This window comes from Thunnus maccoyii, chromosome 15 (genome assembly GCF_910596095.1).
Source record: "Thunnus maccoyii chromosome 15, fThuMac1.1, whole genome shotgun sequence".
Taxonomy (NCBI): Eukaryota; Metazoa; Chordata; class Actinopteri; order Scombriformes; family Scombridae; genus Thunnus; species Thunnus maccoyii.
This window is the reverse complement of record NC_056547.1, coordinates 26,487,135-26,559,223: the sequence shown is the minus strand read 5'-3', so window position 1 is coordinate 26,559,223 and position 72,089 is coordinate 26,487,135. Positions and strand designations below refer to the sequence as shown.

The 72,089-nt window shown below is 39.7% G+C and overlaps 3 protein-coding genes across 12 annotated transcripts; 1 reads left to right on the top strand and 2 right to left on the bottom strand.

The window, feature by feature from the left end:
- Nucleotides 1–10,258: 10,258 nt before the first annotated feature.
- LOC121913666 (stathmin-like) lies at nucleotides 10,259–13,086 on the bottom strand. 2 transcript variants are annotated; one of them, XM_042436396.1, is made up of 5 exons: nucleotides 13,020–13,086; nucleotides 11,195–11,238; nucleotides 10,926–11,098; nucleotides 10,557–10,748; nucleotides 10,259–10,461 (listed from the first exon to the last, which is right to left on the bottom strand). In XM_042436396.1, exons 2-5 carry the CDS (start codon nucleotides 11,208–11,210, stop codon nucleotides 10,387–10,389), a joined length of 456 nt encoding a protein of 151 aa, XP_042292330.1. In that variant the 5' UTR covers nucleotides 11,211–11,238; nucleotides 13,020–13,086; the 3' UTR covers nucleotides 10,259–10,386. The 2 variants fall into 2 exon arrangements, with proteins under 2 accessions (XP_042292330.1, XP_042292331.1); XM_042436397.1 differs by having other exon boundaries at nucleotides 12,955–13,026.
- A 15,368-nt stretch (nucleotides 13,087–28,454) lies between these two features.
- Nucleotides 28,455–68,416, top strand: serinc2 (serine incorporator 2). 5 transcript variants are annotated; one of them, XM_042436391.1, is made up of 12 exons: nucleotides 28,455–28,550; nucleotides 31,887–31,970; nucleotides 52,934–53,149; nucleotides 64,130–64,291; nucleotides 64,611–64,798; nucleotides 64,962–65,041; nucleotides 65,532–65,669; nucleotides 65,922–66,091; nucleotides 66,379–66,469; nucleotides 66,592–66,751; nucleotides 67,287–67,502; nucleotides 67,588–68,416. In XM_042436391.1, the coding sequence occupies exons 1-12, from the start codon at nucleotides 28,470–28,472 to the stop codon at nucleotides 67,724–67,726; spliced, it is 1,725 nt and encodes a 574-aa protein (XP_042292325.1). In that variant the 5' UTR covers nucleotides 28,455–28,469; the 3' UTR covers nucleotides 67,727–68,416. The 5 variants fall into 5 exon arrangements, with proteins under 5 accessions (XP_042292325.1, XP_042292326.1, XP_042292327.1 ...); XM_042436393.1 differs by lacking the exon at nucleotides 28,455–28,550 and adding an exon at nucleotides 30,860–30,988; XM_042436392.1 differs by lacking the exon at nucleotides 31,887–31,970.
- On the bottom strand, nucleotides 34,246–57,648 carry pkib (protein kinase (cAMP-dependent, catalytic) inhibitor beta). 5 transcript variants are annotated; one of them, XM_042436398.1, is made up of 3 exons: nucleotides 57,282–57,648; nucleotides 37,707–37,862; nucleotides 34,246–36,697 (listed from the first exon to the last, which is right to left on the bottom strand). In XM_042436398.1, the coding sequence occupies exons 2-3, from the start codon at nucleotides 37,846–37,848 to the stop codon at nucleotides 36,615–36,617; spliced, it is 225 nt and encodes a 74-aa protein (XP_042292332.1). In that variant the 5' UTR covers nucleotides 37,849–37,862; nucleotides 57,282–57,648; the 3' UTR covers nucleotides 34,246–36,614. The 5 variants fall into 5 exon arrangements, with proteins under 5 accessions (XP_042292332.1, XP_042292334.1, XP_042292336.1 ...); XM_042436400.1 differs by lacking the exon at nucleotides 57,282–57,648 and adding an exon at nucleotides 54,645–54,897; XM_042436402.1 differs by lacking the exon at nucleotides 57,282–57,648 and adding an exon at nucleotides 38,823–38,843.
- Nucleotides 68,417–72,089: the final 3,673 nt, after the last annotated feature.

Below are 72,089 nucleotides of genomic sequence, written 5' to 3'. Positions count from 1 at the left end.
GCCACGCTCCGGGGCATCCACGGCACTGGCCGTTTGGCCGCGGTATAATTACCTGTTGCTGGACAGCTCCCTCAGCAACAGGCTGCTCCTCCCACGCTGCTCTAAGGAGCAGTTCTGCAGATCTTTTGTCCCTGCAGCAATTAGACTCTACAACAGCAGTCATCACTGCTCACAGCGGTATCATTAGTATTAGTAGTAGTAGTAATATCATTGTATTATTAGTATTACAACTGATATGTGTCATATCTCCTCACACTGAACCATCCAACCCCAGGGTCTGTGCTGACATATTCTCTTTCATTTGTCATCTCCTACATATTCTTATATTGTCATTTTGAAGCAGTTACATCCCAGGTCTTACACTTTTGGCTGCTATTTGTTTGTTTTTTGTGTACATTGTTTACATTCACATGTTGTGCTCTTATGTTGTGTATGTTGTCTGACTCTCATGTGGCTTGCTGCTGTAACACCTAAATTTCCATTTGTGGGATCAGTTAAGTTTTATCCTATCACATTTCAATAAATATAAATGTATTAAAATGAACAGATCAGTCTATATTAAATTTCATTTTATTTTATGAAGCTACATAACAGTTTGCAGTTTTATTATAGCTACATTTTAGACTGAGTAAAGTAATTTGCTGCATTTCTCTGTCGATGTGGTTGTTTTTGTGAGAAGAAAGTGTTAGTGGAGCTTTGAGTTGAGATTAGTCAGGTAGGTGTGTTGAAGCTGAGCTGGTGCTGTCAGCAAGTACGCTGCTGCAGAGAGAGGCAGAGGAGAGCAGAGCAGAATAGACAGCTTCCTTCTACACCAGAGATTAGTGAAAAATACAGAAATATTCAGTGAATTAATTAAAATAAAGTAATTGTTAAATACATCGTTTATTTCATTTACAGCAGTCTTTACAACTGTTTACAACATAAAGAAAGTACATAAGAAGTGGAATAACTGCAGGTCATTAAATTCAGTCTTATAAATATTAGGCCTTAGAAAATGTGTTTATGTATATTTAGTTTCAGCTGAGCAGTCCCTGGTGGTGCTGCTGGACTTGGATGCCACAATCATAAAATTTAAAGTTCTGGCTCCATTTCTAATAGCTGTGTCCCAACTGGCAATTGCAGCTGTCAAGGTTGCTAGGCGACAGGAGAGGCACTTCGTGACGCAGGGGTAAAGGCGGGAACAGTCGGTGACACAAATAGGAAATTCTCCGTAGACCAGACCGTCTCATTTAACAATGCTCGGTTCCAGCCTTCGCGGTCTACGAAGGACACGTCTTTGTTGGCCGCGTCCTCCAAAGGATGTGGCCCCTGAATTGAGACACAGCTTGTGTGTGTCAGTGATGGAGAGCCAGTACATCTACGTCTCAGCCCTGCTTTGTTAACATTACTGTTAGTCAGCCCTTAATATCGTGTTAAGCTCTGGATAAAGCAGTTATCGGCAGGGTCATGTGTTGTTTTTACTGTTATTGAAGAGGAATAAATCTCTCTTGTCTTGTTCATGTAAAACGTCATCACTTGGGGAGTGTGTGTGAAGGCTTGCTAATGTTTCCAGCAGCAACTACAGTCTGTGAGAGGCACAAACTGGAGCTAAGGTCAGCCAGTCTTTCACTATTTACGCTTGGAACGGCAGCTGCTAACATAGTTGGGGAGGGTAATGTATGAAATATACCTCGGAGTCTTGCCTATTACATCACGGTTAGGGAGGGGTCACAGAGTTCAGCTGAGCTGAACTTTCAAATCCAGGCAGACACAAGCTAATTTGAGCGGAAAAGGCATTTTTGCATAATGTTGGAAAAATCTGTATTAACATCAAATGCTGAAAAGAATCGAAGTGATTATAAAGCACATCAAAACGAAAAAGTTTGGAGTTCCTCTTATAGATATACTTTGAAGGTTGTGCCCAATGCAATGAGGGTGAATGGGTTTCTGTTTGTGTAGCTCAAAGCGATGCTGTAGCTGCCATTAAAGAGACAAAAGGCACGTCCTTAGTATTGTTTCTGGCAATGCGGGGGCAATGAAGCTGAGGAGGATTTTACATTCTAAAGTTATGAACAAATAAATCTATTTAAAATGTCACTAATAAGAATGTAATAAAATGAAGGGATTTAAATTATATTTCTGGTAGTGTGGAAAAAGCTGTGAAACTGAAGTCAGATCATCCTGTATTGAGAAAACATTCACTGAAAATATAATTGGACAGTTACACGGATACAATAGAACAAATAAAATATGAAAAAATCTAATTTTTGGAAGGCTAGTTTCTTAGGGCAAGAGTACACTTAAAGATTTTGACTCATGACTTTGGTAGTTATGAAATCATGGGTACAGCCCTGACTCAAAGCAGTAAAATGTGACATTTGAAAAACTCAATAGTAACATCTCGTTCCAAAAACGATGCCCTGATCAACAAACCTCACTATGGACAGTTTTCATAGGGACTGTTTTTTGGTGAAAAGTCATCCCAATCAAACGCTTATCCCTTAGACCATAAATCTGTAAATAAGCTGCTTCTATGAGGAAGCGTACTGATTTGATGGGTGAGTGATTTACTAGATTACACCATTAAACCTTGTCTCATGCTCTTAATATGGGATAGATGGGAAAGATTCCAGTGTTTATAACTTTTGAGCGTTCCGTCAAATGACAAAGATGGTTGTAAGATTACAAAGTTAATTGAGTGAGGGTTAAAAATAATGTACAATATACTTATGTGAATGCATCAGAGTTATGAGCGTGTGGCCTTCCTATTTATTGATGTCTGAATATAACATGAACATGGCATTAGTGAGTAATCAACTATGTAAAGGAAGTCACTGTAGCATAACTTCCAAAAGTTGTAGTTTCGGGGGCAAACAATAAAGTAGATTAAACTTAATGCCTTTGTAAATTTACGTATTTATATATGCACACATGGAGAAACATTGGTCATTCAGCCATTCAGTCCAAAGTTATTGGCATGTAATTTGAACCACAGTGTGTTATTATTGTGAAATGTAATTTAAAATCTTCCCAGTACACATCCTTCACATCATTAACTCTGAACGGGTTTTCTTAGGATGCTTAAGTTAGATTTTTGTCAGTTACTTCAATTAGTTATGCAGCAGATAATAAAGAATGACTTATCTCTCCATAAGAACTAGTTTGTATGAAAGGCCAAAGTCGCTTCTCTTGTAACACTGAAAATAACTGTTTGAAAACACTTCTGTTAAAGTATAAAACTCACCTTGGTATCCATAGATGTATTAAGAGAGCTGGATATGGTGCTGCCACTCAGCCTTGCTGGCCACTTGTGATACTATAAAAAAGTCCCCTGCAGCCCAAAAAGCATTTTCCTCATAGACCACCATTATAAAACAGACGAAGGTTAAGCTAGGTAGGTAGGACACCTCCAGCTGCAAATAAGGTAAATTATTACTCATTGTATTAGGAATTTTTAATCCATGAGGATATTTTATTCTATGTTCCCAGAGCCTAGAAAAGCTATCTTTATGTGTGTGATATTTTTTAATTTGAGAAAAGTCTCAATTCACAGCAAATGACCTCACCTTAAATCACCTACTTAAGATAGTCAAGAACAACAGATGTGCAACAGATACATTTAGACGTCTGTGTGAAATCTAGTTTATTATAAACCAGCCAAAGTCTGTCTTTGTGGCAACAGGTGCCAAATCTGCACTCATATTAGCTAAAATCCTGAATTTTAGGTATCAGTATCAATATTTGCAGAGAAAACATGGAATGAGTCAAGAATGGAGAAGCTACAGTTCACAGACCTCAGGGGCCCCAGTGGCCCAAAATTCCAACTTACTGCGTGTTCAACTAGACGTTGCTAATTTAATTGAATCTACATCTTTGCATCACTAAAGCACAATATCAGTTATCCTTAAAAGGATCTTAAAGTGGGTCCTGCTTTGTTATCTAATCTGGAGGAAAAACTGAGGCCAGGTAGATTAGAAAAATTGTACACATTGCACAGAGCCTACAATGGGGGTCAATGGGGGCCTGGCAGCTCATTTTTGCCCTGGGGCCCTCTAGCCAGTTAATGCGACCATTCGATCGGTGCATGCTTACTTTAAAATATCCATATCTTATCAGTTATTTGTTATATACTAGCTTTAACAAAGCTACATTAGTTGAACCCTAAACTATACAGTGAAGTACTCTGAAAACAAAAAAAATCTTAAAAACAAAATACCCCAAAAATTCTAGATTTTGAATTACAGCAGAAAACATCTGTTCCTGGCAGTGACTGTTTCTGCTCTGTATCAGTATCTGCCTTAAAAACCTGACATCGGTCAAGCCCCAGCTGATATCATCCCCTCCCTTATCACTATGCGTGTTCAACCACCTGCTACTTTTAATATTAACAGCATCTCTTTGCTACATTAAAAACCCAGTCAACCCTGTAATAGTGTTTTCACGTCCGAGTTCATCATTCCGCCTCCCATGCCTCCCTATCCTGGGTTTATCTCACTCTTACTCATCATCTCTGGTGATCTGTGTTTCTCAGCCTTAATATGCCCGTTACACCACCTCCGCTGACCTGCTCAGCACCGCTTGCCTTATCCTTCCCTGCCTCAGTCTATCTCCACACCTTCTATGCTCCCTGTAGTCCTAGCCTTAGCTTGGCCCTATTTGTTGTTTCCCCACAGACATTTTCATTAAGATTATGTCAGATAGACTCAACTCATTCTGCATTATGTTTACTCAAGGAGATAAAGGGAGGAACGTCCTTTTTCTTTGTTGTGATCTTACCAGGCTCAATATGGCTCTCTTTAAATAAATAAAAATAACTGAAACAAAATTCAAATGGAAGAAGATAAGATGAGCATGTAGCGGAGTAATGATGTTCATTTTCTGTGTATTATGGATTTACGGGGATATTATATGTAAGATTCAGTAAAACCTCAAAGCAGGTGTTCCCACCTTGGGAATGATAAATCTGAGAGGTTGTAAGATTATCAAAGTTATACAACATTATTTTTGTGTTTTTCTGACATACAGGTGACTACCTCATGAAGCTGGTTAAGATATGGCCAATAGTGTGCAATGCTGTCATCAAGGCAAGCAGTGGCTACTTGTAGTTTAACACTTTCTTGATTACTTCATAATTCCATGTGTGTGATTTCATAGTTTTGTTGTCTTCAGTGTTATTTGACAGTGTAGAAAATAGTAAAAATAAAGAAAAACCCTTCAATGAGTAGGTGTGTCGAAACTTTTTACTGTTACTGTATCTCTAGTTTTTGCTTTTTTCCTTGTGTAATACTGGATAATTGTGCCTCTACTGGATCCTAAAAATCTATTTAATGAAACAATCTCAGAAGGAAAAATCACTCCTCGTTTGAACTGCTCACAATTTATGTCCGCAGTAAGACCATCATCTGTGATAATGAGTCACAAGTAGACACTGGTTGATTTTAAAATAGGCACTCTGGTGATATTATTGCACCTCTGTAAAGGTGTAAGGCCCCACAAGTGACAGATTAACAGGACTAAGAGTCTACAGTCATGCTGTGAGGGCTGTACATCAGCACAGTGGAGCTTTGAGCTAGCATGCTGATGTTTAGCAGGTATAATGTTTACCATGTTTGGCATTTTAGTTTTGCATGTAAGCATGCTAATATTTGCTAGTCAGTAGTAAACACAAAGTGCAACTATGTCTGATAGGACGCATGCATGCACCAAATTTAATGATAATCTATCCAATAGTTGTCAAGACAATTCACTCAAAACCACAACCTCATAGCTGTACTAAGAAGGGTGAGGGGATCACCAGAATAATTAGGATTCATCCATCCAATGGATCTTTTTTTCACAGCAGTAAAAGCACAGATGGAAATGATCCCATTAACAATGGCTCCATTCCATTAACTGTCATAAGTAAGTAAGCCATGTCAGTGAGTGAGCATGCACAATACCGGAGTACTGGAACTGGCTCACCTAGATGGAATTCAGCCATCATTCATGTTATTAATTCCACCTGTGCTTTTCCTGATTTGACAAGTCAACATGTCAGCTGTGAAAAAGGGTCCATAGTTGTTGACATATTTCAGTCTGGACCAAAGTGCTGGATGTTCTGCCCGATTAACAATGTCATCCATCGAGCTACTGGCATGGCTGAGAAAAAGAGTGGTCAAACTGGAAGCAGCAAAGGCCAAGAATTTTTAATCCCTAGTATCAATCACACCGCTAAAACACTGAATCCTACACTTCCCATAATGCAATTAATGGCATCTTTTTGTTAGACCCTCTAAAGGCCCACCATGGCTGTAATAAGAGATGTTCATGTCTTTCAAACACCATTTGTATCGAAGGTTTTTTTATTATAAATGTGTAATCTCCAAACCCAAGCCGATGACATCATCTGGGGTTATTTTCTTAGATTTAACAACTCTCTTCCTGAGCCAAAGAGGGCAATATACAAAAGGTGGAGGAGTAGTAGTAGTACATGAGAAGTAAACTATTCTTTATGAGTAAAATCAGTGGAGTGCACCTTTAATGGGTTCACAAGCCAAAAATACCTAAAAGCAATTTAAAATGGAGAATCTTCTGCAGAGAGTGAGTAGCTCTGCATTTCCTTATTAGATGAATATAGCCAAATAAAACAAGGGTTGATTGCAGTAAATGCATGTGATTAGTTCTCTGCAGGCTGTGTTCCAGAAAGTGATAAGTCATAATGAGTGCCCGATCTACACTGTTAGTACTGTGCCCAGCTGAATAAAATCATTGAAAGTGTAGGCCTGCAGTGTTGTGTCAAGTAAAGATAGTTTTTCATCAAACTTTATGGAGCCAACATGTTCAGCCAGGTACTCTCTGTGAGGAGCCGACAGCGGGGTTCTAATATGAGTTTATGTGGTTTGAGAGCAGTTCGACAGGACTTAAAAAGATATTTCACAGTTAATAGGCAGACTGAGACAGCAGCTCCCAATCTAGGACTCCCAGGGGTCCCTGAGGGTGTTCTAGGGGTTATGGACCCAACACGTCTACTTTCTACTCTCATGTTATCATCTCCTCACTATGGTGGAAAGTAACTAATTTAAAGCAGCTAAGTACTGTGTTGAAGTGCAATTGAGGTACATGAACTTGAAAATTTGCATTTTATGCAACTTTATACTTTTACTTCACTGCACATATTTTTTTTTACCCCACTACATTTAATTCACAGCTAATTTACTCATAACATTTCAAAACACATGATTGTTTTATAGAATATGATGCATTTTTAGATTAAACCAACAAACAATGTATAAACTACCTACAACTAAGCATGAACATTCATTCTTCACCATGGAAACAGTACTTTGCCCTCCCAAAAAAGAAAAGATGAAGAAACTTTAACTCAAAGTTCTCTTACTCTCCTTTTTCAAGAGCTTTTAAGCAACACTCAAGGTCTTCAAAATGTAGTTTGCCCAGCTGTCATCATCTGTTCTAATTACATGTATGAGGGTTCTTATTATCCAAGGTCTGGAACTTTGGTAATATGATGACAACTGATCTCCATGACAACTGAGTGAATTGAGAAAATTGTAAGAGACATGGTTGAAAGGCCTTGAAAAAGTGAATAAGTGGACCTGGAGTTAAGATTTTTTTGTCAAACAATTTGAAATTTTCTGTTTGTTGAGCAGCTGCAATAATAAAATGATGCTTACGGCATTTGTACAATCCAATAATAAATGTTTTAAACATGTGTATGGATAATGCTTTAGGGCCTTCTGCATAATAAGTACTTCAAGTTTTATACCACACATTTTGTCAATTACACTTGTATTGTTTTACATAAATAAAAATTGGAAAACAGGAATGTTATGTCTAATTGAATATTTTAACATTGTGGTATTTCTAATACGTCTCGCACCACATTCAGCATACTGCGTAGCGCTACAATTCAAGACTACATCAGCAACTTTAGGTTCTTACCATATGGATTCCTGGAAGCAAGCCATATGCAATGATGCAACTTTTTGAGAAATTTAGTCAGTTACTCATACAAAGTCACTATGATGCAACGAAACAGTAGTGGTTACAGATTGGTTGGCTGTGGCTGTTGGCCACAAAGTTGGCTTTTTGTAGGGAAAAATGGATTTAATCCAAGATTTAAAGATAGTAATTTTAACTGGTATGATTGCTGTTTGGAGAGAGGCAAAGAGAGGGAGTAAAGAACAACATTGCCCTCTGCTGGTCTGTTAGACTGATTACTAAAAAAGCATTATCTACACAGACCCACAGCATATGAACAAAAAAACACACCATTCAGATTTTGTCATAGTGTTTATGTAGACATTTGCCTATCTGAAACTCTATTGTGGAAAGTAATGAATTACATTTACTGAAGACATTTTACTTGAGTATTTCCATTTTATATGGAATGATGATGATAAACTATCCAGTAGTATGTAAAGCAGTAGTTCTGCTTACATGTTACTGCATCAGTAATACTGATCCAACCCTCACAGGGGCCATTCTGCATAATGGCCACTATTACTTTAAATACTTTTAGTATATTTTGTCACTAATACCTCTGTAGTTTTAGATTTTGAGGGTGGGACTTTTACTTGTAATTGAATATTTTTATTGTGGTATTGTTACTTAAGAATGAAATGATGTGAATACTTCTTGCACAACCGCTGAAACGTCTCTTTGGGAGTTTTTCTTGATCTAAATCAAGGCTCTATGGATAGAGGATGCCATATGGTGTGCAGATTGTAAAGCGCTTTTTGATAAATTTATGATTGGGCCATATAAATTTGACTTGACATGACACCAAAATGGCATTTACTTTTATACAGACTAATATACAGAGTAAAACTGAAGGAACCATGAATAATAACCCTCCCTTTAATTACTATGTCCCACTTTTCATAAAGCAAATTGATCGGTTTAAAACAGTGTATGTGCGACTCAGTACTTTCTATCTCAACATCATTACAATAAGTCTTGTTTCTGTTATTTCAGGTTTGTTCATAGCCTCTAATCAGGTTATATTTAGCAACATTCAACCAGAATAAAATTAATTCCATATTCAACAAACATCTGTGTGCATGAATCCTTAATATGGCGTCACATTTAATGTGACTGATCCAGGACTTTCATCAAAGCACCACCAGAGGGAGACACTGACTGCAGTTTTAATGAAGCTGATGCACAGACTGGACTAGTTGTGATGTCACTGATACACATCTATAATCAGCAAAAACCTCTTTCTAAATGTATTTGTTCACTGGATCTTTGATGATGATCCATTATTTTTAACACCTGACTATAGAACATGTTATCAACGCTGTGAGGGTCTTTGGCCAGTTTTTCCACCTTTCCTCCAGCAGGGAGCAACATACATTTGAGCATCGTTTCAGTACTGTCCACTGTAGCAGTTTATATATAACCAGTCAAGATCAATTACTTTACAAGTCAATATCCAAAAAGTAGATATTTCGGTTTGTCATGTTATTGAAGCACAATTAAGAAATGCTGAACCTTATAAGTTCAGTCTCATTGACTGGAGAGGTTACAGTGTCTGCTTGAAAACATGGAAATGTAGACATTTATAAACTGGATTTGTTCATGGAGAAAATGCTTTGTTGCTCAACCTGCCACAGTAGGACAACACACACAATAATTTCAACACCAAGCAAAACAGTTTGTTTGCATTTTTTTTTAATTTGTTTTAGTACAACAGTTCAAGTCAACTAGCCACTGAATCTATTGAGATGCCAAAGTGTATTGCTCTTATGCATTCCATGTGTAGACCCCTGTTCAGTGATATTCAAGATGGCATCCATTTACATGTCTGGCATGTTAATTCACAGCTGTACAGCAAGAAGTCATGTGCTTTGAAGACAACCCCAATATTTTTACAAAAGCGAAGAATCAGCAGTGGCACAAAACATGATCTGCAGGAGCAAACTAGCAGAATCTGGGTAGCAAAGCTGCACTAAAACACCTGTATGTGTAACAGCCAACGCCTTGATCAAACCTTGTGCTACTTTTTTTTTGTAGTTTTTTTTAAAATACACAGTAAGTGCAGAGAACAGGTGTGGTTCACAGGGACAGTTTCAAAATGCACTATGAAATAGGCAGGGATAAAAGACCTATGCATAGAAACATGCTTCCTCAAAAAGGATAAGTACACACTGCTAATTTTCAAAAAGGGCAGAAGCTGCACTGACAAGCTACATATCAGATGGATTAGACTCGACAAGGGGGGAAAATAATCCACATGTAAAACCAGCGCAAGTACACTTATAGCAGGAGAATTGAAAAATTCACAAAGTGGAACTTGTTTTATTTCAAAAAGGTGGGTAGTGAACACAACAAAAATACTGGCCGAACAAAAAATAAATCAATCTTTGGATACGTAAAAAACCCTATACAATCCCCCGTTGGTGACTTTCAGTCTTCCGAAGTGCCTTCTTCTGAGTTCTCTTTGGTTTCCTTGTTCTTTCGCACCTCTTCAAACTTTTTGTCCTGTTAAACAGAAGATGAAAATGCAAGGTTAAGTCCCAACATCCTGGCAGCAAACTATTTTAGAGTATCCATTTACTATCATGTGAAACACTAACCTTCTCCTTGAATTTCTCATTCATCGCTGCCATAATTGCTGTGCGGTTCCCTTTGTTGGCCTCCATCTTCTGATTGAGCTTCTCCTCTGCCATCTTGCTAAAGTTGTTGTTCTCCTCCATAGCTTTCTGTAGCACTTCCTTTTCATGCTCACGCTTCTCAGCTAAGTGCTTCAGAACCTCGGCTTCATGGTTCTGAAAAAGCACGGTTAAAAAAAAAATATCACATTTTAGTTTTCCCACCCAACATCCTCCACATGCATTCAAATGTATGAAACTGATGAGCTACAGATTTTAAAATAAATAAAAATGTATGTTTTTGTTTCTGTGACAATCTGGGCTCAACATTTATTATATTGAAGACATTTTTACCTTGCGTCTCTCCTCTGCAGCGTCCAGCTTCCTCTGGATTTCTTCCAGTGAGACATCCTTTTTCTTGGGAGGAGACAGGGGGAACTCACCCTTGGCGTCTGGGGCAGGAGCACCCAGGATGACCTCAAAGGCCTGGCCAGAAGCCCGCTTGTCGAGCTCTTTGACCTGGATATCTGCACAGAAAAAGGCAAGACAACACATTAAAGCACACTGAACCATTATTCAGAATGATTTACATTTTTAAAAAAGAAACTTAAGATATAATTCACCTTCAGAGGCTGCCATCTTAAGAGTGCGCTGCAGGTCAATTTACCTAAAGGGAAAAATTGAAGAAAAAAGTCAAATTGTTGTGACAGTGATTTACTGTCTGATTAATTCATGTTAGCAGATGCCTCTCAAATGAGTGACCTCTAGCGGCTCTTTCACAGCATATCCTAGCAACCACCTCCTTCAAAAAAAGCCAGATTAAAACAAGGCCCTCAGTCGACACCCCATGGCCGTCTTCAGCACTGCAGCCAACCACCGCCCATCAATCCACATAACGGCAAAGGCATTCAACGCCTGCAGGACACACACACCATTGTTTATCTTCAAACTTGTGGCAGCAGTGACATTCAGATCAATCTGCAAGCCATTGAGCCGCTTCACTAGACAAGAGGAAGGCCTTTCAGAGACCCATCTACCGCCGCCTTAATTGTTAATGAACGACACAAGCCACATTTTGTTGAAACAAAAGGCTGTGATCAGGGTGGGTACGGCAGGCAGTGCCAGGTGCAGACAAGGCCTACACCCGGCCTACTAACAGCCAATATAGACCATCTGAAATCAGATTAGTGAGCAATGAGAATATCTGGGGAAAATCATCATCAGGGAGCACCTGTTCTTTTCACCATGTGTTTGAGCCACAGGAGGGGGGGGGTGAATACACAAGTGTACAACAACAGCCGACTAACCATGCAGGAGGGGGGAGCTGGTATAGACTGATCCTCTAATGTAACAAATATATAATTTGAAAGACTTCCAAATTTCAAAAATTGACTATAAATCTGAGGAAGTGATAGAACAATGACAAACAGCTGTCATGTCATTTGGTCAAGTAGTTAATGAGAGTCATAAACGATCACCAAAACCAGCTGGGCTCATTGAAAGAAAAGACCCCTCCCCTGATATTGCATAAAAGGCTTCCAACTAGCTAAATGTGTCTCTTATTTGACGTCTGCTTCCCATATAAATCCAAAAAAACACTATAAAAATCTCATTTTGACCCAATTAGAATGAGATTTGGCAGATGCCCACACCTTGCAAACACCAATTTGCCACCCACGGTTGGCATTTTTTTGAACTGTTGCCTGACATCGTCTTAACAATGTCCTCGTTGACAATGACGATACGTCTCCTTCATTCAGACACAGGTTTCAGTCAGTTTGCTGGTGTCATTAGCTCAAGCATAATAAGCAGCATCAAACAAAGGCGCTTTTGACAGCGACGTGACTAGCAGCTGCAAACAAAGAAGAGCTGACGGCAGGTTGCTTCCACAGAAAATGTCGAATAAAAAAAGCTTTTCACACACACATACACACTAGTGCGGTGGAGGGTGTGTATAAGAATTGGGAAAATGTGGCCGCAGCCCACCGATTTCACCGACATGAAAGAAGTCCTCCAAGTCTGTCCTCGTCTGTCTGTCTGTCTGTCTGTCGGTGCTGTGCCAGTGTCTCCCACCATACAATAGGCGAACCACCCGCCATAAAGCACACTGCCAGGCGCCGTTTCTGTCTTTTCTTTCGTTGAAATAATCCCAAACGATTTTTTTTTTAAAAGCCTCACTAAATCGAAGATATCCACCTACAACTTATCAGTCAGTGTTAGTTAGCTCCAGTGCTACACTAACGAACACACAATTCACAACAAAAAAGGATGAACAAAAATTCAAACAGACCGTCCAAAAATAATGCCTATAACATTAAAATATTAAACTTGTCTCGGCTGCATCTCTTTACAACATCATGAACTCAGCTATGTTTGTACTTACAGACTAAAAAAACAATTCCTGTAGACTTTTTGGAGGGTAATAAAGATGCTGTCTGTCACACCCACCTTCAACAAGCCGTGGATGCTGTGCTCCTCTCTCACAGAGTTTACCGCGAGCCCTCTGCACGAGCTGTAAAAGCTCGCACATAAATGGACCAACGCGAGTGCCGTCACGCCGTTTGCTGCCAACCATTGGTTGGACCCCAACTCCAGGGGGCTTCTGGGAATTGTAGTTATTTGTGACTTTATGTGTAGACAATGAGCTTCAGTTACTCCACTACAAAAAATGTGTTTAATAGAATTTATCATGACAATAGAGGGCAAATTATGTGAAGTAACAATCCATGATAATCTACTGAAAGCCATACATAAGAAAAACACATATTATGGCAGTTTTAGAGTTCATTGTTCCCCCGAAAGTGATTGTTGCCCCACCCAATTATTAATATAAGTGTATGTTGGAAGGTTCAGTGTCACAAATGGTTTTATTTTTCGCATTTGAAATATTATGAATTTAAAAATGTTTAGTTCATGTCCATGACTGACGCATTACATGATTTCAGGGTTTCACTATATTACACAGCACTAGAAGATATGGTGTCAAAACTAGAATAAATAAGTAAATAAAAACACAGGAGATTCTTAGCCACACAATCTAAACAAACTCCCCATTATGATAACTAAAAATACACATTTTGATATGTTTGGTTTAGGCTATTTGGAGATTTTAGCTTTAGGGCCTTGATGTTGGCACACCCTGTGCAATGAGACTGTTGTCAGTATGATGTCAAAATAAGTGCAGGACAAGACTGAAAGAGGCCAATCTTGAGACAGATCATGCAGGTTCAAGCCCTTACATCCCTACAAGCTCTGACCCTGACCTTTGACCCTTCTGTGAGGAAAAGGAGGAGCAGAAACAGTCAGTGAGGTAAATATAATTTTACATTAAGATGCAAAGGATTCCTGTAGGGAAATTGTGACATGAATGTAACACAGGTGGCAAAGTCAACACTGGAATATGTAAGGATGTATAAGAAGGATGACTGTGCTGCTATCCTTGTTAGTTTGAGTCCTCACTCCTGACACAACATTTAAGTGAGACATGTGGACAGCAGATGCCCTGAAAGCAAATTGAATTTATTGGGAGCAGTCAGCTGTAGCCCAATGTTCCTATATAGCTGATCAGTGACATCGACACACACAGTCTTTACTCTGTAAGTTAACAAAGCTGAATTAGCAATAACAACTGGTGCATGATTTAAAGGCCAGTATGCCAGGCATGCAAGGGAAGTAGAGGGAGGTGCTGTTGTGGTATGATATAAACTCAGTCCATGGTGTGCATTTCACTTCTAGTGCTTAAAGGTCAGAAGGTCACATTCACAAGATGTTTGACGTGACAGTCAAAAATTACATCCTTGGAGAAACAGGCTTATTGTCATTTTCAAGTGAGTTGACAGTCGCCCTTTAAAGGACTGTCAGGACACATTGTAACAAGAAAGGATGAAATTAAATCCTTAGAATTTATCTTTTCACCCTCAGAATCTATACGATAGTGCCTCAAAAATACCAGGTCACGGAAACACCTGAAAAATTTGGCAACCCACTAAGCTTCGGAAAAGAAGTTATATTTTATATCAACTTTTCTTATTTTTGCTGTCATTATAATGCCTTTTGCGTCTGTAAACACCCAACAAGCCCTGTTCCACTGTCTATACTCTAAATAATAATTGGTCATAAGATTCAACCTTGTGTTGCTGATTTGTTTCCACAAAACCCAATTTTGGTCCTTCTCAGTTAAAATGTTCTGTCCCTTTTAATCTGATTAATTATCGAAGCTGTTGTTCATCTATGTTTCCCAGAAGTTGAAGTACTGCGTGTGCTCTTCTTAATTTGTTCATCTGCAAATCCAATCTAGTGTTAAAACTGTAGGTTTTAAGTGATATCTCTGAATCTTTGTGGCTCCTGGCAACCAATTTCCAATGAAACTGCCAGGCATTATGTAAATGCCAATGCCTGGACTGAATTCAGCTTCAATCGACCTAACCCAGAGTATTTGATTTATTCTGTTCTATTTTTAGTATAACATTATTCTGATGACAGGAGGAGCAGATCAGTGTTTTTTCAGTCACATTGAAGATGCACTGAAAATATTTGTAACCACAGGGCCTAAGTTAGATCTATTTTTACTGTTGCCATTTGGATGTCATTTCATCTTGTGATTTGGGCCACTGATTTATATTTTTGTTGAAGGGACTTTCAGTTGGATGTGTGAGTGCAGACAGGGAGAAATCAGTCCATGCTGCACAGTGGATGCATGTCCTCTCCTCCGTCGTGTCACTGAGTGCAGCTCTGGCTGGACTGATCAGATGGTCATGGATAGCCTGTGGACATTCAGCTTGATTCAGTCTCACACTTTACAGTAGCAGAGTCACCAGCACGGCTGCATGGTCTCACAGTCTGAAGTGAATTATAATTACTCACATCAGCACTCAGACATCATTCTTCACTCCCCAAAGGTCACCAGTCCAAATCCCCAGAGTCTGGGTGGGAAAATTGAAAGAATAACACACTCAGACAGATAAGGGTAAAGGTGCCTTTGAGAAGTAAACCCACTGTTACTGCAGGACTTGCACAGTGGTCGGCAATGCAAGAGTGCAGCCACTGAGCAGTGTGAATGTATTAACTTTACAAATGCAAAGCAGTACAATTTTGTCCAATTTTGAAAAATAAAGATAGTCAGGTAGAAAATAATCATCTTTTAATTCTTTTCTAATAAACGATTATTTTTTTAGTCTGTAAAATTTCTAAAATGATGACATTTACTCATCACAGCTTACAAGAGTTAGCTACATATTTTGTTTCTGAAGAACAGTGTTGTCAATTTCTAAATTATATGAAATGTAGAAAAGAAAGCTATCCTAATATGACAATAAAGACTGTGGATTATCCAGGACTCAGCATGCAAATCCTCGTCTCTAATTTCAAAGGCCTGTGCTTTGTGCACCAAGAATGTAATGCTTCCTACACTGAAAAATAACTACAGTGAACATATCTGCAGGCAGCAATAATGTTTCTTTTAAAGGTGCAGTTTGTAGAATTTAGTGACATCTAGCAGAACAGACTTGGCAGAAATGGAATACAATATTCATAAGTATGTTTTAATTAGTGTACAATCACCTGAAAATAAGAATCATTGTGTTTTTGTTACCTTAGAATGAGCCCTTTCTATCTACATAGGGCGTGGGTCCTCTTCTATGGAGCCCGCCATGTTGCACCACCATGTTTCTACTGTAGCCCAGAATGGACAAACCAAACACTGGCTCTAGAGAAGGCCTTTCGCATGTTACACAAGTTTTGCGCTTGGAAGGGTAGGGGAGGGAGGAGGGGTATTCAGTCGGTTGCAATCTGCAACGTCACTGCTAGATGCCACTAAATCCTACACACTGGTTCTTTAAAGTATATTTGGAGGACTGTCCTCCCAAGAAAAACGACAGCTTTCTAATTCTTGCAGACACATACAATTTATTCACCTGATGCACCAGATGGTTTGTTAAACAGAACCATCTGAGAATTCATCCTTCAAACTGTTGGAAAAGGGCAGGCACTTTAAAAAAATACTTGGCATGTGATATGATGAACCATCTGTCTATTACTATCTATCATGGGGTCGTGTAACATGCCGTCAGGGTGACAGCATCAGGGCGTTGTGTCGTATAGTAAAGTGGGTATGTCATGTAGGGTCATGGTGAGTCTGCAAGACTGCAGCTAGACCCTTCTCCCTGTCATCACACCTAAACCACGCCAGGTGGTGCCTGGCGTTCTTCATAGGAGAAGCTGCCAGGAGTTCTTCATAGGATGCTGATTGGTCGATAAGGGTCTATCTGAAGTCTTGCAGACCTACACAATACACCCACTTTACTACATGTCACGCCCACTTTACACATGACATATACCCCCTGATGTTGTCACTGGAACAGCAGCTCTCTAAATTCCTCCTCACATGGTTTCAAATAAATGACTGTTTAAGGTAAAACTTTCCAATAGTTCACAAAAATACAAAGATTAAAGAAAAGTTATGAAAAAAATAATCCAAATGTATGTAACAGGACTATGTTTTTTCTTCTTTCCTACCCAAGTTATCATCTCACAACTGGTCAGATTTATCTTGTGACCCTTTTAAAGCAGTTCAAACTAGCTCCACCCTGACCTGCTAAAACTGTAAGATGCTGGTTATGAATGTATTTAATATATCAGTCACAGCCAAATTATCTGCAAAACCAGTACTTTAACTTCAGTACATTAAGTATATTTATTACATTAAGTTTATTTAGTGGGCAATACTTCTATACTTTTACTTAAGTAGGATTTTAAAGGCAGGACTTTTACTTTTTGCATTGTAATTAAGTATTGATAATTATACTTAAGTAAAGGATCTGTGCACTTCTTCCACCACTCATGGCAACATAATACTACAGGCAAATCAAAAAATAGGTTTTTGGAATTTGTGTGAACTGATCCTTTAACATCACCATGTTTATCTTGTCTATGAGGAACAATATTCAGTATATACTGTAGGAATTCTATAGGGCGGATACGCTGTGTAGATTTTATCCCATAAGCTAACTTAAAAAAGCAACATGGTAGCACCTTATGTGTCACTTTTGGTGCATCCAAATGTACAAAATCCAAAGAGAATGAATTGGTACATAATTTGTATAGTAAATAAAGATCCAAACAATACATGATCAATTCTAAAAACCACTCAAGTCAATCTGCTATAGATCGATGAATCAACTAATCACTTACATACAGTGTTACGCCGGTCGAATGTGACCCATCTTACTGTTCTTAATGATGTAAACAGAAAAATAATAGTTGTCACGTAGTCTTTCTGCAGTATTTTTCACCTATCAATAGGAGCCTGTTGTGTCTTGTGTGTTCAGTCATTTCAGTGCTCTGAGCGGCTCTGTCTTGGTGAAGAGGAGCAGATGGTGTTCACGGCCTGCCAGCATCAGTCTCCCTCACTAACTGGATCTGTGGTGCTTCACAGGACAAAGACGGGCAAATGAGAGAGGGGTAGAGAGATGGGCAGGGCGGGGGAAGGCACAGGAGGGCTGTCTGTCAGCACGGTCCAGTGGCGGAACCAGCCAAAATTTGCAGATGTGTGTGTGTTTGGAAGAGGATTTGGGTCTTGGTAAAGTATCTTGTGTCTGGGGGAGCAAGTGTTCTGGACTTTATGTGTGTGTTTGTGTTGCTGATTATCTTTTCATACATTCAGCCTTGTGGCTAAGATTTGAAAAATCAGTTTCGGTATTCAGGTCATTGCTTTGAAACAGGAAATTTACTTGCTCATTTACATTTTTCGATGAGTTTTCAACAGCAAAACTGAACATTTTCAAGGCCTCACATTTCCAAAAACAGCTTGGCAGAAATGATTCATGGTCCAATTTGATCATCAGGGAGTAAATTCTGCTTGCTCAGAGGTTTCTTCCAATATTAAGGTTTAGATTTTATGTTTATCCGCCTTGATTTATTCATGCTGTCTCCTCAGAAATGAGTTTCCTGCATTGTGAAAGTGTTAAAAACATTTTCACGCTAAAGGAGGATGCTGTCCGATGAAGCAGCACATTGGGTTAACTGCATTGAGATTTCAAAGCTTTGTGATAAAAGAGAGGGCAAGTGGTTGCATGATGGGAAACAAGGGGGGTTACTAATAATCTATGTATCTCCTACTGGGCTGCCACTGTGTCACACACATATCAGCAGCTGATCCACAGGGTGCATTCCTTCTAAGACGGCGGAGGAGTGAGACCCTCCTTTCAGAAGCACTCAGCCATGCTGGTGTGTGCTGTGGCTGGAGCTGGAAGCCTGACCCATTTTTAGTCCACACAAACATAGTGTGGGCCACCTCCCCACCCTCCCATTCATTCCCTCCCGTCCACAGAGGCAGCAGGATCCAATAGTGAACAGATCAGGGAATATGGGGACCGGGAGTCCTCTGTGTTCCTAGGCTGCGCCTCTATTGGTTGGTCCTGTAATTGTTCAGATAGGAAGCCTGCAGGCGTAATGTGTATGTCTGGGGCATGCAGAAAGGAGGCTGTTACATGTGCAGGTTGCCAGAACACAGCAATTACACATATTCCACAGAGGTTTATGTATTGGCAGAGTAACGTGATGAGCGCCAATAAGGTATTCAACCCTATGAGAAATCAAACACTGATTCACAAGGAACACAAAAGCCTTTTTTTGTAAATATGGCATGCAAGGCGACACAGTATGTTCCCTGTTTCCATGAATCCAAACCTATAGGGTAGTCATGTTTAAGTATAGTGATAACTTTTATGTAACTGTGGGTTACATAATCTCTAACTCAGCGGCTCTCCTCTCTGGGAGGCTGCAGGCTGTCTAGAAGTGGCTTCAGCATCCCTGCCCCCACCCCACATTTGCTCTGCATGTGTGTGCATACTGTAAATGTGTGTATGTCTGAATGATGGCTCCTCATGTGCTGAATGTACAGTGTGTCGCACAACAGTGCTGTGCTGTCAATTCTGAATAAGTTGTGATTTTTTATTTAAAGCTGGATCACAAAAGTCATTGAAAATACAATATATATAAAATATTTGTGATCTCTCAAATAATAGATTAAACTATGGATTATTCAGTCTTAATATTATTGTTCTTAAATACATCAAACAGGAACAAAAAGATAATATGATGAAATCCTGAAGTCACACACATAACCAACAATTATGACAAAACTGCTGCAGAAGTGGAGGACATTAATCCTGGGAAGCTAAAAAAAAAATAGTTTGAGTATTTCTATATTTTAAGTTTTGTGGTAACTTTGATATATTTTATTTATTTCATTATTACTATTATGCCAATGCTGTGTAATAAGTGATGAATGCCAGTGTGATTGCCAGATATGAAAACTATTTTAAAACAGTAATATGTGATGTGAAACATGTGTCTCATACTGTACGATAATTTCACATACAGGCACATTATGCACTGGCCAATGGTGCTTTTGTAATGATAATACACTAACGTCAGTAATCTACAGAGCCCCCAACCCAGATAGCAAAATTGCTGTGGCCCATATCCGGCCCACACCCGACACTTTCATGTGGCCCACAAACCGCATGGAATGATGGCACTTGGGCTGTTTGCTAGATCCGGCCCACAAGCAAACCATAGCAATGCCACATGTAAACCAAAAACCAAACAAATAAACCAGATCTGGCCCACATCTGGACCACAGTTAATTTTTATTCTGGCCCTGATCGGGCCCACATTCCATATCCTCATTTGGCCCACATACTGCATGGAATGATTGCACTGGGTCGTTCCACTCCTGTTTGCCAGATCCAGGCAACAAGAAAGCCATAGCAATAACGCATGTCAACCAAGAACGAACCCAATAAACAAGAACTGGCCCACGTTTCTAATGTTCATATGGCCCACATCCTGCATGGAATGGTGGCATTTTGGCAATGCACCCCTGTTTGCCAGAAACAGGCTAGCAACATTGTTTTTGCAGTCACCACAGTCAACATGGTTTGCAAATTCCGAGACCTGTGGATAAAGCATTTGTGTATCACTGGAAAGACAGCTGCCTTACGCTGTGCAGCCCCCAACAAGGTGCTATCAGTTAATCAGTTCAATTGAGTACATGTGGGGTTCAACCCTAATTGCACCAAACAAGGCAATGGAAACCAGTTCATAGACTAGAGGTGGGGACTGTGGCTGGACTGTTAGGACAATGATCTCTGGACTAACATGGAACAGTAAATTCCATGTTTATAAGAGGAGGAGGCCAGGGCACGCTTTGCTGTAGAAAAATAATCTTCTGGGAACAGTGTGCCGTATCTTGGCCAAAACTGGCCCAGATATGTTTTAAGATGACCGGGCTACATTGGCTGCATCATATGTTGGCCACCTCAGGCTCACTTCCAGATTAGCCAGTACTAATTGCGCTGCATCTTTACCTATAGTGGCCCAATACTGTTCAACCATATTTGGGCCATATTCACCATTTCAAATATGGGCCATACTAGGCTCACACCCTGATTAGCTAGTGCTTACTTAAGATAAACGGGCCACATTTGCTGCATCATATGCGGGCCTCTTCAGGCTCACATTCAGATAAGCCAGTACCAGTTGTGCCACATCTTTACCTAAAGTGGCCCAATAATGTTCAGCAATATTTGGGCCATATTTACTATCTCAAATGTGGGCCACATTAGGCTCACACTATGACAGCCAGTGCTGACTGTGCCATACAATGCCAAAAGTGGGCCAAATTTGTTGTATAGTATTTAGGCCATATTTGCCATATCATATGTCGGCCACTTTAGGTTCACATCAAGTCAAGCCAGTACTTATTGTGCCGTATCTTTGTCAGAACTGGCCTAGGTATGTTTTAAGATAACCGGGCCACATTTGCTGCACCATATGTGGGCAACTTTTGATTTACACTCGCAGTGCCACATCATTGCCTGAAGTGGCCCACTTCCGTATGCTATCTGGGAAAGTACTAAAATATGATGAGTACATCTTGTGCTAACAAGACATTCATGTGTATACATAAATTATAATCTTGTGTGCACAAGTTATGGATGTTATGCAAATCAGATAATGATTAATATTACAAACATTGATAGTATTCAAAGGTTTGTGTGAATGTTTGTTTAGGCCCCCTTGAAATCAGCCAAATTCTGTGATCATAAGCATACCATAGTAAAAGTTAAAAAAATATGGACATGGCCACCGTGACATCACGCATTGGTTTCTGAAGAGCAGTTTTGGCACACAAAGTGGGCGGCTCTGGCCATCACCATTGGCAATGCCTGACTCCACCTAACTCCCAGCTAATCCAAATGGGCAAAGAGGTGGACCGGAGGCGGACCAAATGAAGCCTGGTTGCTGAAACAAGCCACTTAGTGGCTAGCGACCTGTCACTTAAAGCGGCCACATCCTTAATTATGCATAACTTTACAACTTAATAAAATTTAAAAGGGTGAGTTATAAAAAAAATCACTCCCCGTACAGTTGGGGTCTATGGGGATTGACTCGCTTTTGGAGCCAGCCTCAAGTGGCCATTCGAGGACCTGTTTTTGGCACTTCTGCACTGCAGTGGTTGCCACTTGTAAACAACATGTGCTTGGCTAGCTAATAACAGCATATAGTAATAATAACATATACATTTTTTTAACATAAAACCTAGTTATGTGGCTTATAGCTTATTACATATATGTGCAGGCAGTGTTGTCAAGGTGGACAGTAGTGACAATTCTTGGAGGCCACAGCAGCCCCTAATAAATGCCAACAAAATGTTATTTTAAAACCAGAGAAGCAGTGAGTAATGATATCAGGAATTCCTTTCTACATCCCTGCATATACTGTTTTTTAAAAACACTGTGCTTTTTAATGCCATGTGTCATATTTTGTAATATTAATATTTACATGTTTTGCATATAAAGACTATTGCCCATTTAGAATACAAACCAGAGCCAAGAAAGCAATTGGTAAAATATAAAATGTAGTTCAAATATCATCATCATAGTTGATATGAGTTCATTAAATTTGATACTTCAATCATTATATTTTATTCATAATCAATAAATGATAATGGCTTTAATAGAGATTAGCAGATAGAGTGGAAGTGTCTTTTTGAAATTATACCTATGAAAAGCTTCATATCGATTTGATTAAGATGACGGCAAGGACTGAGTGGTGTTTTGGCAAGGTATTCTGTAATTGTAAAAAATGAATGAACTGACCCTTGAGGTCAAAGCAATTGCCTGTGTCAACATCCAGATTCCTGACCACAGCTACCACTCCTGCGGTAAAGCCCATTCGTCCCATTAGCTAATCCTTTGCTCTCTCCTGATCTAAGACCCCTCCCCCCCGCCCACCCTTCCACCTTGGCCTCGACCTCCCACTGTCCTGTCGCTCCAGGCATTTGTCTGCACACAATAGTCCTGTTTTGGGTTTTTTTCCCAAATGAGGCCCAACAGATGGGACTCACACCCATTGAAACAGCAGGCAGGGACAGAGTTGAGAGTAATAATTCTGTTTGTTCCGCTGGCTGTCAGAGAACAACAGTGCGTGACATAGATATGAGAGTGGTATCAGTCTTCTCATGTAACTCCAGCAAAAATGGGAATATGTGTATTTTCCAAAATGGTGAACGATTACTTTAAGATGCATGGCTATTTGATTCTAGTTCTGGACCAAATTGAACTGAAGGACTGGACATATTACACAGAATGAAATTTCCCCCCATGGGCCAAAATCCCAAATGATTTTTAATTTGGTCTCAATAGAATGTACTAGTGTTTTCTAGATACACATTTGAATAGTAAAAATAGTCATAGAAAAGAATTACATTTGATTACTTATAAACAATGACCTCTGAGTTATGAGTGTGTCAAGGTGAAGTTATTACAAGGACAATTGAATGTCTTCTTTCAAAAATATTGCTGATGAGGCAAAGCTGACAAAATGCCATTATCCTCATGTGCTCCCAGCATGCATTATTAATCCAGGCATTTAAAATATAAACCACTGCTCAATATTTTGCTCCTGGTCGATGTTCTCTCACATGATAGCAGGACAAACTACTGTACAGTAGTGTACTGTATGTTTTGTACGGAGCTGGATTAGCCTAGGCCTAGCCTAGCTAGGGCAAACAGCTAGCCTGACTCTGTAGCCTACTAACACCTCTAAACCTAACTAATTCATATGTTACATCTTGGTTTCTTAATTTGTGCACAAAAAGAAATTAAAAGACAACTATTTGTGGTTTCAGGGTGAGTCTGCAAGGGCACGATAGTACCAAACCTGGCAACCTCACTGAGATGACAAGACAAAAACAAGTCTTTTTTTTTTTTAACTTTTTTTTTTTTACATTTTGGACAGAGCCAGGCTAGCTGTTTCCCCATACTTACAGTTTTTATGCTAAGTTAGGCTAATTGCCTTCTGGCTCTAGCTCAGTATTTAAAGGACCAGTGTGTAGGATATAGTGGCATCTAGTGGTGAGGTTGCAGATTGCAACCAACTGAATACCCCTCCTCCTCACCCTCCTGTTCCATGCGTGTAGGAGAACCTACAGTGGCCGCGTAACTCGTGAAAAACACGAAAGGCCCTCTCTATAGCCAGTGTTTGGTTTGTCCATTCTGGGCTACTGTAGAAACATGGTGGTTCAACATGGCAGCCTCTGTGGAAAAGGACCCACTCCCTACGTAGATTTAAAGGCTCATTCTAATGTAACGAAAACACAATGACTGTTATTTTCAGGTAACTGTACACTAATTAAAACATAGGCTTCTCATGAATATTATATTCCATTTCTGCCAAGTCCGTTCTGCGAGATGCCAATGAATTCTACACACTGCACCTTTAAGTCTTAAATTAAGTCTTTCTTTATGCATCCATGTAGTTAAATTATTACGCTATACTAATGGCAATTGTACACAGAGACGTCATAATAAAAAAGAACATATACAGTAAATTATTTAAAAACTGATTACTTCAATTTTCTCTTCAAATTTTTATAATTTGCAGACCCTAATGATACAACCCAATTTACAGTGCATTACCACAGTGTCACAATATTTTTGTTTAGCATTAGTTAAAATTATATTGTTTTTAGTGCTCTTTGAATTATTCATCATTTAGCTAATGTGGTTTAGATGATGGTACTATACAGACAATAGTTTGCTTAGACTTCTCTTTGTCTTCATTTGTTGTTTTTCTTTTTTGCATCATCACAGCAGGAAACTTTGAATGTTTGGCAGGTTCGTGCCCTCTCTGGCCTGTGTTCAGCCTCCCTCCCCATTTTACCGGTGCTTTTAAGCAACATTTTTAAAAATTCATTTCAAGCCCTCGGACTTCTTATCTTCGAGTTCTTTTCTGTAGTAGACATTTCTTCACTGCAAGTGAGACACAAATGTTCTTCCTTGAAAATGGGAAGCAATCTTGTCCGAAAAGACGGTGAAATGTAGAAGGTAATACTTTGATGTTCTCTTTCATATTCATGCTTTAGATAAATATTTCATTTTGGTGTTGCCCTGATGTTTCCCAGTAATGCACTGTAGCCACCCCAGGCACAGCCTATGGTGAAATAAGAGCCCTGCCCACTTGGGAGAGCTTGTTTTCAGCACAGTAAAAGCAGTCTGAATGCTGGAACCTCCTTAAGGCTGGAGGGGTGGAGGGGTAGAGGGGTGATGGGCATGTTGAAGGGAGGAGGGTTGGAGGGAGAAAAAGATAGATGAGGAGAGGGATGCAATATACATGGGGAGCAACCGCTGACTCAGAAGTGATGCAGGATGGGAGCATAGACGGGACTACTTGGTGCTGAATCAGGGCTTGTTACCATCACAGGGCTCCTCTGGGACCATGATGTCAGCCCCGGGACAGAGAGAGGAAGGGAGACAAACAAAGGGATGAGAAGGGAGAGGGAGGTGGAGGTGGCAAGGGAATCCACGGGGGGATTGACAAAGACCTACAGAGATGATCCACAGATGGCTGCTGAAAGCTGCAGGAAAACACAAGGCATCAATGGAGACGTATTGCAGAGCTACAAATCAGATTTTCGTCCCCCTTGATGAAATTAGTTTCATGACTAGAATGATACTTATTGGTTTCTTTGTAATTATGGTGATTGATGCAATGGCATGGTGCTACAACCTTTATTTACTTGTTACTGATTGGCCCAAACTTGCACTGACTCTGCCTTGTTTACGGTTGCCTCGTTAGATGAGGCTTGAGGTATGGAAGAAAGACTGTTTGTGTGCTGGTGAGTGATAATCATAATCCCAATCTGGGCGATTAGTGTTATCCTGATGTTATAATATTATCATACCAACATCCACTCATACAAGCCAGATGTCCTGATGTGACGCTGAGTTCAGTTCATTTCAAAGTATTATCTCAGACTGTGTTAGCGTTTTAGTGGCCCTTAGCTTTCAGCTCTTAGACATTGACACTGATCTCTTTAGCATCGTTGAGGGACAAAGCAAATCCCATACGACTGTAACTGACGAAGGAAATGAAGTAAAGGTGTGTGGGGAGAAACTATTATCTCAATCTCAACAGATAACTTTGACTGCTGCCTCAAAGTATTAGAATTTGCAATAAACTTTTGTTCCTACATGCAGCAGATTAAGATATTTGGTATTAATTTGCATTAATCAGAGTATTAAGCATTACAGCAAGGCACCATAGGTGAAAATGACAATAATTGATCAAATCTATTGTTGATTAATTAAAATTTTAGATATGCTATCTATCATCAAAATCATCTATCAATATTTTGAACACACCATAACATGCCCACTATATACTGAGTACACAGCACAAAACTAAAGATATTAGCTGCCATTTTCTGGAGAATGATGTTTACATTTCCAAGATAACATCTGTCAGGTAACATTTGCAATATGTATTGATTTTAGCTACGCTAGTAGCATTGCTTTGGCAATGTCTGTCGGTCAGTCTGACACCACTTTGGACCAAATATCTTACTTTTGGATGGATTTCAAATAAATTTGGAACGTTTATGTTTCCCACTGGATGAATTGTTATTTACTTTTGGTGGTCAATTTGTTTACTATGATCAAATATCTGCAAAACTAATTCCCTTCAGCCTCACTTGTACTTTGTGTTCATGCTAATTAGCAAATAGGTTACTAGAATGCTAACATGCTAAACTAAGATGGTTAACATGGTAAACATTATACCTGCTAAACATCAACACGATAGCATTGTCGTTGTAAACATGTAAGCATGCTAACTTTATCTTTAAGTCCAAAGCATGGCTGTAGCCTCTGTAGTCTTGTTTTCAACTAAATTTGTGTTTATGGTCATCAAAGTTAGCCTGCTGCCTCTTACCAAAATGTAGCTGGTAATATATAAGTTATAATGATGATGCTATTGATGTTGTTAGTTCTTGTTGTTATTGAGATATTTAACAAAATAGTCTGATAATTGCACAACAATATCATCATTTTTACAGATTGTAAATACTGTAGTTAAGTATTACATTGACAAAATAATCTTAGGTCCACTTACTTGCTTTTTCCCACAGCTCATTTGTCATAAAGTCTCTTAAATTCTGTTGCCAATGATAAGAATAAACTTTTATCAACTGCTAACCATTACAGCTAAGTGAACCATCAAGTTTTTCCTTCAATGAAACTCAATGAGAAATTAATGTAATAATGAGCAAATTCGTACATTTTAGTGAAATATTAGCTTATCTGAATATAATAATAATATAAGCCATAATACAGGAAGTGATTTCTTCATAGAAATATTATGATATAGTGCTAGAGAAAAAGCCTCCCCAAATTTTACTTAAATGCTGATACATTCAACTAATAACAGTGTCATTTGTATTTCTGGGCTCTGGTAGTTTCTTATTCTAGTGGATAATTAATGAAAGTGAGTCACGATGTATTTCCAGTGCTGTTACAAAAGGGCTTGATTGCCATTCAGCAATCTACATCATCGTCAGCAGTCATACAGACATGACAGGAGAGACAGCTGGATGCAGCCAAAAGAAACTGTCAGCCACTCCTCTCTACATCCACAGACAAAAACGAACTGACATGCTTCAGGCACACAGTCTGAACATTGAAATTATTCTGGGAGGTGTAGGAGCTCATTAACTGATGTAGATATAAGCGAGGCAAGTTAAGAGAAAATTTAATTCCAATGCTTCATCCCAAAATAACTTCTGGGGTAAATCACAGATTTTTGATGTCCTACTGAGTATGAACATCTCTGCACTGCAGTAAAGTATCTAACAGATATCAAGCTTCAGATACACACGATAAGATCTAGTAGTTCAATTCATACTGCATATGCACTGGCCTTAAAAGTCTATAAAAGGCAAAGTCTCCAGACTAACAGTGAGTCCATTGGCCATTATTATGCAGAGAGAATATTGATGAGATGGAATAGGGACAGGGGCATTCCTTCCCTCAGAGGCTGCAGTTGAAGATAGCCAATTAAGAACAGAGGTCAGTCGGAAAGACAGAGGAGAGGGCAAGATTTGGGGGGGGGGCGGGAAAAGTCTGCCCCTTTCATCTGAGTGTATTATTACCAAGAATATGCTGGAGAAGAGGAGGGAGATTTTAGAAAAAGGCCAGACATGGCAGACCATGGTGATAGCACCACATAATGTCAGCGCAAAGTGACTTGGTCTCCGTGAGAACGGGGTCAGGCTAATGCTCGTTTCATCTTATTGGGGGAGAGTGATGCCAAGCTGAGCTGTCTGACAGAGAGCTTATGGAGGGAGAGGAGTTGTGCTACCCCACTATGTGTGTGTGTGTGTGTGTGTGTGTGTGTGTGTGTGTGTGTGTGTGTGTGTGTGTGTGTGTGTGTGTGTGTGTGTGTGTGTGTGTGTGTATGTGTGTGTGTGATGCCAGGCTTAACGCTGCCAGTCTCCGCCCCATCACTGCTTGGGTGATGTCATATGTCTGTGTGTGTGTGTGTGTGTGTGTGAGCATGTGTATTTGCAGCCTTGTGATCCATCTCTGGACAAAGAATCAAGTCACTGCCAAGCTTGGATGCAGTGGAAGGAAGGAGGTAGGCAAATTCAGAATAAATCACATGGGTAAATAAACAAACTGAGCTCATTTTTAACACATTCTTTTCTCAGTTTCAGCCCCCCTTCAGATCTTGACAGTCTTGGTATCTTCCTTACATTGAGGACAGGGGATTAGAATGATGTTTTGGTCACACTTACTTAACTTGATTGATGCCTGGCTGGTGCTTAACAGCCTGTTCATAGAGTACACAGCGCAAAAGGTCTGATCTCTGATTGTCTGTTCAATTAATTGTCACCAAATGCTTTCATGTGATTGTTTTTCACTCTATAGTTCTTGCAAATAAAGGATAGGGCTGACATTATTTTATAATTTATCTTATTATCAATGACCTGAACGTACAAAATGTGTTTTGTACGTTTTGTACCTTCCAGACTTCCCCATCCTTCCCCAAGTACATTCATTCCTACTGAAGATGTAAATATTTTTAAACAGGTCATAAATGAATACTTTCATTTTTCAAAAAGGCTCAATAATTTCCTAAAACACCTGGGCACTCTAGTTTTTTAGCTAATATTACTCAACAGGAGTAAATAGTGCATTTGTTAGGGACTATTTTCAGCTGTGGATTAATACACATTGTTGCTCTAGTGAGTATTCACAGCAGCAGAACAGTGTATGTGGGATTTAGTCAAAATAAATAACACTATGTGTGTTCATGGTAATGAAGGAACATGTCATCCAGTACAACTGTGTGGCCCATTGATGTGTTTCTAATAGTTTTTGGACAACAACGGGGTTCTACGGCACAGGTGTTATATCAGGCACAGGCACAATATTTGTTAGAAGGATCAATTCATTGTTGATTTTGGTCTTTTCATGGGATTAGTTAACTATGAGAAAAATATAGAATGTTTCTAGTCTTATGATTCAAACCCCAAGGCTCCTGAATCTCTGGGAATTTTCTTTGTGACTTCAACAGAAACATTCATTCATTCATGTCATAATGATGACTCATGCAATTTACATTTACAAGGATACATTTCTTTTATGTCACTTTTTTTCCTTCTACCCTGTTTAGGGTCAATCGCACAAAACAGGGTGTAATTATAGAGATTAAAAAATCAGGCAAAAACTCACAAGGTAGACGGGTGACCTATATTTAATAATTAATTACCCTGATGAAATCACTACACATCCTTGTGTTGCTTCACAGAAATGAAAGGATAAGGCTGGCACTATTGTAGCTGTCTCTTATTGCCTAGAAACCCCATGAAAAGACAGAAACCAACAATGAATTCATACTGTTTAAACAGGAATTATGCTTTTGCAAAGATAAATGTAAAAAACCGATGCAGAAGAGGGTGCTATAGGTCAGTATAGGTCCCAGAAGAGCCAACGCACACATCTCCCAAATCTCCCAAATGCTTATTATGCAAGTTAATTTGTTGATCTGACTTCTGTTGATAGGTGTGTTTGAAGCAGAGACAAAAAAGGTAAAATATATATAGTATAAGTATAAAAGAAACAGCCATGCAAAGGTCCCAGTGCACATTCGCCTACATGCAGCCCAGAGGACCATGTTTCAGCCTTAACAAAGCTTGATATAGCTTATTCCTTTGTCTATTGATGTTCAAAACAAACATAAAATCACATAAATGAGCCATGATGAACATGAGCACTGAAGTTTATTATGAGTCAGTCCCTCTTAGATTACTGCTGTAAATACTCACTAGTGCACCCAATGTGTATTAATCCACAACTGAAAATAGTCCCCAACAAACGCACTATTTATTCCTGTTTGAACAATGTTTCCTAAAAAATATGGATGCCAGCTGTTTTAGGAAATTCTGAGCCTTTCTTTTTAACACGAAACTATTAATTTGTGACAAATTTGTCAAGATTTACATCTTCAGCAGGAACCAATGGGAAAGTATTATGAGATGGATCAACACAACGTTAGATTTGGTCTTTTCAAGATATTTGTCAACAATAGAAACATATAGAGCAATTCCATCCTTCTCCTTTTGTGTGTGGATATTTTGCAGCAGCATTTCCACGGCTCAGGAGTTTATTGAACTGAAGCTCCTGTAGCTTACAAAGTCTTTTCCTATCTCTCTATCTTGTGTTTCTATCCTCTCTCTATTTCTCCCATGTCTACTATCTTTTCTTCTTCTCTCCATCTTTCCTCCTGAGGCTCCTGTGTGTCGGAAATGGCACGTTGACTTCCACGTGAAGGCTTTTCTATTCGCTGGGCTGCCTGCCTGCCTGGCATCTTCTCTGTGACCCATGTCTGCATGGCCTCAGTGCCAGTCTTATCATCCAACCTCCCTCCCTCTCGTTTTGTGTCCTTCTCTACAGTATATGTCTCTCTACACTCACTGTCTCCTCCAGAGCAGCTGGATTTCTCCTTCATTTGCCTGGCCATGGGGGGTTAGGGACTCACAGAGAGCAATAGAGGCTGAAAAGCACAGAACAGTTGAGTACCTAAAGGCTGCTGCTGCTGTAGTTCATTCACTTAGGTTCGATTGACAACACAGCGTTTGGCTCTAATCTGCCTGTGAAAGGAACCGCAGTGCATTTCTGAGGCAATCACACAACTTCCTTAACGTAAACCAATAGCTAACCGCTTATACCAGGCTATTCAATTATGTAAGAAGACAGAGAGCTTTCCTCTCCTTCTGCTCTGTGGAATTACAAACATACTGTCTCGTTTCTTTAGATTTGTAAAAGTGTGTACAGTTAGATTCTCAGTGTAAGAGCTGATGGATGATTGTGACATTTAGGCCTGACAATTCACTGCATCCACAGCTACATGTGGATATTGCATCCACATGAATTTCTTGTCATTTTGGTTTATTTTTCAATTTTTTTGTGTGTGTGTGTAAACTGCTCACTTGAAGCTAACAGGGCACCACACTTTACCATACCCAACTGACATCATGCATGTCCTTTGTCCTATGCACATCATATGTCCTCAGTGCAGCCAAATCTATTTTTCACTTTCTCTCATACTCTAAAAAAAACATGATTGCATACAATGTCATAAGGCCCAAGCTTCTCTCAAGGCTAGGTTACCCTAGCAACAAGTTACGTAGCAGCAGTCTGGGCGAGGGGAGCTACCTCAGAGGAGAGGAGGATGCCTGACAATGGAGGTGGAGACTAACAGGGACATTTTAGCAAAAACAATAAGTCACAAATGGATTACACATTTCTGTTTTGCATGAATAAATTATGAAGATTAATACATAAACACACCATATGCAGTAGAGCCATTGCTATACGTTAAAGAAATAATGTTTCTCTTCTGTAATATACGGACCAAAGCATTAGCTAATATAATGTAATTCACACAAGTGCTTTACTGTGTCTGCAGAGAGACAAAGAGCCATGGGTGTATGGTCTCATCTCCTGTCAGCAGGGATGCTGGGGCGCAGCCAGACAACCAGCCTGCACAAAGGTTCACTCATGGCTTCCAGACACACACACCCTCTTCACTATCAATCTCCACCTCCACAGGTTAGAAGCAGCATTCGAGGTGATTAAACCGAAACAAAGTCGAGGAGTGAGTTTTCTTGATACTATTCCCTACTAGCGTCGAGACAACACTGGGTGTGTCCAAGTCAAACTCCTCACTGGGTTTAATACTGAAACCCTGTGCAAGAATGTGAAACTAAAACCTTCAATTCATGGTTTTAGTCACCATATTTATGTAACAAAATGTATTTATGTCAAAGTTGATGTAAAAATTGCATTTTAGCCATTTTCTTTGTACCAGACATAACAAAAGAAATTCTCCCGTCGGTGTGGAGGCATGATGTGGGGTGAATGATAATTTAGTGAATGTCTCCATCTGCTGTACACCCAGAGGAACTGCTGCATTATGTAACAGGAGTGTGCTAAGAAAGCTACTACGGAAGGAACAGAAAGAAAGCATGTCTTGCCTTGTGTTCCCTTCAAGTGCTCTTTTTATGTTCTTACCTTACACTTCAGAAGATGTAAAATGATTGGCACCATTTCAAGTGCCTTTCAATGGACTGTAATCCAATACAAGGCAGCTATGTAGTACTTAGCATAGAAGAAAGAAAAGTGTATAAATTATCCTGTTATTGTGGCAACACGATCTACATCATAAAAGAACTCAGGCTCTCCATGTTGTATGCTTTGATTTGCCATTTTGTGTGGTCAACTTGTGATATATCCAATAGCTGTAGGCAGCATGAGACTGTGGTTAATGTATAGCACATGAAATCTGTATTGGCTGTGCTTTAAGCAAAGACAACATGTAATGTCGGGTCAGCAGATTGTGGTAAAAAAAAAAAGAAGTAATTTTGCATGATTGCAAATCTAAAGGTCTGCTAGTATCCACTAGAGGCTGCAATGTTCATTATACCCCACAATATGAAACTGTGGATGTGATAACGAACATACTGATACCTGTAAAAAGCTATTGGGACATTAAAATAACATGAGTTTGTTTTCTGGAAAGAATGAATATATATGCTCATCAAAATTCATGGCAACCTTTCTAGACTAAAATATATTTGGTTAAAGGCAAGCAGCAACTATCACGGCTTGAGGCTGAAGCCAGTGTGGAAGTACATTAAAGTGCAGTACCACTGATGGCCACTAGATGCTGGCTCAAAAAATCCCTGGACCCAACTGACTCCTATTTTTCAAGTCATTATGGTCTAAATTGCTAAATTTGAGCCCTCTAATAAGTACACTGGTGGTCATTTTGAAAATTATTGCTCCTTGACATGATTGATTCACAATTCACTCACCTGCTGCTCTCCCCGGTTCTGGGACTCACACTGAGTCAGACTATTGTTGCAATATTTCGGTAAATTTAATATTACTGGATTATGATACATGCCATGTTTTTAGCCCGAGTGTGCAACACTAGCGTTCCCAGTGAGCGAGCATTTGCTTTGGTCCAAGGTAGCATGGTGTATTTCCAGATTGTGAAAGGCAACACCCTGCACTCCTTATTTGGAAGGTCCTGGCTCCAAACGGAAAAGATGGCACCGACCATAAACTGCAACTCTGGGCTTCAAACCTAGTCCAATGTAAACCAGTGCATGATGTTAAAGGTGGTGTTTTGACCCGAGGATGATGCAACAGATCTTCATCAGTTAAATGAAAATTGAGTGGATTCATGAATTTTACCTGATGAAGGTCTGAGAACGGAAACATCACAAATAAAGTGAATACAAGTGATCAACAGTGTACATTTGGCCTGATGGTGGTGCTTTGACCACCACCATCAGAGAGAGAGAGAGAGAGGAAAGGTCAGTGAGGTCAGCGGAAGCATTTGAAAACCTCTATTAATATTCATACTGAATTTCATGGCAATCTGGCCAGTAGAGGTCAAGATAACTTTTTTGCACTGTGTTGGATGTTGGATAGATTAGTCCACCAACATGACATCCATAGACCCCCTCACTTGAGGGATCTAAGAGCTAAAACTAGAGCTGCAACAATTATTTGATTTGTCGATTTTTGAGTCATTTTTTAAGACAATAATATCCAAATTCTGTGATTCTAGTTTCTCAAATGTGAATATTTTCAGGTTACCTTGGGCTCTGGGTCGACATTTTTCACCATTTTCTGGTAAATGGCTGCATTAATATGGCACTTTTATCCAAAGCACTTCACAATGTATCTGCTGCTCATTCACCCATTCACACACCAATGCCTGCAAGCTACCATGCAAGGTGCTGGTACAACCATCCAGAGCAATTTGGGGTTCAGTTTTTTGCCCAAGGACACTTCGACATGTGGACAGGAGGAGTTGGAGATCAACCAACCTTCTGATTAGTAGCTAACCTGCTCTACCTCCTGAGCCACATCCACGCAAACAAATGATCAAACTAATCGATTAACTGAGAAAATAACTGACAGATCAACCAATAATGAAGACAATCGTTAGTTACAGCCCTAGCTAAACAATATTATTGTATGCTGATATCATTATCATAATTTCAAAAAATCACCATCATTATTGTCATCTAACATACAGCAAGATTTCTCAATACCACTCCAAAAAGCAAAACTCAAACTAAACATTTTCTGAAGTTCTGCTCTGTCTGTCCCTCCTAAATTATAGTCATAATCATTTAAATATCATCCTTATTTTCAACATACCTTACCGAATGTGCGCCAAAATGTAAAGGTCAAGCATTAAGACTGTGGGCCTTGTATAGAAATAAAACAATTGAACACACTGATATGTAAAGCTTGTGGGTTTAATATGGCAAGTTCCACCACCGGATAGAATCAACATATGGGATTCAATCCAGCTAAGTAAAATATATGCACCACTTAGAGATCAGGACACTACAAAATACACCTCTGATTCATCAACCCCCAAAAAAGTGTTGCTCATACAGCTTCAGATAGACCATGAACACTTTCTCTTCAGCATTAGTAGTAGTACAGCATCAAAAACAGAGGCTGGGCAGCAGCACGCCAGGCTTTCCTTGTTGCATTTGTGAAACACATCCACATAAAGACACGGCCACCGGTAAGACATCTTCAAATAGAGACAATTACACAACATCACTTCCTTGTGGGTACAGTATGTGAATAAAGTCTGGTAATCATACAGGCAGTATGTATGACACACATGGGTTATACTACAATATAGTATATATACAGTAGCAGTGAGTGAATAGCTGTCAACTGTGGACTCTCACTGTGTTTCTCGCTCTCCGTCTTGTGTCTTATTCACAGCTCTGCTTATGTGTTGATGAGTGTGAACAGACTTTTCTCCGTGCAGAGCGGCAGAAGGCGAGTGTGCTGCCGTTTTCTGCACTTGAAACACATTGTGGCTGTGGTGTTGCTTGATGCTTGCGCCCGTGCCCATTCAGTGGGCATATGCTGCTGATGCTATAAGCACGTGCGAGGAGTCTTGCTCTGCAAAAAGCCCTGCTCAAGTTTACGCAAAACTGCCGGCTTTTCCTGACAGATAGTAAGATCTGCAAATGCAGATTTGCAGAATGTTACAAAAGTGTTTTTCTTTGTTTTTCTTCTTTACAGTTTAAGCAGTAAAGATGTGTTGTGATAACTCCCATTAAAATTGAGGAAACATCAGTAGCCCCAAAAGAGTTGATAACAGTACTTCACAGAGAAATAACACAACACACATTTTCGGTTGTAAACTGCCACTAGGCACATTTTCAGAGGTTTGGAAATGAAGAGACTTTTAAAAGCAGCCTTGAGCAAAGAACAAAAAGGAAATCTTAGAATTTTTCCCAGTATTATAATGAAGCAGTGTGTATATTGTTGGCAGTGGAACACTATTCTCTAAAGGAATGTCTCAAGATATGGACAGCTCTTCCACATTATCACCTCACACCATATGGACACCTAAAAAAAATGGATCAAATCCCTGGTTGTTGTTACTAGGATCAAAACAGTCTGGTGATGAGGGGTAAAAACTGCACATTTACAATGTAGATATACTGTACAGCCTCAGATTTTAAAACATACAGTAGATCAAAAGCAGAAGTGAGCAAGACAACACAGAGAGTTCCCAGTTTTCTTAAATCCACTGTTTTCTTATTTCATGTGTTCCATTTTGCAGCCAGTTAAATTAAAAAGCTTTCAGCACTGCCGGCTGCTTTAAAACTCCCTCCTACTATTGTCAATGTAAAATAACACACATCACTATAAAACAAAAATCAGCAAGAAATGTAAGGAAATGGTACATATTACAGTTTGACTTATGAGATCTTTTTCTTTAGAGATTTAAATAAATCATACAAAAATAGTAGTGTACAGTTTACAATCTGTCATGGTCCCTTTGATTCTCAGTGTAGTGTCCGTGGTGAGTGTATAACACACACACACTCACTGGTTCATAACTAAGTGATGTCTGACTCTTTTCAGATAGTGCTGAGTGCCAAACAGTCCTAAGCTCGTGGCTTCAGTCCTTCAGGAGTCGGTCCGTCACTCTCCCTCCGTGGTTCAGTTGTTTTGCAAACAGACTGACTCTCCACAGATCATCAGTCTTTCTCCCACAGGTCTCCCTCTATCTCGTTCTCCGTCCCTTCTCTCAGGTTATCGCTGCAGGCCTCCCGGGAGGTAAATAAACAAGTCCCTACGATCCCTCTTTCCCCTCGGAGCTCTCCGGCGGTGCTGGAGGCTCCTCGGCTGTGGGTGACTGGGCCCCTCCTGGACCATCTGCGCACAAACCCAAGAAAGACACAATAAGAAATATGTTGCTGTGCTGTTGTTATTTTCAAGTGCAAAAAAATGTCATTTTATGGGTCCTATTGTATGAAAGAACACCAAAAGAGTTTCAAAATCACCAATTGCACCAATTGCTTTAAACATGAAGTGTGTTTCTCAAACATCTTGGACTAATTTGGGGCTATAGTGGGAAAATTCATGATGTCCATAAGTCTAGGATCATGGGGAAACAAATAGGTGTATGCTTACTTTAGCTTGTTTGCACTTTCATACACACAATGTTCCAAATGTAACAGAACATTGTAGGTTAATTGACTTAAAACTATTCAGCAGGCAGAATTGGCTGGTAAACAGTCTTAAGATTTGACAGTGCACAGAGATAGGCTTATAAAGATAGAGTAAGAGTGGGCAAAGCCAGAATTGTACTTCATTACATTTTGGAGCACACAAGACTAAATTTAGCACACCTGATAGCTACTCTCATGCCAGAGTCGTGATGAATGACTGAGGGATGATTCTGGCTTGCAAGGAGCAATCCTAGTCCAGAGCTGGCCAAAATGCTTATATCTGGAGCTGATTCTCAGACCAAAACAAATCTGAGACTTTGTCATATCTGACAGCCATATATGGACCAGGGCCGGGGCCCAGGGGGCCAATTGTCACAGCCGAATGCACAAACACTCAGCTACCTGGGTAGCTAGTGGTGTCAGGCATGGGTTGGATTTGAATTGGAAGTGAAGCATCATCACATTAGAATAGGTTTTTTCTCAGTGTGCCCCATCTTCTTTTCTTTGCCTGAAGGATTTTAACTATTAAAAAAAAATCTGAACATGTAGATGTGGTCTGGTAAAATTCTTGGCAGGTAACATTTCACTTCAACTTAAGTACTGAGAATCTAGCAGAATCTAACAACTGACTTTACTACAATTTTTTTTGTGCCTTATTTGCCTTATTCTCAGTATTGTAATGATAAAAAGAAAGAAATCGTGGTGCTCTTCACCTTTGAGGGACAGCTCAGCCAGTTTAAGAGGCAGGTCACCAGGGTTTACACCTGCTGGAGAGCCCAGGATGTCAGGCAGGGCATTTCTCCTCCCCGAGCGGCCCGAGGAGGCAAAGTCCAACACCGGCTCTACTTCCGTCATTCCGACCTGACCCTCTGCAATAAAAAGAGGGACAGAGTACAATGTCACATTTTTGGCTGTCCTTGAAAATAGTCCTCTACAGCGAAGAAAAAAAGAGAAAAATAAAGAGGGTGATTGTCAGTGAGAATGAAGCACACAATATTGTGCTCCATAAATCACACATGTTCAGTTCCGTAACATCTATGCTAATGTGATGGAAACATAAATAATGCATTATTTCACTTTTTTCAATGTAAATCCTCACAGTTCTGAGTGATATTAGCTGAATTAGCTGAATATTAGCTGAATAGCTGTGCAGTTAAAGTAATACTGCTGTTTGATTGGTTTGTTAGTTAGCTAGCTCTTGCTAACTAGTTTGTTGGAGAGCTGAATAGCAAAAGAAACAGATTCGTAGTAATGCTAAATATTAAAGATCACCTGGATTGGCACCAATTACATGAGGCTGAATCTTTAACTCAACAACAAGGATTTTGTTCTTTTAGCATGCATGGGAAGACCTATGTGTAATAAAGTAACAAACCTGCACAGAAACAGCAAATTAACTCAACATTAATTCCCTGTTAATTCTCAAAGTTATCCATGACACAGGTTAATTAGCATTAGCTGTCCAGTTACAATTTGTGTTTGTCCAAAAGACTAGCTAGGGCTAGCTAATCAATTTATTGGACTATTGCATAGCTAATAGAAAAAGAAGCAGAATTGTAGAAATGTTGTTGAATAATAAAGATGTGTATTTTACCACTCCAAATACATTTTAAATGATGTAGTTAGTCTGTTATTTTTCCCTTAGCAGATATGTACACCGGTATTTTTTTTATGTTATTCTGATATCATTACTTCTGAAATAATCTATAAATTACACTTTCAGTAATACGGAGCCCAGCTGTGGCCGTTTATCTTGACATATATATCTTTAAAACAACATGCATCTAATCTGTGTAGTGATTTGAGCGTCAAGAGAAAAGATTTATCACTGAAGCAGAGGATGTGTCTGTCTGGTCTCATGGCAACCAGCAGCTGGGGAGTCAGCTCTGGGCTACACTGGTGACAGGCAGAATTACATCCCTTGTCACACACACACACACACACACACACACTCAAATACAGCGAGCCGCTGTTGCTATGGCAACAACACAGAAAAAGCACCACTGGCAGGTAAACATATGACTCCAACCCATTCTCTCACTATCTCACTTTCTCTCCCCGTCTCTCCCTCTTTTGTTGTGTTGCCTCGCTTTAAATAACCATACCATTCTGTGGAGCAAAATCCCATTTCCCATCGCTCTCTTTCAACAAAGGAATGACATGTGAGTTAATGCGTACTTGCAGCTATAAACTCACAGACATACACACAATTTAGATTTCTAGAAAAAGGGCCACAGGTTGGCCATCTGTTAGCCTCAAGCACACTTGCAGCTTAGCCATTGAGCTCATATAAGCCACACTAGTGCATTGTGGCCTATTTTTTTTTAATAATTCCGTGAGCATAAACATATTTCCTCCAACACTTTCACATAATCACATGTTAAGTACTGAGCCTGTGACTCTGCACATAGAGGGAGGAATGACTGTAATGGCAGGGCAATGTAAACACAATGAAATGGCAGCTTCTGCATGGCTTTGATTGATTAAAGGTGACAGATGTAGCATTTTTAAACGTCAGTACATCATTATCAAATTTAATTGTGCTACCCATCATTACCATTACCATTACCATCAATTTTATTCAATTCAAGCCCATTACTTCACTGCCCCTCCCCCAACACAGCATCCTTGGCTTAACTGAACATGATAAACATACAGTAAGATACTAATAATTAATGTAGTCATGATTTATTGATGTCAGAATGCTGCAAATTTGTTGCACATTTAATGTCCTGCCCTGCAGGACACCCTTACAATACTACGACCAGGGCTGTAGCCATGATTATAACAATGAGGAAAAGAGTTCTTCCAACGCACCTCCCCACCACTCTCAAATTATTTTAAATGGAAACCAAAAAGAAGTAAGCATATTTTTATAAATTATTATGATTTTCATCTTATTTATTTAGTTAATTTGGTCTAAATGCCATTTCAAAACCAGGAATAAAATGATGGGGGTGTTTAATGTTTTTACAATATTTATTGATGAATTTCCTGTCAAATTTAGATGTATTGTATCAAAAAATACTGGAATCAGCCTATAAAATATCCACTACAGGGCTTTAAAAAAACTGCAAAAAACAAACAAAAGAAACCCAAGTTTGAATAAACATCTGATTCTGAACCTTATCCTAGTCCTACACTATTTGGATTGATGTTGTTTCGTTCATTCGGTGTGCCTCACTTGACTGACAAGCTAACATTACAGTGAGACATCTGCATTTTACATTTTCAGCAAAGAAGCCTTACTATTAGCCACAGTTGTTGTGGTGTCAAATCAAAAATGCTTACAAGCATTACTTCTTCATGCTAGTGACTCAATTTTGCATTAGCTAAAACATCAGCCTAGCAATGGAGGTCTATGGCTGTGTCTGATATCACTCTTTCATTCACGCATTTACTATTGTCTATATACTATAATAGACACTCAATAGTGTACTTTCAATTGAGGTTTCAAGATGTATTTAGCATCAGCTTTAGTCATACATTGGTAATTGTTGCATCTATAAAATGTGGTGCACCGCATAGTGGAATTGTTGCAAAAAGTAGTGAACATACTGTGGAAACTACTTTTTTTCCCTTGTGGAATTACTGATAGCACTATATAGTAGATACACACACTCAGATAAAATGTTGATACATTTAGTACACTATAATTCAAACATGATTATAGAATATTTTTAAAAACTGAATAGTAGTTCACATTTCAAATAAAAAGTGACTGCATAATCCACCATGAGTGTGATTTAATTGTGGAATGTTAAGTCCACCCATTTTACTTAACTCCCCAAATGAATATAAAGTACAGTTGGCATGGCCTCAGTGTCCTCAGCGGTAGCTTTGGCTAATTTCAGGTCTTTGGATTGAAGTGGTGTGTAGTGACCCTGTCTGCTCAGTATTAAACATGGCATTCAGTAGGATTGTACTGTAGGTGTCCATGTGAGCCAGGACATTGTTCCAGTTTTCCTTCTTAGGCCCCACATGTCAAAGCTCCTCTTTGTCTTGGATCAGAGGCTTTAACTGAAAGTCAGACACAATAGGAGTGTAATCACAGCTGAGCAGCAGGTAGGACACTTCTCACAGCTTGTCTCTCTGTCCTGCTTCGGTCTTTCTGACAGGCTTGTCAAACTGAAAAACCTATTGTTAATGAAAAGCTAGGATTTGTCTGTTAATCTGAATAATGAAAACTAGACCTTTACTGATCTATTGACTTTCCGTAATGTCAGGCCTATACTGACCTTTTATTTAATACTACACACTGGCCACAGTCACACATTGCTGATGTGACAGCTTTCTTGTATGAGGTGTGAGGATTTTCCTCAGCAGCTTCAGGGGAAGCTGCCTCAGTCCTCCTTAAGAAGCTGCTTCCCCAGCTATAGAATTGGTTTTAGCATCCAATGATGTTTTAAGTGTAGCATAAAAGTCTTCCCTCTTCGTAAATTTTTAGATAAATATTCACGGGGCATCAGTACAAATCACTGGCTTTCAATAGCTTCAATCCAGAAATATCATTGTCAATAACAACCTTGGAACACCACCATTAGTCAAGTCCAATCCTAATTAGAACATCTGTTGGGTAACTTTCATTAAGCCATCCGATTATACATTGAACAGGCAGTGACCCGTCATCTGAACAGGTTTAGTTTAGCTGTTAATCCAACAACAGTTTAGATAGGATTATCCTGTCAAGAAAATTGACCTAGATACTGTGATGTCTGCGCTAGCTCAGTCAGACACAGGAACAAGCCGCAGGTATGTTACGCAACAAGGTAGAGTTATAAAAGCCTTTTGATAGAAGAACTGTCAGAAGTCAAGGATTGTTTACTAAGAGGGTGCAAAGATGCTGATTTAAAAAAAAGAAGACAAAAAGACCATCCTTCTTGTTTTCTCTAAAACTGTGAACATGTGACAGCATTGCAATTAAATAAGAGCTTATTAATATTGCAAATTGCTACCTGGGCTATTTCTAAACACAGTGACCTCTATAATTCTGCAACAAATTGTACAGTGTGTACTCGAAACATCATCCATCTTGCAGGGCCACTGTTTAAATAATCATGCAGCTAAAATTATTCGCTCATATCTTGTCAGTTGGACACGTGCAAATGAAAAGAGGCCTTTTCATCCATGTCTTCTCCTGTGCATTTAAGAGAGCAGGTCTGTTGTATCTCTGAACTTAAACAGCCCTCACTGAAAGCATCACATTCAATGTTGATGGGTAATTTTGACCACAACAGCAGAGGGTACTGTCTCTGATCAAACCGCACAATAATCTCAACGGCAGTGAGAGTGGCTCTATTCAGAAGAAGCCTTGGTGGCTTTCGAGAGAGTGCCTTTTATTTTAAATGGAATACATGTCCAAGGACCCTGAGCAACAAGAAAGCTTGTCTCAACAAACATTGCACTGACGGTGAATAGAGGCTTTCAGCACCACGGACAGAGCAAAAGAAAGAAAACGGGTGAAAACAGACAGAGATGCTGGGAGCTCGATAACCTGTCAACCAACACAGACACCTCTTCTGGTGTGAAGAAAATGTCAAAACCAAACTCTATTCAAGAACCTGTCAGGTAAATGTGTAACATTTGTTATTGACAAATCCTACACACCTAGTATAACATGGCTGTAGACCTTTCAGAAACAGATTCATTCTTACCCACCAGGACACCAAGACACTTGTATAACATTAAAGATTCAGCTTTTAGAGCTGGTTGGCCACAGTCTGCTGCCACCAAAACAAGCAAAGTAGGGCAGTAGAATTGCATTGAATTCATCTGTGGTTCTTTTTTATATGTAAAAGACCAGTCAAGTGTGCACAATATGTAGGAAGTGTATAGTTTGACATTTTTTGATACTAGTGCCAATACAATGCTTGAAATTTGGTACTGGTATCAAATATATACTATTTTAGTACTTTTCATGGAATATTTTTTAAAAATTCAACAAAACCCTTTTCCTTTAACAAAAGAAGCATGAATCAGACCAGGCATTCCACCAAACATGCACTGAGGTTTGATACCAAGCTGTTGAAAAAATACAATTGTTTTTTTCCTTAACTGCACAAATTAGCAAAGCCATTCAAACAGTCAAAGTACCCGCCATAAAAAAATCATTTAAACTTCAGATCTTAAAAAATAATTGGTTCCTAAATAATTGGCCCAAATATAAGGTGACCCTGATGATAAGATGACCCCCCCTTTTCCAACTGCTGGTTTTGGAGAAATACTTTTTGAATATAATACTCACACACACTCCTACCAGGCTCCATTTTGTTAAACCTGCAGTAATTTATTTTTGGCCACTTTAAAGCAACACAACAAACACAGGATTGACATATTAGCACCTTATTAAGTTAATATGGCAAACACGTTAGCTAACAGTTTTTTATTACACGTCAAGTAGATGCAGAGCAACATGGCCACATGTCAGTCCACCTGATGAATGTAAGTCCAATATTCATTCTTTTCAGCTCTGTTTTGATCTCTACCAACTCCTGAGAAAAATATCTGGCTCTTTAGCTGCTAAATGCTCTGCTATGTTCATCAACTAGTCGCTAACATTGTCTGTCTACTGTTTGGTGCTGGGAAGCTACTGTAGGCTACAGCTGTTTTTTGCTGCCTGCTATGGCTGGAAACAAGGCTGATATGAATGAACCAAAACAGTTAAGTTGCTGGACGTAAAACCAAAACAATGAGCTGACAGTCACTAAAAAGCTCCGTAGAGCTGAGGGGAACTGTAAAGTTGGGTCATTTTAACAAGCCACACCTTTAATATTACAGATCCATTGTTAATAAAAAATACTGATTAGAGCTTGCTCCTAACAAAGTCACAGTAAAGTCATCTCAGTGGGCGGTGATTAATTTTGATTTTCACTGATTAGAGCAGCTTTAACATTTTGTTGTTACACAATTTGACACAATTTATCAAAAATACTGGTATTTTGATAGAAAGCACTATTCAGGTTACTGGTTTCAAGATTAAAATATATTAACTATAATTAGGAATAATATCAAAACTACAATAAATGGGGTCATTCTTGATATGTGTAAAGAGTTGCATAAGAGAAGCTTTTAAGGATCCACCTGCTGTACAAAAAAGCATGAGCAAGGTTTTTGAAAATGTCATGCTCATTACAGTCAGTGGTTATGTCAAAATAAATGAGACGTGTTCTGCATTTACTGTGTCGGAGTCATGTGTTCTTATCTCCTTGAGTGATTACAGACACTTGGAAAAAAAGGTGTTGTTTCGCAATAAACCAGGACAAAGTGCTGAGAAAACCACTCTCTAAATGGCTCAGGAAAATCTTTGCTGTTTGACTCCCAAGTCTCAAAGATGACATTTTAATAAAGCAGAATACTACAAAATGACTTGAAAATGGAAGCAAAATGCACAATCTAAGACACCCTAAGACAGTCATTATCATTGCTGGATTGAATATATATCAGATCGTGACAGCAGAGTAACATATCAAATCAAACCATGATTTCTATGACTTGTCACCCCGCTATGTGAAGGTGTACTTGCGTTTTTCTGAATTTGCACTAGGCATAAAACAGTAAAAGAGTTAACAGATATGAAATACTAGCACGACAACTAAACTAGCTAATGGAAACTTTGACATGAAAATATCTGGCACTGACTTTAAAAAAAGCCACATCAGTCAAAGCTTTCTTCTCTTCAAACAAGAGACAATGATAGATATCAGTTCTCTGAGCCAAGCAGCCTGGCCCTGCCTGCTGCCTGAGGCTGACCTCTATTCTGCTTCTCATCAGTCTAGCACTCACAGTGTGACAGCCACAGAGAAGCAGCCGACGTCACCGCTCACACTAGAGCTTCACTATAGCCTTTACATTACGGAAAAGTGCATGTAACATATGAGCTGGCAATGATTAAATTAAACGCGATCACATTCTCTGGTCATTTATGGCATTATTTAGAGAGATGTTAAATTAAACGTTTGCAAGCTGTCACTTTGGATGTTTTTCAGTGAAAAGCAGTAGTTTGGTCCTCATTACACAATCCCATGCTTTTCTCTCTTGCTTCCTCTTAAAGTGTTGCAAAAACTGTTTCTTAGAATTAATAATGAGGAAGTAGGGAGGTTAATATAGGTTGCTTGGGGTGATCAAAAACCAGTTTCTTTTACTATGCAGCGTGTATATGTCCATCCAGTGTAGTCTTCTTGTAGGAACTGTACCCCCCTCCTCCTATAGTCATGGTGTTGTCAGTCAGTAAGACTGTTGTGGTTTAGGTCGAAAAACTGCCTGCCTGCCTGCCTGCCTGGCAAGGAACTGTAGAAGAAATGATGTTTACACAGCCTGCACAGACACGAGAAGTTTTAGATGAATAAATAATGCCTGGGATTAAGTCCCTCACTATTTTTAGTCCCTCATACCCTGTGATTATTCCCTGTCCTTCTCCCCACTTTTTTCATGGTTATCCTAAAGCTTAACATGCTCTAGCTGCCATGGAAACTGCACCATTGTTATAAAGGCAGCCATATAGTGGAGGAGGGGAGCCAAGGAGGAAGCAGACTATCTTTATACAGCCCTGGTATTGGTTTTTGTCTGCTCGTGGAGGTGTCTTTCGTTATGTTAACATCAGATTTGATGTTAATATGAAGTTTGGGAAAACTGGGATTGTTGCTGCAGGTATCAACAATAAAAATAATACAGAAACACAATAAAACAGTTAGGATTTTGTTATAAAGGAGTGTATAATATAAAAAACTGGTTAAATAGAAAAAGATGGTTGAAAAATGCAGCATTTATAATGAGAAAATGTAATGAAATAAGATATATGCAGTGCAAATGAACGATATACCAGCTGAGAAAGAATGTGAAGAAAGAAAATGGGCTTCACTCATCATATTCACATTACACATCACATAACTGCACAGAAGGTCATATATACAGTACACACAAAGGCTGGAAGGTGAAGCACGACTCTGATATCAGCAGTTGATTTTCAAAAAAAGCTGTTTTTTTTTTTTTTCTTCTCCCAGAGCAGCAGCAGAAAGAAAGAGAGGGAGAGAGAGAAGCAGGGAGGTGAGACTGATCTAATGAGACAGTGTGATCACAGCCTCCCTTTAGATCTCGCAAACATCCCGGGCAGATCTTCCCGTCTTTTCCGCTGATCCGCGCAGCCCTTTTTCTCACTATGGCTGCCTGCTTTCATGTTTCAGAAGCCAGGTCTTGCAGACAAAAACACATGAGCGCAGGCTTTTACTTTGTAGATAATTTGCTTAGGAGGGGGATCATTTGAGAGAGAAATCATCAAGGTCTTGTGCTACAGGTCCGTGCATGTACAGTATCACCCAGATAAGCCTTTCAGTGGGCGAAATGTCTTGAAATAGAAGAATTTTCCAGGAATTTTATCAGATCAGTCAATACCACTCTTAGAATTTGATGGATGGATATTTTCTTCTTCTTACTATTAACAATATTATTACTTTTAGTGTCCTTTGAGGGTCCCCCCAAATAGGAATTCAATTCTGGGGGACACCTGTCCAATTATAGCTTACTGTAAACTAGGTGCAGCAGGTCTGTCATGCTAAAGCTGTGTGCACTGGGCTCTGGTGACAGAGATACTTGCTATTGCAAGAGTTCACTGGGTGACTTCATTTTTTTAGCCTTTTCAAAAGCAAAAACACAAGAGCTAACGACAGTATGTTAGCAATGATACCTTTTGTGGGGTTACAGGTTACATTAGAAAAAGCTCCATTCAGGACTAAACCAAGATTGTGTTACGTTTGCCAAACTCATCAGTACACCCTCATTCTCAATTTTTTTCTCTTGTAAAAATGACACATATTGTTTGAAAATACAAACGATAAAGCTCAAATGTAATAGATGTATTGTTTGCCTGGGACATGTAGCTTTAGCATTAGTCATTTAGCATTATATCATGTATGTAGCTATTAAGTGCGTAGAACCTTTTTCGTACAGGGTTTGTGTTTTAAATTGAGTCAACTTAAAATCTAAAAAGTCAGCTGGAGTTTTCACAGAGTTAATTAGCTAGCCACCAATAGCAGACAAACTTTTGTATAACTTCTGTGTAACATTGAAGACCCATTGTTTTAAAAATTACTACGAATTTCAAGTGGTAAATCTCCAGCTGTTCAATGGTCAAGGTAAACTGCATATATGTCATGCTAGGTTGGAAAGCTTGAAATGTGTAGCTAGCTTAGCAAAGAGTCAATTCTTGTCTATTTAATCCTTGTTTATTTTTTAATTCTTAAAAGCAATGAAAAAAGACAATCAATATAAATATTATAGCTTTCAACTTCAATCTCCTGAATATTAGTATTCTTAGTGAACGCTACAAGGAAGTTACAAGCACTGACAAGCTCATATCATTTAGCTATATTGTTTACTAGTACACAGGTCCAAAGAGCACCTCATGTTGCAGCCCTTCAAGTAGCACCTAAAAGCAAACCGCCCTGTCTGTAATTAACTGCATTTAATGTGCAATAACAACAAGCCATTATACAAAATGAGGCCAACAAAGTGGCCTCCACGTTGCCAAATATGAGACAGATTGAGCAGCTTTTCATAAGGGTCAATCACAACAAACGGAGCACCCAGCTATTTACAGCAATTAGCACACTTGACAGAGAGCTGTAAAGAATGGCTGGCAGGCAGCGCTGGCAAAAGCATCAGGGGCAATACGAAGAACAGAACATATCGAGCCAGAACAGACTGTTTTGGTGCATGTACAACTTTTACACTTCCTGTTCTGATTCAACTGTGATTATCAACTGATCCCGATCATACGCAAAGAGCCTTCCTATTTGTTAGAAAGGTCAAACATGAGAGAATCACAGTGTCCTCAACCTACAGAATGTCCTATTTTTGCCTGGTGGTGGCTGCACACGTGACACCACTGTTTCTATTGATGTATCTCTGCTCTCGGTCTTATTAGACTGAGAGAAAGTGGGCATAAAGCCGTTTGCTGACTCCCATCTTAACCAGTTGGGTTTGATCAACAAACGATCAAAGGGTAACTCCATCGATTTTACACATCAAAGCCAGTTTACTTGTCAATTGGAGAACTAATCAGCCTGTGAAAACAGTTGGAGAATGACTTCTTGGGCTCTGCAGCTTTAAGACAAAATAACACTTATCACGTTATCAGGGTTTTCTCAGCTTGATCTTGGACACTACATATTTTTCAGCTTGCATTGTAACCTGACACAGAGTGAGTTGCATTATGGGAAGTGTAGGATCAAGCATGGTTGGAGCTTGGCCCATACCAGGAACTAAAGTCAGGATATCGCTGCCTTTGCTGCATCAGTTTTGACCATTCTTATTTAATCTGTCCCTTGCTAATTCCCCAACTTTAAGGAAGTGCAATACAAAATATCTGGAGCACTTTTTTAAATACCAGAGTGATGACATCTATTTAGACTGCACTTTAAGTTTTATATTTTATTTTTCTGGACAGCTGTAACTCAGAGGTAGAGCGGGTCATCCACTAATCAGAAGATCGGCGGTTCGATCCCCTGCTCCTCCAGTCCGCATGTCGAAGTTGCCTTGGGCAAGATACTGAACCCAGAATTGCTCCCGAAGGCTGCGCCATCAGTGTGTGAGTGTATATAAATGAGCACTAGAAACTCCTGATTTGCAGGTTGGCACCTTGCATAGCAGCCTCTGCCATCAGTGTATGAATATGTGTGAAAGGGTGAATGTTGGCATGTAGTGTAAAGCACTTTGAGTGGTCTGAAGACTAGAAAGGCGCTATATAAATGCAGCCCATTTACTATTATCATAGCTGTGAGATGAGACACAGCTGTAAAACTCATATAGAAAGGGAAGTTCAAATTATGAGTATTTGACTGACACATTCATTAGTGTTTTTGTGTCACTACAAACTGTATTTATTATTTATTAATCAACCAGTTGTCTCTATGTGAAGCACTTCACCTAAATTGATTCCAACCATACAAGCCTGCTTGAAGAGCGTGCAATATCACTATTATTATTAGTTCTAATAGCAGGAGAGTTTTAATATCCTATGAAAAGGTACTCAAACTTGACAAAAATGTATCTCTGGGGGATGCACTCAATATTTTATATTTATTTTTTTTATATTTATTTGTATTTATTGTAAACTTTTTTCAAATTAAAATCTTGAAATTATTGAAGATCAGTTAGCAAAAGTTTTAATCTAGGGCTGCATAGTGTTGGGTATTGTTTGAAATTTTTTGATACTGATGCCAATATGAAACTTAAGTTTAGGTGCTGATATAAACTCAATTCTCTTTTAGAGACATTACAGACATTCAATGGCAGCTTTTGGGTATGTCATAGTTTCTAATAGTCATCGCTACAGACACAGTTTGGTCAGCACTAAAGAAGCATTGACAAAGAAATAAGTCCCTTTGACTGTAACTAGCAATTATTCTCATTACAAATTAATCTGTCAATCAATAATGCAGTCTAAAAACTGTAAAAATAGTCAAAAAATGACCATACTTTCCCACTACTTGAGTTGACATGTTCAAACAGTGTAATTAAAACAAAGCAAATCCTCACATTTGAGGGGCTGGAATCAGTGAATGTCACTCGATTGACTAATCAATTCATCACCTGATTGTTTCAGCACTTGTTCAGTGGAAAACTAGTAGTGTCAGCTTTCAGAATCCATATATCACTTGTACCCTAGTAGCAGCAGTGATGCCAGAGAATAAATCTATTGTATTTGTTACACACGCGTTGGATTCATTTGTGACACCGTGAGGACAGTGTGTGCTGCCGTCACATCAATATTTCAGCACAAAGCCTGTTGTTTTGAAGAGTGTAACCGAGGCCGTCCTCCACCCCAGGCGCTCTCTGAACTAGACCATCGTGTCAACAGCGATGCAGCCTGCACGTGCTGCTCCTGCACGCTGGCTAGCACCCATGGGCCTGTGGCACTCTCTGACAACCACCATGGCAAAAGGGGCATCGGCGCACACACAGACTTTGCTGTAAAGCGAACACACACACTGCCACCCAGCATCAGCAGACGTGTCATGCTCTTGTGTTGTATTTGTGATTAAAGCTGCACTAAGCAATGAAGATAAAAGAGGAACTGCAACAGAGGAGATTTTCATCTCCACCATTCATCCATCCCTACTGCCATTTTTTAACACATATCTAAATTTAAAAGAGTGGGACCAATATTCTTTTCCCAGCCACTTCCTCCAGCTTCTCCAGGGAAATCCCAAAATGTTATGGACACCCACCAGCATGTTCTGGGTCTGCCCTTACAGTTGCCCTGGAATACCTCTACAGGTATCCAGGAGGTATCCTGATGAGATGCCAAATCTACCTTAATTGGCAAAAAAAAAAGCCAGAAAGAAGGAGGAAGAAGGAAACTTGTGATGTCGCCCAATAAAATTCCAGCATCATGTTTGGTCTCTTCTCCATCCTCAGAAAGAGATGAATCAAGATTGAAAGATGACAGACAAACTGTTCAGATCAATTTGGTCCATAAAATGTAAGAAAAATGCCAGAACAATTTTTTAATGCCCAAGATGAAGGTATCAGATTGCTGTTGTCCCACCAACACCTTGAGACTGCAGATTATTATCACATAAGACAAACATAAGTAGCAAATCTTCACAATTTAGAAGCTGCAACCAGAGATTATGATGTTGATGGATGTTGTGGTTATATGTCATGCGTCTTAGCCAGTAGGTTACTGGGGCGCGCCAGCATTTTTGTTTTCAAGAAATTACCTAAATTATGACTCAATTATCAAAATAGTTGCAGTTTATTTGCCTGTTGATTGACTTATCAGTTAATTGACAATTTTCAGACGTAATCATGTAACCATCATGCAGAGTTGCCTACCAGTGCTCCTTTAAAGGGGACATATCATGCACATTTCCAGGTCTACTTTCTATTCTGGGGCTCTACTGGAATATTTTTGCATGATTTACAGTTCAAAACTCCTAATTTAACTCATACTGACCCTTTATGCAGCCCCTCAGTTCAGCCTCTGTCTCAAACAGGCCGTTTTAGCTCCTGTCTCTTTATTACCGCGTACAGACCAAACTGGCAATGCGGCACCACCACGCAGGGTTCTGTGGAGGTGTGGACGTGTCACTATATGGCCCATTTGTGAGATGTATCTAATCATAGTACAAGTAGAAATACTAACCAGAAATTACAACTTGCAGCCCAATAAAACACCAAGCAAGTGCACACACAGTGATTACGTCTTTGTACTCCCTCACTGATTGGCCAACATGGCGCCTTGTCGGATCACATCATGTTGCGTTCCGGCAAAAGTTGAGCCTGGGTCAACTTTTTTTGCCAGACCACTGCTGCAATTTTTTGCTGAGCCCGATGCAATCCCCACCCTTGCGGTGTAAACGCACTTCCCCCTTTCAAATGAATTGGAGAGCTGCCATTTTTCACACATTGCAGAATTTGGTCTGAATGTGGCCTAAGGCCCCCTCATGAGGAGCCCACTCTGTTCTAATTGGACAGCTCCTGGAAGCTACCCCTCAGCAGACATCCGGCGGCTCAGGAGGCAACATGAACAAACTATAGTAGTATTATTTCACTTCTTTTTCTCATTCTTTACTTGAAATGGAAACTTCTCAAAAACGTCCATACATGTTCAAGCCAAAATCCAATCTGAAATATGCAAGCGGACAACGCAAACAACACATGGAACAACCTTAGCAACAAAGGTGATGGAACAGACGGCAGTTTGTTGGCATGCATAAACAATCTGATGTCATCATGAGGAGTAAGTAGAGGTAATATTGCAAATGTAGCATTCTGAGCAGGTTGAAGCCCAGGCTTTTGACTTTCAGGGAGCATTTTTACATACCTCATCTTTTGGACCTTTTGGACCTGAACTATATTTAAAATAGACATTCAACATCATAACAGTATAAAAATCACAAAAAGCATGATACCTCCCCTTTTAAAGTGGCGTTAGCTTGAAAGGGGAGCTGCAAACATTCAGACATATCAAAGTTGCTTATTTACCCAGCAGACACAGAGTAATATTAGTATTCATTTAGACTCTAGTTTCTGGCCACCTGATGAACTTAAATCTCATATCCATTCAATTTTTGTCTCTTTTTCGTTTCCATGGACTACTGAGAAAAATATCTGGCTCTTTAGCTGCTAAATGCTTCACTATGTTCACCAGTCAGTCACTAACTTTGTCTGACTGCTCTTTGGTGCTCAGCAGGTTGCATACAGTAGGTTTATCAGGGCTTAAAACAGCTGCCTGCTGCAGCTGGAAACAGTTGGTAAGAGCAGAGTTTGTTGGCAGGAAAACCAAAATAATGATATATAAGAGGCTAAAAAGCTCCGCAGAGCTGAGGGGAGCTGGATGGTCCTCTGTGGGTTGTCACTAAAGTGTCAGGCTTCACATTATAACTTATCATTTGATCCTTTGTTAAAATAAAAAATATTCCCAAAAATTTTGTTGCAGTATACAGTATTTGCGTCTGTAAGGCCTCAAAGCCCTTCTCTAGTCATCCTAGACTTTGGGTACAGTTCACTACAGTTCATCTGAGGACTGATCATTTTGATTTCTGGATAACACTTTATTATTTCCAAACATTTCCCTCTTGTTGCCATTTGAAGATGCAAATGTGCCAAGTTGCCAGGTGCAGCTTTAGAGGGGCATCCTTAGTGAAAGCCATGGTTGATGGTCCCCATTGAAATGCAATTCAAACAGCAATTGCACCTCTCACCCTCTTACAGCCTCTCCATTTGCCCATCAACAGAATGAGCTCTTCAGATGGTTGATGTCTGCCAAACCGTTCTGAGATGCCGTGCCTGTTTCTAGGGCAGACGGAATTCCACGCAGTAATTACGGGGGAAAACGAAGCAGCTGATTCTATTGTGTGGTCTGATACACTGAAAAGGTCACTGATCTGTGGACTGAATGGATGCCTTGGGAATTACAATAAACCCTTTGTCTCCACAGAGGAACCATCCCATCTCACCTACTGTTCCCTTCCCATCTAATCAGTATGGAGAGGCTGGCAGCAGGAGAGATGACATTGACGAACCACAGTCCTTTCCCATAGAGCCGGGCAGAACCGGGCAGAGGCATGCTGGGGGAAGTCTATTGAGTTATGCTGCCACCCCCCTGCCTCTCATCAGGCTGGACTGCTGGGAAAATGGGCACGCAGAGGTTCAGGTCAGAACAGTATAACACAGCTTCTTAGAGGAAGCAGGTCCTCTCTGTTCCTATTATCATCCTCCGTCCTCTACATCTCTGCAAAACATGTCCAGCATCTTATATGTCCTACAAACCCAAGTGGGAAAGAATTGACTGACACGTTTTAATGGCAGAAAGATAAAAGTAGCGGTGGCCAAATGGCAGCCAGCCATAGGTCACAGTAAAGGGCAATGGGTTTTACAGAAGCACCGGCTCAGACTAGACTCTTTTAGGTCACTGGTCAATACAGAGGAATAATGAATGAATAGCATTTAGCTTGGGAAATTACTGTTTCCATCCTCAAAGTGACGAAGCCCACAATCAATGAGAATTGAATTTTGGCGCCGGGTGGTAAAATTGTAAGTGACGGGTGACACAAACCTGTCGTTTATCTTGCTGCAGAGAGACAGATTTCAAAAGTGAGGAAACTCTTCTGTTCCTCAATAGCAATTTATGGTGGAAAGCAGGTGCAGAGACAGGGTTGATAAAAACTACTCAAAAGAAGACTTTTCATCTCCAAAACTTTGCAGGGATCAGCAGGGCTGGGTATCTTTTGAAATTTTTGTACCATACCTTCCAATACTAAAACAATACTTTTTTCAATACCTTATTATGAGGAATATGATCCAAACTTAAAATGTTAATGGTTATCTAAACACAAGCAGCCATGCAAGAACTGCCTAAATAAAACACAGTATTACAGCGGCAAAATTATAATTTTAAATTAAATCAAAGCGTTAGTAAACGAGAGAATGACTCTGACCAGATTCCATGCCAATTTCCTGAACTTGACAGTTATGATTCTTGATACTAGGGACGCAGTTTGGTTGGTGCCAAAACAGTATTGAGATTAAATTCCCAGCCCTAAGGATGCGAGACAGGTGTTACTGATTGGGAGTAGTTGGGTTAAAACTAACCAGCTGATGAATTTTCACAAAGCCCATGGTGAAGTCTTCAAATGGTTTTGTCTGTCTAAAGGTGTGTTGAGACTGAACGCAAAGAAAATTCTAAAGGTGGCTGAGTTGAATATCAAATCGATGCAAAGACACAAGTAGACACGAACAGATGCAAAATCGCCCTGAAGGGCGCAAATTTAGGCGAAACCACGTCTGCACAAGTTGACAATATTTTTACTTGAGCCAAAAATTTGCACCAGTCACTCAAACGTTTGGCTTGATAAATGACTCACATGATTAATCAATTATAAAATGTGTTGCTGATTAATTTTCCAATATTCAACTAATTAACTTTTGATATGCAAATTTTGGTAGTTCTATTGGAATAGCAACACAAAAAATCTGTATCATATGTACTCCATATTGGTCTAAACCTACTTGAAATTACAGTAGGTTAATCTCTGTCTTGGCTCTTCATTGAGGGAAGTGATAGATAGATAGATAGGGGATGAAGATAAGCTGCTCAGTAATGTTGAGGCCACTGGAGATTAAGCAGATTGTATAGGTAAAGCAGTTACCTGTTCACTGATTACGGTTGCAGCCTTTGTTCCCTTGTAAAAGATAAAGATAAGGCTGAGTGGGGCTGCTCAGGAGGTTAGTGATAAAGGACTGAGCAGCCAGCCACGTCTGGCACCTCTGGGACTCCAGAATCAGACCGGGAGGTTGGAGGGCACGTGGTGCGATGTCATCATTTGTCTGCCATCATCTATGTTAACACATAGTGACATGAAGCCTGACTTCCAAGAAAGAGCAGGATGTGGAAGGAGAACAGATGATAGGAAGTCAGATGATTCACCCAGCGGTGACAAAACAGAGCGGGCTGCCTGCGATGACGGTGTGAGCAAAGTACCTTCACTTCCCATGACAAAATATTAATATTAATAATGAGAGAGTTTAAACATGACTAGAACTGACTGTATTCCCACAACTGTGATGCTGCTGTTCCCTCCTGCGCCATAAATATAGTTACACAGACACATTTTAAAGCTTTTCACTCTTTAGCTTATATCTATACTGTCGTTTGCCAACCTCTGACCTATTTGGGTCACTGTTGATCTCAAATACGTATACTGCGCATTATATTCATATTATACTATACATTTTAAAGCTGCAACATTCAATATGTTTATGTTAACAATGGATCAAATGACTGTGTAATGTGAAAGGTGCCCTTTACTACCTGACTGTGTAGTTCCCCTCAGCTCTACAGAGCATTTTAGTATCTTTTTACTCTTTGTTTCGGTTTCTCTGCCTACAGAATTTATGATTTGGTTCAGTCAACACTCATTAATCTTGTTAGCAACTGTGGCGGGCAGCTGTTTGTAGCAAAACAGCTCTGATAAACTACATGTCCAGCACCAAATGGCAGACAAGTTAGCAGCTAGCCGGTGAGCATAGTGTAGCATTTAGCAGCTAAAGGTTTTTCTCAGGGGTTGGTGATGATGTAAACGGGGCTAAAAGGAAAAGTGAATATTATATTTGACATGTGGCCAGAAACACTAATGTTACCAATCTGCTGAATGTGTAAATAGGTAAATAACTGTTTGCTAACACGATGGACGTAACGTGTTTTCAGCTTGTTTTTCTGCCCCAATGGAGCCAAAAAATCCATTAATGCAGCTTTAAAGTAATAAACATTACATTTATATAACCGTAACCTTTATTACTGTATGTAATGTAACACATTAGTGACTGAAATGGCCAGTTAATTAACCCATTTTCCACATGTTTAATAATCTTGTCTCACCGTTTTTGTTGGAATAAACAGAAGAACTTGGTAATGAGTAGGAAGCCAACCCAAGACACTCAAATATTAGCAACACAAAGAGAAAAGGAAAATCTAAGAAAAAAAGAAGTCCTTGTGCTGCCCACACTGTCTGACTGACAGCTGGTGATCACTGGGCTGCTGAGCCAGAACACCACAGCAGCCAGCCGCTGAACCAAGGCTGCTGAGTAATTTTTAAAAAATGACCTCACGGATGTGTAATTAACATGAGACGGAGTCATAAAATTAAAGGAAGCGCCTTGAAGCTAAATAAAAAATATGGAGGAGCTGCTGGTAGACCCAGGCTTCATTTTCCCTTCTTGACATTGTGTATCACATTAAAAATGTGCTAAACAGAACATTCACAAAGACGAGGACTGTAGCAACTACATGGAGACACACTAATACTGCTTTAAATCTTTGTCTTCACATTGACCAAAACATAAAGACTGAGGCTTGTTCAAGGGCCTGTGCACACACCTGGAACCGCACTTGTGTGGATGTGAAAAATGCTTTTCTAAGGTCACAAAGGGGTAAAACACACACATGCAGTTTAGCGGAGTTTAATATCAGGAACTGCTCAAAGGATATATGGATTTGCTTGCAAGGGTCATAAGATATTGATATTACATCCATTTTTAGATTTTAAAGGTCTCACATGATGGTTGGAAATTTAGTCTATTTTTGAATGCAAGGTGATGTGCAAGGTGGCACGAAAAACTGTCCAGTGGCTCCAAGTTTTGGCCTTGAAAAACTGAACCAACAGCCTGGTATGCTTGTTCTGAGAATGCATGAGCCTGATTCTTAGTTTTAACCTTTCAAATGTTAGTGTCCTTTATAAATTCAGACTACTACTTCAGTTTACCATATCATTTTCATCATCTGAAGGTCACAGTTATGCACCTTTCAATAAAACACAAAGCAGATAATCCATCCATACAGCTCTCTGCTGGGAGCCTGTGGCATTTTAATGTGAACAGCTGATACACACAATGGTGTGAGCCCATATGGAGGTGACAGGTAGGCTGATGGAGTTGACTGGAGGCTACTGTTGGCATATGTAAATGTTAACAAGCCTGCAGCTATTGCCAGATTTGACTGGTGTTTGTAGATAAGTTTTATCACATGAGAATTTGTTGATACAGCTCCTGTTTGGATTTTCTTATCAGTTTCTGTGCAGATAATGGCTCCAGCACGGATCATTGATTCTTTCCCTGCACGCCTATAATTTTATTGTAAGCAGCGTCTTCTTCTCCAGCGGTCATTCCTCTGCTCGTGTTGTGTAGGTTGGATGGTCGATGTGTTAGCGCACAGCAGCAGAAGCCACTCTCATGTCCTACCTGTGGAGCAGAACAGGTGACAGTGTATGTGCGCAACGACGGACACTCACCAACTGATTCAGCGCGCTTTGCCAAGGAAAAAAAAAGGAAGTCCTAAGTTGGAACTAGCCGCCAGCCACCATCTTCAGCAGGGACGAAGAGGAGAAAGTGCGGAGTGTCAGGGAGTCCGTCCGGTGCGACACATTACACGGCGTCATTACAGGTGACACGGCTGGAGCCGCGGCACAGTGGACTGAAGAGCGCTGAACCCACTTCACTGTGCGCTCATTCTCAGGCAGCAGCAACAGGGAGGAGCGTCAAGGTGTACGCAGTAAGGCCGGAGGAAACAGGAAACCTGTGGAACTGGCCTTTAAAGTAAAAGCAAAACAGCTGTCTGAAAAAAAACAAAGGGAACGAAAACAGCTTTCATCATTTCCATGTAGGGTAATGGAATATTGCAGAAAAAGCAAATGTTATAATACATATCAATGCAAAATATGAATATATCAAAATGTAAATGGAGTAGCTATAATACCAACAACAGCTATACAAACTGAATCAAATGGGCTACATGTGAGCGACCTACAGAATATATGGATTTCAGAAGAAATTAGCTTGATAAAGTTCAATATAATATGAAAAAAATGAGATCATGTCACTGGTGGCTTTTCTGTCTGACCTGAAGCTCTCGACGTGTAGTAACAACAATATTAAAGCTTAACAGCTAAAATAGAACATTTAGTTTACCTAGAAATACCATTCATCGTGATACATGTAATGTGTTAAATAATGACATTTGACCTATTCCTTAGTTTCACTTATTCAGTTACTCAAAATAGACAACTTACTGTAGCATAGAGTGTGGTACATTTTGTATTATTATATGTAGTAATAGTAGTAATAGTAGTAGTAGTAGTTGAAGTTTTAGGCCTATAGTAGTGGTGGTAGCAGTAGCACCAGTAGTAGTAATGGTAATAGTAATAGTAGTAGTAGTAATAGTAGTTGTAGCCTAATTGTAGAAGTGCTTGAAGTATTTCAATGTTTTGAGTATTTGGTTTTATTTTGAAGCGACAGTAGTACCGCTTCCTGTGTAATTCTCGCGAGCTCTTGCTGTTATGTCTTGCCGCTGCTGCTCAAAGGTTTGTACCATTGTCTTTTCGGTAAGGGGTGCACCTTATCTACACATTCAAATATTTAGAAATGGAATCGCCTGTTTACCTGGCATTTGATCCAATCACTCACTAATTTGTCTGCGGTCTTAACCTGTACATACACTAATCTAATGCTTATTAGAGGGATAATAAAGCCGAGGAACGTGTATTGTAGATGCTACTGCCTTAAAATAGAAACATTGGTCCAGTAATAGCAGGAGAGCGAAAAATCAACTATGTTTCCAACAGAGAAATTGCTATTTTAGTCATCAGGTTCTCACAGTCTCACTCTTTTCTTTTATTTATCTTATTTGCTATCAGCTAATTAGAAACATATGAGGACAACTAACAGAGGCTACTAAGCCTGTGAAAATGCGTCACAATGAACTCACTGCCACCAACAGGCTGAAAAGCCACAGGAACATAACAGGGAACACACTGTGCTGATAAAACGACTCACAACTATAAACACGTTAAGATTATTATAGAAATATCAAATCTAAAGAAGAGAATAATCATTACTTTAAACAGAATCAATCCCGTGAGAAATATCTGGACATTGGCATAACATTGTAATGGAGCTGTTATCGGATTACCATCAAACTCATTAGACTGCTCATTAACCCGTGCATTAATGAGAGCTATGAGTAAGCCCCTTGTAACTTAAACTGAGATAAATAGCGATGTGGAGAAGCAGCTTTATCTTTGCACTGAAACGGATTATACACAGGTGAACACCTTCACTGTATTTCTGAAGGTCAGACACAAACAGATGGAGGATGGCCCCCCTGTTGCTTTAAACTCACCGTCTGACCTTCATCATCACACGCCTGTTTATTCACTGTCTGCCACTTCTGGTGAAACAAAATCATTATTATTCCTATTTTGCCCCTATTTAACAGGCTGTTACAGTGACTTTGCAATGGCCTTATTTTACTTGTGGGCTATTAGGGCTTTTGCTAATCATTTCCCTTCAGTAGAAAAATATGAATACATGTTCAAATGCATTATACATATTACTTATGGCTCTCACTGTTTTCTTAACAATATAAAGTTAGTCTAAAAAAACATGTTTATGCAAGAAGAGATGGACTCCCCCACCTAACATATTGTGCCTTTTTTATTGCAGCTGACCGTCATTCTGATTTACGTCAATGGGTTAAAATGTAACACACAGCCTATCTCATTAGGTCAATTTTAATCTTTCTCTCTGCTACTCAGAGGTCATCGGAGAGATAATGAGGTCCAGATTTTCAAACAACATTTCGTTAAAATAAACCTTTCTACTGCAATGAGGTTGTGCATTTAATGGCTTAGTTGCACAACTCACAGACAAGTTTACTGGGGACTTTGAACAGAACAGGGTTTAGCAAAAGTCAGGCAATTAGAACAAGCGACCCAGACCAAATCTAGAGGAGCATAAACAGGCAGGCAAGAGTCCAAAAAGGAAGCAAGGTTAAAAAACAAAGCAAGCAGGATACAACAGGCTGCGACAGGTGTGACCTAACAGATGATATGGTGGAGTATTATGGTTATGGGCAGGTTTTGAGTGCAGGTGTTCAAGTGGGTGATGAGGAATAGTAAGAAATACAATGGAGACCACTGCTGGACAGGGAGGGGATGGCAGGCTCTGAAATCTCAGGAGAGATCACTGACTGGCAAACTGACAACAGAACAGGTGCAAAAAAAATTATGGTTTTATTTAGCTGTCACCATGATAGTCCAACCAAACTGAACAATGTCCGTTTTGACAAGAAAAGACTTCCTTCTGTATTTATTAAATAGTTAGAACTTTCAGCACTGCTGATGAGCATGTATGTTTGCAATATGTATATACAGTATGTTCATCAAAATATGAATATTTATTACCAACACAAGCGCTACAACTGGAAACATGACTATATATCCTTGTACTAAATTTCCTGGTACAGAATACAGAATCATGCACAAACCTCATTGGCTGATGATGTGGTTATTAAAGGATATAAAGTTTCAGTATATGCTTATGAAAAAGAATAACAACAACACATCTCCAGAGGGGAGAAAAGACCGTCCCCATCCCCTCCATGAAAACATTTCAGGTGGTAATTACAGGTCTATGATAAAGGGATGGTCTCGTTTTTGCGCATTAACATCCAATTGGTCAAACTTTTAGAGTGAAGACTCAGTGAGCCAATCACAGTCTGGGTGTGATTGCAGACGCTCGTCATCGTGTTGTTGACAGGCACGCCCTGCATGAAGTCAACTCACGGATGTAAAATACCGAAATTCACCCGAACAATGTCGGAAGTAGAGAAGAATTCCCATTAAAATAAAACAGCGTTAACACAGACGGTGCCAACAGCATCTAAGTATATTACTCCGTGGGTTCATTGCCTCCCATATAGATATATTCCCCCCAAAACTCAAATATACAAACTGAGATGATATTATATGTCGTTAGTTTGTATGATAAATAAACAGTTACGTGCACATGAGGCGTAAAGCTTTTATTTTGAACGAACTACACGGATCTCCGTCGGTTATTTTAAGTGACGTGACGGCGCCATTTTGTTTTGACTTTCTTCCTGAACTTTTCAAACTTCTACGACTTCCATCGGAATTGTGAATTAAATCGACATGGGTGCTTGTTTGGCCGTTAGTTCGCTGGCCAGCTGTGTGAGTAAACATTTACCGGTTGTAATGTTGCTTCATGAAGTACGTAGACTTAATATTTCAAACAATTTCTCGACCAGTGTAACTTGCTAGGTTAGGTGTTGATTAGCCAAGACGGCGTTAACTTGCGTGTTTTGGTATCGACATAACGTCATGTGAAACTAGCGATAAAAATCACATATTTTACTGCGTAAACGTTTGTACATGTCTCATATGGCATATTAGTCACTGTTAAATTCTGCATAACACGCTACGTCCTATAAACCTGTTAACATATGAACATATTAACGTTAAGTTACATGAATGTGTAACGTTACAGTTTGATAGCGTTAACGTTCTTCCCTCGCGGAGAGGTGTGAAAATAAACGGCCCATCAACGTTTTAAGTTAGCAAACTGGTGCCGTCTTAAAGTTTAATTAAACCAGACCGACTTGGAAAACATATTTAGCTAAATGACGTTTTATGAGGCGATACAATTTTCGGATATGCAAGGCGACAGCGAATTTCCTGATTTCTGAATGGAGTTTGGCGTGAGAGCAGGGACGTCCTTGTGCTGTCTTTTGACTTTATTTAGTTGTCTTATAAGGTATTTCGTCTATTGACGTTTAGGAATTACCCTATAAGCAAAATGTAACACCATGACCGGTTAAATCTGTAAGCTGTTCTCCAAAAAGACACTATTTCCGGGTTTTGCTCATGGATCCTACGCATTCCTGTTGGAGTTGGGTGTCGCTGTTTACTTGTTACGGCCATTATAATCATTCTTTCATTGATCTCTTTGTTGTGCATTTACTCCCATCGGACTTTTACAACATAGAATCGTAGTGTGTGTATATATATGAGATTTTGACACTGCTACAAAACATATCCAAAATGTAAAACCCACTAAAAACCCAAAGTATTCACCTCTTTGAATGTGACACACTCAAGTCATTGCAGGTGAAGATGGTTATTAAAAGTTGCATGATAATTTGAATGGAGATCAGATGTTTGTAATCCATGTGTGACAGGTGATTTTAGGTCAAATACACCTGTATACTGCATGAAGACAAAGGAAAATTCCACATCAATCCCTGACAGTTATTACCAAGTACCAAACAGGGGAAGGATACAATTTCCAACACATTGAATACTTCTCAGATTATAGTAAGATCACTGAAAAAATGGAGGAAAGCTGTAAATCTTCCTCAAGTAGGCAGTTCTCAAAAACTCTTTGAGTGTTTGTGTGAGAAGGACACTAGTGATGGAGGTCACCAGCTGACTCTCTTCATACAACTGTGTCCCGAGTGTGCAGACAGTCTCAAATAACATCTGGGCTAGTGTTTGCCAGAGGGCATGTGTGAGAGTCAGAAACAAAGTGGAAGATGTTTCTGTGATCTGATGAAACCAAAACTGAGCTTTCTTTCCATCATGCTAAACACTTGAACTAAACACAGCACAGCAGCAGAAAAGCACAAGTGAAAGCCCGACCTGGCAGAGTCACGCCCTGAGGGTGTTTCTGTGCAGCAGGCCTCTGGAAGGCTGGTTAGGGCAGTGCTGCAAAATACTGAGAAATCCTTAAGAAAATATGACTACAGTCTGTAAGAGAGCTGTGGACTTTACAGAAGATTGACTTTTCAGCAAGATAAGAACGACCTCAAACATGAAGATAAGCCTTTACAGGGACAGTTTAAAAACATTTAGGTCCTTGAGTGTCCACATCTCAATCCAAACCAGAATCTGTGGTTTGTCTGTTTACATTTTACTCACTGTCTGCATGAAACCTGTCAAAGCTGAAGCAGTTTTGCAAAGAAGAATGCTAACACAGACTGATCCCCTTAAAAGTGCAACTGCTGCCAAAAGTACCTCTACCAAGTATTGACTATTTTTACAATTAACGTTATGTTTTGTATTTTATAGAGATTTTTCTGTTTGTCCACTGTCAGTAATTTGAATTTTTTTGGCACTCGTGCAGAAACAATACGTGATCTTTGGTTCAGATACCAAGATGATACTTTTAATGGTACCTTACTTTGAGGAATGAACATGTTTTTATACAAACAAATCAACTATTCTGATAATCATTAAACTGTTTCAGCCCTTTTTCAAGAAAACAATGCCAAACACGCTGTGGTTTCAGCTTCTCAGATGTGAGAATTAGCTGATTTTCTTTGTCATATATGGCAGTAAATTTAACATCTTTTGCTTGTGGATTGTTAGACAAACCACACAAATTGAAGACATCACCAAGGGCTCTGACAAATTGTGGTTGGCAATTCTTGAATTATTTTTTAACAATTTATAAACTAAAACAATTATCCGACTAATCGACAGAATAATCGTCAGATTCATCAGCCATGAAAGTAATCACTAGTTGCAGTGCCTGTTAAAGTAATTAGTCTAAACACAAGAATCTGTACCAGAACTTTGCCAAAACATAGTACAGTCTGATCAAAATGCACTAATCTGAGCAAGCATTTGATACAAGCTTTCAGTACTTGTGATACTCTGTGCTATTAGTTTACACAAAAAAAGTGTCATTGTTTGATACCCAGCCCTATTTAATGTAAAAATAAAACATGAAAAAAGGCACTTTAGGCCAGTGTAGTTTTGAGTTGTTTGTTGTCATGGCAGACAGTGTGAGGCTAAGGCCAGTCTGAACCATGGAAACTGGATTCTCCTCATCACGGCTGCAGCCCAGGGCTTGTGTACTCTGGTGCATACTCATATTTAGTGAAGGATGACTGATCTGAGCCACAGCCTCCGCCTCGGTGCTTCACACACTTCTCAGCAGTCTGCGTTTGAATCATGCAGGAATCCTCTGTGATCCTGTTCACAGTGCCGGATAAGAGACGGAGAGATTTGTGAAGATGGCGGCTCTAATCAGAAGGCTGATTACCGCTGCTGTGAATCATCATTTGTCTCTGGTTTTCTGGAAGCGTGAGGGAAGAGAAAGATGGTTGCCGTGACAGCAGACACAATGTTTGTTTTGTTTTCTTTTCCTCATCCACAGTCGTTGCAAGCCATGCATGCATTACCCTGATTATCCCGCACCCCAGAGCTCTGTCCCTGAGTTTCATAAAATATGAATCTGTATGAATGCTCCGCTAATTCTCTCCCCGTCTCTTCTCCAGGCGTCCTGTTTGTGCGGCTCGGCCCCCTGCCTCCTGTCATCATGCTGCCCTTCAACGTACAACTCCACCATGAGCCGGCTGGCCTTCTCCTTCCTGCTGCTGCTCGGGACTATGGTGTCCGTCATTATGATCCTCCCGGGCATGGAGGAACATCTTAAAAAGGTACTTTAGATAAGAATAGATCAAATGTAATGATCCGCATGGGGGATGTCGCGCTGTTGCACCAGCTGCCATTAATCTTTTCATAAGACCCAAGTTTGCTCAACCCACGTTTCATTTCCCATTCAAGAAAAAATGGTTTCACAAGTTTGTAACCCAGCAACAGTGATATTATAGAGGAGCTGGACAGGATGCTTGGATTATGTGTTTTTTTTAATAGCCAGCTGATTTTTTTTATTTCAGTAACGCAAAGTGTTCAAGTTGATTTGAATCCTCTGCTGTCTTCCACTCATTATTTCCTTCGTTTGTGTTCACATGTCAGATTCCAGGTTTCTGTATGGGCGGCACAACCATACCTGGCGTGGAGAACAAGGTGAACTGTGACGTCATCGTGGGCTACAAGTCTGTGTACCGCATGTGTTTCGCCATGACCTGCTTCTTCTTCCTCTTCTCCATCATCATGATTCGAGTGCGCAGCAGCAAGGACCCCCGAGCCGCCCTTCAAAATGGGTTTGTACTAACTGCAGCTTCAGGACCACACATCTCTATGATGACAGCATGCTGCACTCTGCTGGCCAAACATCAGCACTGCACCACTAAGACTGTTGTACACTGTCACTGAAACCTGTTTGTTCTGCACATATTCAAAATAACTTTACTTTTTTCTTCTCAGTTTCTGGTTCATCAAGTTTCTGATGTTGGTCGGCATAACTGTGGGAGCTTTCTTCATTCCAGATGGCATCTTTAATACAGGTAGAATGTGTATTAGTGTCATAAGCGTCAATACATCACCACAGTGTGTTTGAACTATCCATCGAAAACTATAAATTTCTAAAACTATTAAATACTGACAGCTAGCCACAAATGTTTGCTCAGAATTATACTTTTTTGTTTTCTGTCCTTTTTTTGATCAGACAGTTTCAGATTTAAATCATAACTTTGCCATGTTAGTTTTCATGGTAAATAACCTCTTAAACCATGAACTAGTTTCACTCTGTGTGATGAATAGGAATGTCAACACCAGCCTTCTTGAAAAACCATCTTTCGATTCTTGTGTGTATGTTCATAAATAAGCTAAACATCAGTTTATATAAAACAACAGAACTGATCAGTTGTGAACTATGATGGTGCACACTGTACTGAGAGTCCACTGCTTTAAAGTTTAGTACTGTAAATTAATGTCATTCCACCACCTAATAACCTTCTAAACAAATATCCTGAACCCTCCTCTGTCTTATCACAGTGTGGTATTACTTCGGCGCGGTGGGTTCCTTCATCTTCATCATCATCCAGCTCATCCTGCTGGTAGACTTTGCCCATTCCTGGAACCAGTCCTGGCTGGAGAAGGCAGAGAATGGAAATCAAAAATGCTGGTTTGCAGGTAGAAAGGCAACACGCACTCCATTTATACCAAGAAACCTTGAAGTACACCTGCATGGTGGTGATGAATGTACAATCAAACTACATGAACTGCACCATGTGAGAAACAGACAACACTGACTGAACTATGTGAAAAAGCCCAGTGTTCATATAAAATAGCTAGAAATGATGAGCTGATACTGTCATCAGACTCAGCTGCCAAACCAGCAGGTTTCATTTGAATGTGTAATGATTTTGCTTGTTTTTCTCCCAGCTCTGCTGTCCGTCACCATCCTATACTATGTCGCTGCATTTGTCGCCGTCGTGCTCTTCTACGTGTATTACACCAAACCTGATGACTGCACAGAACACAAGGTCTTCATCAGCCTCAACTTCATATTCTGCGTGATTGTGTCCATCGTGTCCATTTTGCCTAAAGTTCAGGTAACGTAGACTTTTATAGAGGGCAGATGCTAACATGAGTTTTTGTACTGAAGCTACTAATCATTGATATTTTGTGCCCTGGTCTTCATATTTCTTGTATATGTACATGTGATGCATGTATATCAACAAAAAATTAATTTCTCTCTCAATCTAGAAGACTAAAGCTAAAGCTGTGATCCCTTTTATGAGTCAAGACAAATAACTTTTTATTACTGCAGCAGTGGAGAGGGGTTTGTTTTACCAGCACTATGTTATTTACTTTACATCCCTTGCCATCTCCCCCACAGGAAGCTCAGCCCAGCTCAGGCCTGCTCCAGGCCGCCGTCATCTCCCTCTACACCATGTACATCACCTGGTCAGCCATGAGCAACAACCCCAGTAAGTCCAGTCAGTCACAAGTCACAACACAACAGCATTTTATTTTACAACTTGAATCGGATAACTTGCCTAGCTGTTATATTATTAGCTGTTGACATTGTTTTCTGTGTTTCCTACCTCAGACCGGCAGTGTAACCCCAGTCTGTTGAGTCTGGTCCAGCCCAGCAGTCCAACTCCTCCACCAGGACCTGTTCAGGCTACACCAGCTCCAAGCGTCCAGTGGTGGGATGCACAGGGCATCGTGGGATTGACCATTTTCTTGTTCTGTACTCTTTATGCCAGGTAGTTTACTGTGAAAATTGTGGTTTTCATGTCATCATGATTTGCATTTACAAAGAGAGAGTTTTATGTATAACTGACTATAAATTTCATCTTTTTCTGCAGTCAAAAACATCTAGCCTGATCTCTCTGTCAGTGCAATGATTGAAAATGTCAGAAGAAAATCTTATTTGGGAAAAAATTCCATTTGATAAATGCAACACTACTCAAATACAACACTGACAAAAATAATACTGATCTAGTAGGAGGGTATAGCAACTGCAAAATGAAACAATTGATGGTTATTGTGTGTCACAAAAATGTAAATATCGTACATTTGTGCTAATAATTATCTACCCTTAATTCAAACCTGCACTTTGACTAAAACAATCTGTTTACATCTGAGATGAGCTCACATCCTGGATATAAATACTGTTCTTTGATAGCACAAAACCACAAAGATGCATTCACGCTCAGCTTTGGACATCGATATCTCAGATGTTTTCATATCCTATAATCTGCTACTGTATGTCAATTCCTGTGCTCTCGCCCCCCACAGTATCCGTTCCTCCAACAACGCCCAGGTGAACAAGCTGATGCAGACGGAGGAGGGCCAGGGTCTGACCGCTGACTACGAGGCCGCGACGGGAGAAGACGGAGTCCGCCGGGCCGTGGACAACGAAGAAGACGGAGTCACCTACAGCTACTCCTTCTTCCACTTCAGCCTCTGTCTGGCCTCTCTCTACATCATGATGACCCTCACTAACTGGTACAAGTAAGTGTCCTCCCATGTTGCCTTGCTCCTGACTAACTCTCACAGACAGGCCGACCTCCCTCTGACTTCGTTCTTGGCTCCGCAGGCCCAACACTGACTACCAGGCCATGCAGACCACCATGCCTGCCGTCTGGGTGAAGATCGGCTCCAGCTGGCTCGGCTTGGCCATCTTCCTCTGGACCCTGGTGGCCCCGCTGGTGCTCCCTGACAGAGACTTCAGCTAAAAACGGTGAAGTCTGATAACAGGTGGTTGCTAGCCTTTTGCTATTTGCATCATAAGGAAAGAGAGCTTTAGTATAAAGTTGTTCTGCTTGATTATTCAGTCTTCTTACAGCTCCCCATTTAAGGTTGCAAACCGAAATGGTAATATGCTTTGTTTTAGATTCCAGGTCACTGTTCACGTAACCTAAATGTTCATTCTTGTGGCTCAAGTTTAAATGAGCAGTTCTGCAGAAGCATGGGAATGTATGAGTTGAGATTTAATCCCACATTCCAGTTTTTCATCTCAGGTTATTTGTTCAATTTTGTCTTTTTACTTTATTGTTACAAAATATTCAAATTGAGAGCACTATGCGCCTTTTATAGGACGAGACCAAATGAAACTGTAAAGAATTGTTTTCTTTCACTACATTTATATTGTGTTTATATTTTTAAATCAATCCATTTAAACAGTTTGATTTTATGGTAAACTGATGCCAAAATATCTGAGAAACCTTTTCTTAAACATTTTTATTGCACAGCATCGTTCTAGAACCCAGTTTAAGTGCCTTCTTATATTTTGCACACAAAATCTATTCAGAGGGACCATTTTTATATCTTTAAGCGTTTATATGACATTCAGATTTCGTTGTTAAGTTGCTTCCTCAATATATGCACACTTTTCATTGTAATCAATAAAGGTTAAAAAAAGAAAAGCTGTTGAGTCTCTACATCAGCGTGTAGGCACCAGTTCTGGTCTGTAGGTGGTGCTGCTGTTCTTCAAATTGGAATGTTTTTTTTCTTTTTTGTTGCTGGATTTCACTATAAATAACTGAATTAGTCATATAGTATGTGTGCTGTAGGCTCTCTAAACCTACATATGAATCTGTTCTTCTTATACACGCCACCTTGTGAATTGACCTACATTTTCTCCAGAAACTGCAAACACAATGTCATCAAGTCTGGTCAACAGGGATTTCCAAATGCTTCACTGCCCTCCCTCCATTAATCACATGATTCTGCTAAAATGTGATTTATTGTGTTCCTGCTATGCAGGATTCCCCAGTGCGCGCTCACACACACACACACACACACATACACACATTTGGCAAGTAATGTAGAGGGAATGTGCTTTCCCCTTATCACAAGATCAGCATGAGCAGGGGGGCTGAACACAACACTTCATTATACTTCACAATATTCATTCAAGGCTTGTTCTGGGAAAGAAGGACAAATTACCAACTTCTGAAGTTGGGCGTCTGGTATAGCTGCAACATAACTCTGCACATTTCTGCCCACACAGTAATGACATATTTTCTTAAACATAGGATATCCTCTATGACTTCCCCTGCTTGTTTTTCATTCCTTTATTTGTGCCTTTCATGTTACAAATAAACCAGAATACTAGTATTATAAGCCCTGGCAGTGATCCCTTCAGAAGCACAGATAAACCAACCGTATATGTATCAGACATGTTTTTGTGGTTGTTTATGTCATGGTCTGATGAAAGAAATTCATTTGCAATACTTCTAATGCACCACATAAACCATATTGCTGGATTAAACGGTTGCTCCAGCAATTTTATATTGCAGTTCCATACAGACGGGAGACTCTCAAAAGAGAGATTAAAATAAAATAATCAAAATCAAAACAGCACAGACTGACATATCCACATTTTTAGTCTTCAGTAATGGTAAAGCTCCAAAAAACAGTGGATTCTACATTACATTACCCATAATGCAACCATCACCAGACTCTCACTGCCCGGATGTGTCTTTCAAACTCTGCACCTCCAGCTTGTAATGCAGTCTTTCTTCTCATAATTTGAAGCCAAAATAACCCAGATGACATCATTGGGATATTTTTTTTCAGATGTACCTTATAGACTATAATAGGTAGCCTGATGACTCTTAAGAGCAGTTGCTTTTTCATTTCCCTTCGTTATTTATTCTGAGGGGTTATTTTGTCCTAACCAATCAGTAGTCAACTAGGATAAGTGCATGTTTTTCCCCATTGGTCGAAGAAATACAACTGCCTGCACAGCTGCGTTAAATTTATCCCTAATTGCTGTCACCACGCCGTCTATGTGGCCTTTTTTTTTTCTGGCTCTGGCACAGAGAGATGACGCCCACATTCAGTAAATAAGATGACCTTATTTTAGAGTCCAATTTGAAGTTGTATTTTTATCAAAATGGAGAGTCAGGATGAACCAAAAAAGGGCACAACTGGAAGCATTCAGGGCCAGTGTTCCCTCTAAGCTGATAGGTTTGTTGACATACAGAACATCAAGCGGGCTAATTTAGCACAGTGAGCAGTTACATCAGTAATCTGTCGTCGCTCCACTTTGTCTCTAGAAGTTAAGCCCGCTCATGCATGTAGCACTTATTTGGTGATGAATGACGTTAGATGCAGGGACAATAGCACCACACTCAGACCATCTATTAACAGTTTATCCTGCCTAATTTTGTGATTTGACCCGCTTTGTTCTGGGTGACAGTGACAGTGGTAGTCCCCGGCCCAGCTGTGAGCAGCAGGCCGACCTAATGCCGTTACATAATGCCGAACGAGGCTCTGATCAGTTGCATAAGCCAGTTAAAGGATCATGCTCTCATTGGGGGCTCACTACACTCCTCTGCCTGCTGTGATTTGGTCCCCGCCCTGCCCCAAGAGACCTTCACCATCATCATCAGGCTCATCAACAGCGACTTCACCCTCCTCCTTTGAGGGTTCGACGCACCTGGCAACCCAAGTTGAAAAACAAGCTAAATGGAGCCCTGACACATTTAGGGTTTTAATAGGCAGCCCCAAAAGTCTTCATTAGACAGCTGGATGATGTTCACCTCACGCTTGTTATCAAAGGCGTGTGAGGACAAAATAATGTGTGATACATTACACATTCCTGGAATATGATGAGTGTGTAGTTGGATATTACAAGGAAATAGTTTATATTTTAGCTTATAATATTAAAATCAATAAAATAATGAATCAAATAGTTGAATAACTGATGAGTACAACTCTCTGTGATTCTAATGAGGCCACATTGTCAAGTTGAGCTGATAAACATTGTTTTTGTGATTATTCCTCTACTTCACATGTTGTGTTTCATTGGAGCGTTTTTGTTGTCCTCATGCTCTCAATGCAGTTTAAGAGACTTTTTCCAGAACCAAGTTAATATTCACAGATAAAACAATAGTGGTACTAATAATAACAACCATAAAATGTTTGTGTGACTATGTTGTCCTTAAATTAAGATTAAGGTTTCCTAGATTTTCTTTTGCTGGCAGTAGTCAAGCCTGAATTAGACATTCAAACCGGAATTTAGGTAAGTTTGCTTTCAGGACAACGGTGCAGAAATGTGACTTATGGACCTGATGTGACCATTATTTATCTGCTTTATTCATTATCATCATTCATGCCATTATAAAACAAATTATTAATTATATTAATAGATTAAAGGGATTAGAATGACTTGAGTTTTCTGTCATTTAAACTGTATTGTCATTGTGTCCCCCAATGTGTATGTGTGCCACCCCACATATGGTTATATTTTATTATAAAGTAGAGGACATTATTTTTAATTTGATTACAAATCCCTCTTTTATTTTTCTCTTTGCTATTGAAGGCTAGTCATTTTTTGTTTTAAAGGGACAGTTCAGCCCTTAAATCAACCACGTATTTTTCCTCTTACCTGTAGTGCTATTTAAACATCTAGATTGTTTTGGTGTGAGTTGATGAGTTTTGGAGATATCGGCCATAGACATGTCTGCCTTCTCTAGAATACAATGGAACTGGATGGCATTTGGTGCTAAAAGTGCCAAAAACAATTTATGTCATAAATCAAGACTCGTTTACTCAAGATAATCCACAGACCTTGTTGTGAGCATTTTCATGTAGGAACTATTATCTTTCTCCCGAACTACACCCACCAACCATGAGTAGCTTTCTTCTGTGTGGTGAGACGGGTGTAGTTTAGAAAGAAAATAGTTCCTACATGAAGGTCTGTGGAGTTTTTCAAATTTTTTTTTCTTTCCTTTTTTTTTTTACAAGCTGAGTGCCGTCCCGTCCCATTGTATTCCAGAGAAGGCAGACATCTGTATGGCCCATATCTCCAAAACTTGGCAACTCACACCAAAACGAGCTAGATGGATAAATAGCACCAGAGGTAAGAGGAAAAATATGTCTTTTTGATTTTGGGGTGAACTGCCCCTTTAAAAAAGGTATGGCCGGAAGTGCTGTGTTTTCTCTATACCGGACAATGACAGCAGTGATGCTGGCGCGTTGGCAAATTGCAGCATCAACTTTCAAGAGGATTCATTTCGTCCCACAACCATCAGAGCATCTGGACTGAAGTGCTTAGTAATTACAGCCGGTAACAACTTGTGTGTAACA

Bases quoted from the DNA above. Each gene is read 5' to 3' on its own strand.
- LOC121913666 (XM_042436396.1), bottom strand. The intron at 10,749-10,925 runs GTAAAAATGTCT...GTGCTTTTTCAG, and splicing joins CTGCAGAGGAGAGACGCAAG to AACCATGAAGCCGAGGTTCT. The intron at 10,462-10,556 runs GTTAGTGTTTCA...TCTGTTTAACAG, and splicing joins ATGAGAAATTCAAGGAGAAG to GACAAAAAGTTTGAAGAGGT.
- serinc2 (XM_042436393.1), top strand. From the start codon at position 30,875: ATGTCTCTCTACACTCACTGTCTCCTCCAGAGCAGCTGGATTTCTCCT. The intron at 31,971-52,933 runs GTTCACTCATGG...TTGTCTCCACAG, and splicing joins GACAACCAGCCTGCACAAAG to AGGAACCATCCCATCTCACC. The intron at 66,470-66,591 runs GTAAGTCCAGTC...TTCCTACCTCAG, and splicing joins AGCCATGAGCAACAACCCCA to ACCGGCAGTGTAACCCCAGT.
- pkib (XM_042436398.1), bottom strand. From the start codon at position 37,848: ATGACGGAAGTAGAGCCGGTGTTGGACTTTGCCTCCTCGGGCCGCTCG. The intron at 36,698-37,706 runs GTGAAGAGCACC...GTTTGTGCGCAG, and splicing joins GGCTGAGCTGTCCCTCAAAG to ATGGTCCAGGAGGGGCCCAG.